The 72,089-nt window shown below is 42.8% G+C and overlaps 2 protein-coding genes and 1 non-coding gene across 3 annotated transcripts in view; 1 reads left to right on the top strand and 2 right to left on the bottom strand.

Moving 5' to 3' along the window:
- Positions 1–9,922, top strand: part of FBXO9 (F-box protein 9) — a 21,792-nt gene extending 11,870 nt beyond the window's left edge. The window contains exons 6-13 of the mRNA XM_029243731.1: positions 310–440; positions 1,468–1,582; positions 4,115–4,233; positions 4,431–4,521; positions 5,106–5,201; positions 5,654–5,747; positions 7,324–7,475; positions 9,335–9,922. Of these exons, the coding sequence (XP_029099564.1) occupies positions 310–440; positions 1,468–1,582; positions 4,115–4,233; positions 4,431–4,521; positions 5,106–5,201; positions 5,654–5,747; positions 7,324–7,475; positions 9,335–9,443 (907 nt within the window). The 3' untranslated portion in view covers positions 9,444–9,922. The remainder of the gene's footprint in view (positions 1–309; positions 441–1,467; positions 1,583–4,114; positions 4,234–4,430; positions 4,522–5,105; positions 5,202–5,653; positions 5,748–7,323; positions 7,476–9,334) is intronic.
- Positions 9,923–21,930: 12,008 nt separating this feature from the next.
- Positions 21,931–41,977, bottom strand: GCM1 (glial cells missing transcription factor 1). Its single transcript, XM_029244349.1, has 6 exons — positions 41,907–41,977; positions 39,083–39,294; positions 27,817–28,069; positions 26,690–26,802; positions 24,861–24,989; positions 21,931–23,456 (listed from the first exon to the last, which is right to left on the bottom strand). The coding sequence occupies exons 2-6, from the start codon at positions 39,155–39,157 to the stop codon at positions 22,722–22,724; spliced, it is 1,305 nt and encodes a 434-aa protein (XP_029100182.1). The 5' UTR covers positions 39,158–39,294; positions 41,907–41,977; the 3' UTR covers positions 21,931–22,721.
- A 17,946-nt stretch (positions 41,978–59,923) lies between these two features.
- Positions 59,924–59,996, bottom strand: TRNAG-CCC. The gene has a single exon. It is a non-coding gene; the product is annotated as a tRNA-Gly (tRNA).
- Between the last annotated feature and the right edge of the window lie 12,093 nt (positions 59,997–72,089).

The raw sequence follows: 72,089 nt of genomic DNA, 5'->3' as shown, positions 1-72,089 counted from the left end.
TTTTACTAATTCATGAAATCTCTATTTGCCATAAAACTAATTAATTAAATCTCAACACCTGTATCCAAAAATTTTAATTCTTTCTCTGTGGGAATTAAAATTGCTGAAGCTTTTTTCTTCAGAAAGTTGGTATGGTACTCCTTTGCAAGGCAGGGTAACCATTTATCATATTAAAAAAAAAGTAGTAAGAAGTTTGCTTTTGGATGACTTTTTCTAAAGCAGATTTTGAAAGTACTGTGGAAAATCATTTTCTAAGCTGTGTTGTGTAGACTGTGGCACTGCGCTCACTTACCTCCCTTATTTTCTCAGCATCGAAGATACCGACGATGACAGCAAGATGGCAGACCTCCTGTCCTACTTCCAGCAGCAGCTCACGTTTCAGGAGTCTGTGCTCAAACTGTGTCAGCCCGAACTTGAGAGCAGTCAGACTCACATATCAGGTGTGACTTCATGGTCGTTACAACTCAGTGAGAAATACTTTTCCTTAGATTTACGTTTTCCAAAATTACAAGGTCAGATAGCTTGTCAGACAGTTGCTCTAGTTCAAAGTATGGTGGGAGAACTAATTGTAATTAATTTGTGCATAGTGATAAGCTTTTCAAGATCCGAAGTAGAGTGGAGTTTGTAGCACAGTTGTTAAAGGGTGCCATTCTTGGGCTTCCCTGGTGGCGCAGTGGTTGAGAGTCCGCCTGCCGATGCAGGGGACACGGGTTCGTGCCCCGGTCCGGGAAGATCCCACATGCCACGGAGCGCTGGGCCCGTGAGCCGTGGCCGCTGAGCCTGCGCATCCGGAGCCTGTGCTCCGCAACGGGAGAGGCCGCAACAGTGAGAGGACCGCGTACCGCAAAAAAAAAAAAAAAAAAAAAAAAAAAAAAGGGTGCCATTCTTTTTTCAGTGATGCTCTGCGAGGGTGAATGTGTGAGTTGGGGCGGCCCTCAGAAAACTGGAGGAACAATGGCACCATCAGGCACTTCAGCCAGGTTGGACGGTAGTCCTGAGATGGGCTGAATGTTTAAAAATTGATGGGTTTTTTTTCTTTTCATATGTTAAATGTTGTTTACTTAGCTATGGGACTTTCCAGAGGAGGACAACTGAAAATTTCCAAGGAGATGGAAATCATTTTTTAATGTTAACAAATGCATACGCACGCATACATACTAGACTATTTTTCTAACATATCCATTTTTATGTATCTTGATGATGAAATGATCTTCCAAGGGAAAGGAATACTTTATAAAAATACCTTCGGATCTGTTCAATACTGAAAAAACAAAGATATTTTGTGTCTTGATGTTAGGAACCATTATTACTTCTGGGTAGTTAAATATACTTGTGCTGTAGCTCTGAGCAGTACTGAAGGTGCGGTTTATAAAATTTAAGGAATACATAAAGATATCTGCAGGGAGAACGTGACAGCAGAGTGATGTATAGGAAGGAGAGTCACTGAGAGGATAGTTTCCTTTGCAGCGCTGCCGATGGAGGTCCTGATGTACATCTTCCGATGGGTGGTGTCGAGCGACCTGGACCTCAGATCGTTAGAGCAGTTGTCACAGGTGTGCAGAGGATTCTATATCTGTGCCAGGTACTTACTGTTTTTTTTTTTTTAAGCAACTCTGGCAGTGGTGAAAAACATATCAACAAAGTGAAAAGACAACCAATGGACTGGGAAAAAATATTTGCAAACCATATATCTGATAAGAGGTTGATATCCAAAATGTATAAAGAACTCATACAACTCAATTGCAAAAAACCCCAAATCTAATTAAAAAATGGGCAAAGGACCTGAATAGATGCTTTCCCAAAGAAGATATACAAATGGCTAACAGGTACATGAAAAGTTGCTCAACATCATTAGTCATTAGGGAAATGCAAATCAAAACCACAGTGAGATATTAGCTCATGCCTGTTTGAATGGCCATCATCAAAAAGACAAGATAAATGTGGATGTAGAGAAAAGGAAACCCTTTCACACTGTTGGTGGGATTATGAATTGGTATAGCTACTATGGAAAACAGTATGGAGGTTCTTCAAAAAATTAAAAATAGATCTACCATATGATCCAGCAGTTCCACTTCTGAATATATATCCAAAGGAAACAAAAACACTAACTCTGAAATATATCTGCACCCCATGTTCATAGAAGCATTATTTACAATAGCCAAGACATGGAAGCAACCTAAGTGTCCATGGATGGATGAATGGATAAAGAACATGTGGTATATATAAACAATGGAACATTATTGAGCCATGAAAAATGCAGAAATCCTACCATTTGTGACAACATGGATGGACTCTAAAGGCATTATGTTAGGTGAAATAAGTCAGAGAAAGACAAATGCTGCATGATCTTACTTACATGTGGCATCTGCATAGATAGAAAAGGAGAATAGACTTGTGGTTACCAGAGGTGGGGGAGAGAGGAAGGTGGTCAAAAGGTACAAATAAGTACTAGGGATGTAATGTGCAACATGGTGACTATAGTTACCATCGCCATATGATAGAGAGTTGTTAAGAGAGTAGACCCTAGGAGTTCTCATCACAGGAGACCTTTTCTTCTTATTGTATCTGTATGAGATGATGGATGTTCACTAAACCTATTGTGGCTTATTTCACAATAGTTGTAAATCAGACCATTGTGCTGTGCACCTTAAATTTTTACAGTGATGTGTGTCAAATAATTTTCAGTAAAACTGGGAAAAGAGTTATACTTTTAAAATCTGGTTATGTGAAGAATAATCATAGTTTAGTGTAACTTTATTTAAGACAGGTAATCCTTTATGAATGTCTTATATAAAAATAAATAGCTTATCCTTAGCATCTAGAACTTTTTTTATAACTTTATGTAGTTCTTAAAATTCAGATACCTTGTTTTTAAATAACCTAATTTCATTTGGAGTCTTGTGTTTTGGGTAAAACATTTGAATTACTTTAAAGCCTTTGGTGTTTTTTTTGGTGATTCTGTGTGCATTTCTGTTTAACAAGTACCTATCAAGCACTTAGTGGATTGACCCAGCCTTTTGAAATTGGGGTCTGTAGCACTGTTATTCCATTAACTTTCCTTTTAATTACACATGAGAAAACAAAAAGGGAATTAAGAAAATAAATTTTCAGGGGTAGGATAAAATTTGGTTATGAAAGTATTTGTTAAAAGAAAAAAATTTAAATACGTTGCAATGTAAATTTGGGGGGTTTATCTCTTTTTGTAGTCTGGCTTCAATATAAGTAATTCCTACGTCTTTAAAACGGAATGTTTTCAGTTAAAGATAGCGTTAAAGATGGCGTTAAAATTATTTTGAGTTGTATTAGAACCATGTCAGTTGTGTCGCTTTTTGCAGTAATCCCATGACAAAGTCTTGTTAGGGTTAGGGTTGGTGCTGTCTTCATAACTGACCTCCAGTCTGACTGTTTCACTGTTTCTCCGAGTACCATTCTGGCTCAGCCACCATTAGGCCTGGTCTGGATTATGGCATTGGCATCCTGTGTGGTCTCTGGGCTTCTGCCCTTACATACCGGGAGCACATTCTCCGTAGACCACCAGTCACCTTTTAAAAGCATCAGTCATGCTCAGAACCCTCCAGTGGCTTCCACTTCACTCAAAGGGCCACTCCCGCCTGTAGACCACTACGTCACCTGCCCCTGACCACCTCTTCACGCACGTAGTCTGCACTTCACCCAGTCACTCTGCTGCAGCCACATGATCCTTCTCGCTCCTTGTTGAACGTGCTGGCCACACTCCAGCCCTTGGCCCTTGCATGCTGTGGCTTCTGCCAGGATACCCTTCCTTGTCACCGTAGACACCTGCCCAGAAAACAATAGTCTCTGTTTCCCCACCACCATCGTCCTGGTCCTTTTACTCTGCTTTGTTTCTTTTTGTACTGAGCACACTACCTAAAACTTTTCTCTCGTTTTCTTCTCTTTTGTTTGCTTTCCCTGTAAAAGAGCAGGGCCTTTGCCCTGTCCGTCAGTCTGTCCCCAGTGCCCAGGACAGTGCCTGGCCAGCACTCAACCAATATTGCTGAATAGAAGATGGCTGGTGGCAGGAATGCTTCTCATGTCTGAGTGCGGATAGGGACTCACCTGTTATATGTATTGATGTTGTGCTTTTATTACCTAGAGACCCTGAAATATGGCGTTTGGCCTGCTTGAAAGTTTGGGGCAGAAGCTGTATTAAACTTGTTGCATATACATCCTGGAGAGAGATGTTTTTAGAAAGGCCACGTGTTCGGTTTGATGGTAAGTTGAACTCTTTAGAGCAATGGTGACCTGTTGTGCTGATTTTGAGAAATACACAGTCTTAATTTTCTATAACAGAGCTGAGTACTATAAGTATATTTAAAGGAAACCACAATAAAAACAAAACTGGAAACATGTTACATGGTTGTAAAAGTTTCTTATTATGTTCTTTTTAAAAAACCTGTTTCTTTTTATAGGAGTGTATATCAGTAAAACCACATATATTCGTCAAGGGGAACAGTCTCTTGATGGTTTCTATAGAGCCTGGCACCAAGTGGAATATTACAGGTACAACTGTAGTAAACTGAGTGAGTGAAAAATTCTCTCTCTCCAAGTATTGGTTCATTAGTTATTGGACATCTGTTCTTTGTGGCTTTTGCATTTATCCACAAAATGGCCCTCAGTATTTTCATCCGGTGTTATAACAGGAACTGCACTCAAAGAACGAGTAGGTTAAGATAAATCAGTTAATTCCTCCTGGGCTCTAAACCTAAGAATCACTATGACGTCACTTTAGAGCTCCTCCGTGTCTTCTGCCTTGTCAGGTAGCTTGTGCTGTTACTCAGGCTTCTTGTTCACCAGATGCTAGTGTCACTGAGAAATGAGTAAGCTATGGTAACTGCCCTGTAATAGCATTGGGCCTCACTTTCGTTTGACATTAGTTAGTGCTTTGGGGAAAAACACACAAATGCTTTGGTTCTCTTCTGTTGGCCTCACAGGTCATGTTCGTGTCAATGATGTTTTGCCACTTCTTTGGCCCACGGTGTTTCCATTCTGGTTTCACAGCCATGAGTAAATAGGTTTCGGTACCAGTAAATAAGGATGTGTTTTCTATTTGCATGTGGTGTTTTGGTGTTTTCCTTGTTCCACAGGTACATAAGGTTCTTCCCAGATGGCCACGTGATGATGCTGACCACGCCTGAGGAGCCCCAGTCCATTGTTCCGCGTTTAAGAACCAGGAATACCAGGTAGTGTCTTTCTGTAGTTTTCTATCCAGTCCAAATTTTAGGTGGTAACTTGCAGATTATGTAATTTAATACTGGATTAAAGAAGCAGTCATCTGGGGCACTTGTGAAAAGTACCAATCCCGGGAATTCCCTGGCAGTCCATTGGTTAGGATTTAGCAGTTTCACTGCTGAGGGCCCAGGTTCAATCCCTGGTTGGGGAACTAGGACCCCACAAGCTGTGTGCAGCACAGCCAAAAGAAAAAAAAAAACACAGCTGATCCCTGGGCCTCTCTGCAGAGATGTCCCTCCGTAGGCCTGGGGCCTCGGAGACTAGGCTTACTCACATCCTAGCTGATTGCCCTCAGGCAAGTTGAATAAACACTTCTAACTAACCCATCACCTTCTCAATTACTTAAATAAATACACATTATGGATTAATAGATTTAAAGTATTGGGTTTTTTTTAATTTTTAGAACTGATGCAATTCTACTGGGTCATTATCGCTTGTCACAAGATATAGACAATCAGACGAAAGTATTTGCTGTGATAACTAAGAAGAAAGAAGAAGTGAGTATGCAAGGTGGAATTGGCAGTTTTCCTTTTAATTTTCTTACCCTGCTCATTCAAGCATTCTTGATTAGAAAGGTTAAAAAATACCGTTTCGTAATTTATACAATATGGGTGTTGACTTACAGCATATCTCTGAGGAGAGCTGGAGGGTTTCTAAAACACAGTTATTTTTTATTGGATCAACTTATTTGTTCTTCTCCAAGTTTCCTCTTCTGGTCCGGGTTTCTTACGCATGAAAACGTAAAGCCAAAGTAACTATTAGTTATTCCTGTGAAATAACTAGTACAGTTATATATGACTATGTTTTTGCTTTTCTCCTTTTGAATCCTAGGAGATTTTCTTCCTAAACGGACTCATAGAGATAATTCTTTCACAAGGATATTTTTAGAATTTCAGTTTGTACTGGAAATAAGCTGAAGTGAGATAATTTCCTTCTTCCTTTTCTTACAAAAGGAAAAAAAAAATGCCGAGTAAATACGATGGCTGAATTATTACATTCCAGAGTATTTTAAATTCTCTTAACAGATTAAGGGGCTAATTTTTTCCACAGCTTTTCCCCATGTGCCTTTTTTCAGTCCTGGTTGAAAACGCTAATGTGTACTCAAGAAGCCAGTTGTGAGGTAGTTAGAATAAATACTTGCCTGGTGCTTTTATAATTAATATAGCTCTTGAATGAAGTTTCTCTTGTGTTAAACACCCCCCTCCCTCCCACCCCCAGCACCATGTATGGGAATAGTTAGGGCGGGTTTCATCTATGAGTCCTGTGGCCCTCGGCTGTGGCTTCTCTGGCTCCCTCTGGCTCCCGGAATTGGGGGGCAACAGTCTGAGGGGCAGAGTTGCTTGCTATCACTGTGACCTTGGCCGTGAGTTTACTGAGGTCAGAGCTGGGGAGTCGTGAGGCCCTAGCTGTTTAGATTTTATCTAATAAGAGAGTTTAGGGACTCCCATGCTGATGACCAGTTTTCTCTGCAGACTATGACTCAGTGAAGCCGTGCGTAGTGGCGACATTCTTGTGTTTTTAGCAGTATTTACAGAAGTGTGATTCCAGTGAACCTTGTCACATCTATTTCTCCGTTGACTATTTTACTGTTATTGCAAAGGATCAGTTATACTCAGTGTTTTTTCTGCAGCCTTCACCAGCTTATCACTTGCCCTCTTTAAAAATTCCCAAGTGTTTTCGAGTAGAAGGAAATACTAGGCTTAGAGATGGGAGACAGGAGCTTTAGTTCGCATCTCTGACACTGGCCCTGGGCTGCCCGCCCTGGGTCCTCATCCTGTCGGCCATCACACGGCAGCGATGCGGTTGCACGTCACACCTGGGGATGTTGTGATGACTGACTGAGATGGTGATGATGGAGGGAAGAGCCTTCTGTGTTTAGAGTCCTTCGTGTATTTCCAGGCACTCGTACACGTTCTCAGTCGATAACCAAAATAGCTGTTTACTATGTGCAGATACTATGTAACGTAACATGTTTCTGAGGTGTTCATGTATAGGTGTAGCACCATCCATCTCTCTGCCTCTGTCAGTGAAGTGAGGCCTCACTGTTGCTCATGCACCTCTCTTCTTTTACAGAAACCACTTGACTATAAATACAGATATTTTCGCCGTGTCCCTGTACAAGAAGCCGATCAGAATTTTCACGTGGGGCTTCAGCTGTGTTCCAGTGGCCACCAGAGGTTCAACAAACTCATCTGGATACATCATTCTTGTCATATTACTTACAAGTAGGCGAATGCAGTAAAAATCCCAAGGTTACAGACTAGATATGTCCTTCCTGTTTAGTTGAGGGACTCAGATAGGGTTTGATTCCTCAGAGTGAACGTTCGATTACAAAGCAAAACCACAGCATAATAATCCTGCAAACGAAGGAAACGGCCAACTGGAAAAAACCTAAAAGTGGACCAGGAAGTGGAGCATTCCGAGCTCCTGCCCACTGCCCATGGTGATGCGAGTGGGCACCTACCCTGTGGGGTTGAGAGCAGCTTCCGTGCGTGGATGGTGCCTGGTCACTAAGCTGTCCGTGCGTGACTTCATTCATTGGCTTACTCAAGGCAGTTGTAAAGCACCAAGACCTTTTTTCTTCTCCCATGTTTCAGTCTGATCACTTTTCACCTTATTTCCATTTGGTTTATCCCCAGGGATTATACCCAGATTTAAAATAAGTTGTAGTTAGGAAAGTAAGTCTGCTGAAAAGATTTCGTGTGTTCCAAAGCCAAATCTATTAGTGGTTCCTATTTAAAGTTCTTTGTCCTATGAGTTAGGATTTGCTTGTATGAAATAATTAATGAACAGATGAGAATGTGTGAGAAAGGAACAGTGCAGAAATGAGTAAAGTAAAAAAAAGGAATTAGGAAAGTGAAATGTCAGTTCATGTGGATACAGATCTTAGCTGTTGTTAGGTTTGAAAGAACACCGGTGTGTGCCCGAGGGTCTGCATGCCAGTTGAAATCAGAATTCTGAGAGGCAGGTTTGTGAGGTCAGCTTCCATTAGCCTCCTTCACAACCTTGACTGCGTTGTTGAAAACTTCCTCTGTCACGTTTCTATCTTACAAATAACTTTTCCCACTCATCTGGGAGGTCCTGACAGCTGAGAAAGAGCATTTTTCTGTCTTCTCATCCTTACCTCCTGGTCCTACTATCTTCTTTTTGCTTCTCTGAGTAATTTGTGAAGTGGAATCTTTTTTTTTTTTTCTTTTCAAAGAAAGAAACCAAACCCAGAAGTAGGACAAAGCAAATGAAAAGCATCACATCTTAAGAGAAAAAAGTGACGTCATTTGTAACTGCTAATGATCACGTTGACGTCCTTATAATAATATCTATAAAGTCACTTGAATTTTATGTTTTTGTTTATTTCTCCTTTTTTGTTTTATTTCTCCTTTTTTGTTTTTAGGAGAAAATTAAAAGCTGTGGTAATGTAACTCGTCACCTGCTTCCCCTCCAACCTGAAATTGTGCTGTTGATCATGCAAATATGAACTCATTAAATTCTCTTCTAGGATTATAATTCTTTCTAAAATACATTTTAACAAGAGCTTTACAAAGTCTATAGCCTTTGACTTAGAAATTCTACTCTCAGGGATCTGTTTTGTTCATATTCAAAAATATCACAACATCATTTTTAATTGCCAAATATTGAAACAGCCTACATCTCCAGCAAAAGGAGAATTTAGTAAATGTGGTATAAGCAGACAGTGAAATATTATGCAGCCACAAAAATGGCTTCTGAAGAGTATTTAATGACGTGAGGAAATGCTTATGTCATAATGTTTTAAAAAGGCAGGATGACAAGTAGAGTATGATCTCAGCAGTAAAGTTTGATAGCAAGGTTGAAGTGCCTGGAAGAAATGCTTCATGAGGCCGTATCTGGGTGATGGGATGATGAGTGATTTTTCTTTACATTTTTCTAAATTTTTCAAATTTTCTATAATACACTATATTATTTAGAATTGACTGAGACGAATTAAATTTAAAAAAGGCTAAAGCCTAAAATAAACTCCTCCCCACCACCACCACCCCAAAAAAGGCAAGGATTTCAAATGAGTTGATATCTCCTGGTAACGAGTGATTCTGTGCTTTCTTTCCAGATCAACTGGAGAGACTGCGGTCACAGCTTTCGAGATCGACAAGATGTACACGCCCCTGCTGTTTGCCAGGGTGAGAAGCTACACTGCCTTCTCCGAGAGGCCCCTGTAGCCCTCACGTCCACCCCTGCCGCGATGCATGGATAAAAGTATATAGAGAAACAGAGCACCTAAGTTATAAATGTACATATATTATATATATATGGAATTGGAACTTATTTTACATTGTTGGAGTTCTTTCAAGAAGAGTATAAATTGATTATTTTTTTTATGTAAAGAGAGAGTTGATTCTTGGGGAGTTTGTTTTGAAATTATTATAAGTTACAGTACATTTATGTTGTGAAAAACCACATGAGATTTAAATCATGCCCTTTTTCAAGCAGATTTCTGAGCAGATTCTGTCACATAGGTCGTCTTCTGACTGATCAGCCCGGTATTTAAATGCGTCAGGGGAGCACCCCACGGGATCAGCATTTATTTCACGCGTGACGTAGTGTCTCTCACTAAAGGCTCAAAATGTGAACACCTGTTCTGGATTTGTTTGAAACTTTGACCAATAAAGATCATAAATAAATGTTTCTTTCAAGAAAATGTATTTGGACAGCCTTTTTAAAATGTCAGAATGATAAACAATCCTAAGGTAGCCAGTGAAGGCTTACGAATGAATGAGCGCCTCTTTCGTCTTGGTGTTCATACACAGCCACAGACTATAGTATCTGTACTCTGACCCTACCCAGGCCCCCTACAGATACGTGACATTAGGTGAGAAAGGGTGACTCCCTCGGGGCCAGAACTCGTCAACAAGCTCAGCCAATCTTCTTTGTTCCTAAAAGAGCAGGAGTGGATCATATAAACCCAGGCCTAACTCTCTCCAGAACCAAAGTTGGGAGAGGGCCAGCCGCCAAGTGAACTGTACGTTACTGCCCCGGCAGCAACGCTATGAGTAATTTCAGAGTTTGCGTTTGGCACATCTCTACCAGATTCAGGTTCGGTTTTGGTGATTCAAATACAGCTAGAGTTGAGTACCTGTGTACTTTCAGAAGAAAACAGCTGCAGCCAGGATTGCTTTCAAGTTCATAGTGACATTAAAAGATGCTTCGGGGACTCAGCTGGTGGTGCAGTGGTTAAGAATCCACCTGCCAATGCGGGGGACACGGGTTCGATCCCTGGTCCGGGAAGATCCCACATGCCCCGGAGCAGCTAAGCCCGTGCGCCACAGCTACTGAAGTCGGCGTGCCTAGAGCCCGTTAGCCACAACTACTGCAGCCCGTGCGCCTAGAGCCCGTGCTCCGCAACGAGAAGCCACCGTGGTGAGAAGCACACACACTGCAACGAAGAGTAGCCCCCACTCACCGCAACTAGAGAAAGCCCGCGTGCAGCAACGAAGACCCGACGCAGCCGAGAAAAAAAAGCTGCTTCGTAAGTTCCCACAATTCAATGTGGGGCAGACCTTCTAAAAAGTTAATATATGTTATGTTAAAGATGAAAACCGGACTTCCCTGGCGGTCCAGTGGTTAAGACTTCACGCTTCCAATGCAGGGGGTGCAGGTTCAAACCCTGGTCAGGGAACTAAGATCCTACGTGATGCGTGGTGCAGCCAAAAAAGATGAAAACCCCCCATCCGGTGTGTGTTTAGGAAAAAAAAGTTCCATTTAGTTTGGCTTTTTGCAGCAATCTGAGAAATGAGAAATGTGGGCATGTCACAGGAAAGTGTAAGCCGGTGGATGCCGTGTGCCATGCTCAACCTCGCTGGGATGGGTGAGCCAAGACCGGAGCTAATTAACTCCCACTTAATCTTAGGCTCAGCACCTCTGTGACACATTCCTTGATTCCACCAGCAAGTGTCCCTTTTCTGCGTTTTCAAAACACCCCACGTTCCCGCCATCCCAGCAGGTATCACACTTCTAATTTTTGTACATGTCAGTGTCCCTCGATAAAACTGGGTTCTTTTAGGACAGGGGCTCTTTCTCTTCAATTCCTGATCCCAAAGCACCTCTGTGCTGTGAACATTAACCCCTAGGAAGCAGCAGACATTCCACGGGTCTTTCAACACTACCTTTTAAAATTTATTTTTATTTTTTAAATTAGAGTATCGTTGATTTACAATGCTGTTAGTTTCCGCCGTACAGCAAAGTGAATCGGCCATATATATATACATATATGCACTCTCTTCTAGACTCCATTCCCATATAGGTCATCACAGAGCACCGAATAGTGCTCCTGTGCTATGCAGTAGGTTCTCATTAGTTATCTTTTATATATATAGTAGTCGACACTACGTTTCTTCTCTCAAATGAATGAACTATGCTTTTGCCACTAGGTGACGCTCTTGTCCCACTCTTTTCAAGTTTGCCTCTTTTTCTCGTCAGTGTGAGGGAGGGAGCTGGTTTTCACACTCGCAGGAAAATGGGGCGTTCCACGGCCCTCTGATTGGCCTTCAAAGCTGCACGTGATAGGAACTAATACAAGGTGTGTATCCAAAATGAGATGCCACCCTGACCACAGAGCCCTGACTCCCGCCTGCTGAACTCCTCAATTACCAGCCAAGGAAGCCCGGTCTTCTTGGCCAGTGTTTATCTGGCCGGCTTATCTCGGCTGCAGGAGGAAACTGAATATCCTGTTTGGAATGAACAGAAAAGGGCTCCGGGGATGAGTTAACTGGGGTCGGGTTAGGAGGTTGACAAGATGGAAAGGGGAACAAGAGAGACCGGCCTTTCCCCTTTTGACACACACGCGGCCTGATTTATTATAACTATAGCATACTTTGGGAGCCCCCGAGCCCTACTTCCCAGTCTTCTGCCCAGTACAGATATTTGCTGCATCACCCCTAAATCCACTCGAAGCTTCCACATCTGCACCTTCCGCCTGTGGCTCCGATAGACATTGAGTCGTGGAATTGAGATTCATAAAAGCTCGCAAGACTGATCCAAGATTTGACTGACAGCTGCTGTGTGTGTGCGCGCCGCAGACTGAGGGGGAGAGTGGAGATTTCATCAGCACAGGCTTCTTTCTGACAACATGGATTTCTGTGCAGACTAACTTTTCCTTGAACACTGGAAATACACTCAACCCAATATATTGTGTGCAGGCCAAAGGGGCAGTAAGTTGAAACCTGCTATGGAAGCAAAGTGACTGTATAGTCAGGTTACTGTCAAAATCAGGACACTTTTTAGGGGAAAGAGGAGTGTGTTTTGTAATTACACTGAGACAACCAGCATAACACGGGACTGTCCTGGGCAAGTGGGGATGGATGGTCACTACATACCAGGCATTGCCAAGGCCCTACAACCAGCTTTTCATCAGATTTCACTTGAATGAGGTTACTTGTTCGATCTATTTTTCTTCCTCTTGACAGGAAAGAAGAAAACGCCTTTGGTTTCCTAGTGTGTGAAGTGACTGCTTTGGGCCCTGCTAATTTCCCTCAGAACGTCACCAAGTCTGCACTTGGCTGATGGAGACTTTGGTGTGAGGCATCACCGACAGCATGAAAAAGTGCTGATTTCTACTCTTTGTTAGTTTCTACTTTTCTCATGTCTGTTCTTGATTCATTCTCACATCTGTGGCTGGGATTCTGTTCAGAATCCCAGGTAACTGAGGACAGTTGCCAAGAGATGTCTTCTTTTTGCCTTACGACTTTCATTCCCTCCAAGTGCGGGGCTAGAAGCCAAGTTTCCTGCCTTGTGCCTTCTTTGTTCTCATCTGTGGACACCTACTCTGCGTGATCATCTAGAGGAGTGGGTTTATTTGGAGCACTGTGACATGGTGTGGTTCAAAGACCATCAACTGGATCAAAGGACCTGCGCTCAGAGCGCCTAGCACAGAGCCTGATGCATCGTAGGTGCTCGGTAAACGTGAGCCAACACCCAGTCAGACCGTCCTCATCAATGCAGGGCCGGGGAGCAGTGGAGGGGCCGCCTCTGTGGGCTTCTCGACCAGCAGCGTGTCAGAGGAGGAGTTCCTTGCCTGGGGCTCCCAAGTCAAGCCTCCAGTAATAGGCGCTTGTACCGTTCGGAGCAAGTGGTAGCTACAAACATTGGGGCTTCTCTAGATTAAGGGTCTTTTGGCTAAGCATCCTTCAGACCTAAGCATGATTCCTTTGAGACCCTGGAATCTGAGTAGGAAGGAAAGGATCTTATTCCTCCAGGTGTGAAGGAGTAAGGTTTTCCCCTAACTCAGAACTTGAAGGGACAAGTAAGGAAATTGCATAAAAGGGTAGAAACACGCTGGACTTTGGAGCTGGATAGCTGTGGGTTTGAACATCCACCCTTACCAGCACTTATCATCGTGGTCAAATTCACTTAAACACCTGGAGCCTTATTTGTAAACTAGGCATAATGATAACTAGCTGCAGGGTTGCCATGACAGCAAAATACTACACATCTTAAGCCCTGGCACAAAATAGGCTTTTATAAAAGGAAACTATTATCGCCTAGGATTATCTAACAGAACAGCAGCACTCAGGTAGGTGGGGGAAATAGCTCTATGACTGGGAGCCCCCAGAAAGAAGATCCTAACATCATAAATCTTGAAAGAGAAAAAAGCCCTAAGACTATACCTGTGACCTATCTCAACTGGGCAGTTTATATCAGAAATCCTCTTATCCTGGGGCAAGTCAGATTATGTCAAATCTATGACTGGACTTGATCGATTGGTAGGGATTGCCTGAAGTGCAGTTGAGAAAGATTCTGATGCTGAGTCTGAACTCAGGGAAGCATGCCAGAATTGATTGATTAATGATGCCTGCCCTGGGTGCAGGACTGGGACGGCACATAATTACCCTCTGTTCCTCACTGACCAATGCATAAGACTGCTCTTAACACAGGCAAGGGACTGGACATCTAGAGCAGCGGTCAGGCTTTGGGTAGCTCAGGGGAAATAAATGGAAGGCAGTGATGCTCTAAAGGCTGATATAAAAGGAAAGGTGTGGAAGATCATGGAAAATCCTTGATAGTATTTTGGACAAATTTCAATGATTTCCTAAATCTAACCAGGAGCAACCCAAAAGGGGTAGCCAGAAGAGCCTGAGAAATTACCTAAAAGAGTCAAGAGAAAATTACAAGTTTAGTGCCCATGACTATACCAGCAGGCATCACGCAAGGCTGCACGGCCCTCCTCTCTGTGGTAGGGTCCGCAGGGGACCACAAATGAGTCACAGTGGGCCAGGCGGGTAGACAGTTGCTAGCGGGTCCCTGTGTGGCTTGCCTGAAAGGGAATCAGCTACTAGGCTCCTGTTGACTGTCTCCTTGAAGCCAGATCTTCCCATGTTTAAAGAGAAGCTGGTTTGTGTGTGAAATGTCCATATTTTTAAAGTTTGGATCAAATTAAAAAGACACACACATGCTATACAGGCCAAACAAAAGCCGTCTGCGGGATGAATGAAATCAGCCAGTGTTTGACCTCCAGGGTCCAGGCTAAATCCAAAATCATGAGCTTTGCACTCTAGGCTCGGAATGACTAGATAATGACCTACCTTTCCAGTGGTCCTTCCTGCTCATGCCTTCAGCTAGCCAAGAGTGGTTCTGGTTCCCAGGACACTTGAGGCACCTCCCTGCCCCTGCATCTTTGCTCTGCTGGCTCTGGAATTCCTTTTCTCCCAGCTCCTCCAGCTCTACCTTGAAAGTTCTACTCCTCTTTCTGGAAGTCTTCCCTGATTTGCCCCCAGCCAACGAATAATTAAATAATTACAAACAATCTACTCCCGCTGGACACTCTCAAAGTGTTATATTTCATCTCTTTGCTTTAATTTCTATTATTCTGACATGCCCTACCCATCAGAAGGCTTAGGAGAAAAGTGTTTTTAAATTAATTAATTAAAAGAAGAAAAAGATCGGGGCCATAAAAAGAGCACATCTTGCAGGGTCACTAAGAGCCCAAAGCAAGCTGCCCGGCCCACATCTCATCTATGTCCTGATGATGGGCTTGGCCCAAGAAACCGGAAGCCAAAGAGAGAGACAGCTTCAGGTTTCTGCTTATAGGACAATTACTTAGCCATGCAGACTATGTCAGGCTTTGATGGCTTCTGCAAAATGCCAAGCATTTCCAAGGAAGCTATCATTAAAGTCAGCCTTTTGATCTCTATTCATCCAAAGCACATTTCCACATCCCCGCCAAGAATTCTTCACATTAGCCCAGAGTGCTGTGTCTCCATCCTATGGTTAAGCCCTGGCAGCTTTTGCTACCACAGCACCAATAAAGTGCAGCAGGAGAAGCCACGGTGACTCTGATGAAGCAGATAGCATGGCAACCACTGCACAAAGGCACGTGTGTGTTTGTGTGGGAACCTTGGGGACGCCGTGGAGTATTGTGGAGGTGGGGTGGCTTTGCCAGGCCCTCATGGTGGCGCCTCAGTGAATGTCACTGGATGTTGTGGGTGCCCAGCTGCAGCCCTGAGTCCTCTCAGCACTGAGTGACAGGTGTAACTGAGATGTGACTTAAGCTCACCTGCTTGGGTGTCAGGGACAGTCAATCATGCTAGCAGTTTGCCCTGAAGTCTACCTTGCCTGCTGTGTGCCACATCCCCAGAACTTATTTGTACACTTTGACCAACATCTCCCAGTTCCCCACCCCCTTGAAGGCTCATTCTCTTAACTAACCCTTACTCTGCACTGTCTCCTGGGTGTCCTTCTGAGTTACTTAACATCTAGGAGTTCAGTTTTCTTGTTTGTGGAACAGAGACAATCACACTTTCTACATCATTGTTTTGAGGATTAAATAAGGTAGTGTATAGATTGGCACAACTTCTGGCACATTCTATGCTCTCAATAGAAAGTCTCAGGGCAGTTCCATCAACAGAAGAATGGAAAAAGATGATGTGAGAGGTCACACACACACACACACACACACACACACACACACACACAGAGTGGAATACTACTCAGCCATAAAAAAGAAGGAAATTTTGCCATTGGCAGCAACCTGGACGGAGTTGGAGGGCAGTATGCTAAGTGAAATAAGTCAGAGAAAGACAAATACTGTATGACATCACTTATACGTGGAATCTAAAAAATACAACAAACCAGTGAATACAACAAAAAAGAAGCAGCCTCATAGATCTAGAGAACAAACTAGTAGTTACCAGTGGAGGGGGAGGGGCACTACAGGGGTGAGGGAGTGGGAGGTACAAACTATTGGGTGTAAGACAGACTGAAGGATGTATCGACATGGAGAATGCAGCCAATATTCTGTAATAACTATAAATGGAGTGTAACATTTAAAACTGTATAAAAAAATAAAAATTATTTTTTAAAGTCTCAACGTATTTAATCTTCTCTCCCAGCCTTAATGAACAGCTTTCAGCATCTCAGGATGGAGTCTCAACAGCTCATAGGCTTGAGTTCCTCAAAGGATGTTTTCCATTTGCCTTATAACCAGAACAAAACCAAATGGTTCCAAGAGGTGGGAAAAGGCCAGTCCGTGGAAGGTCTGTTGAGGACATATGAAGAGCCTGAACAGACAGGGAACTAGACACAAGCTCTTTCCTCTCTCAGGGTAAAGAGGACAGTGTCCTGTGCCATTGTTCGCCCAAGGAGAAAACTGCTGGTATGAGGCCACACAAAAGGAACTTGAAGGAACGAGAACTCCCAGGCTGTACATCTCAGCCTGCGTCAGCCCGAAGAACCCCGTGTCTCCTGGTTACTGCCGATTCTTGTATTTTATTTTGTACCAAAAGGAGCACAAGTTCTCTGTGACAGTTATAGATAAACAACCCCAAGGCTTAGCAGAGGGTGCTTAGATTTCCAAAATAATCTTTTTCTTAGCAAGGCAAAGGAAGCTAGAAAAAGAAACAAGTCAGCTATGTTTCTTCTCTCCTGATGAAGAAAAAAAACTGCTCTGGAGGAATCCTCCAGATATTTGCAGGATGAGAGGATAAACCACTGAAATCACCCTGGGCCAAAAGCCTCCTGTTCTCATAGGACAATGCTCCCATTTTGTTTTGTTTTTGTTTTTTTCTGCGGTGCGTGGGCTCTTCACTGTTGTGGCCTCTCCCGTTGCGGAGCACAGGCTCCGGACGCGCAGGCTCAGCGGCCATGGCTCACGGGCCCAGCCGCTCCGCAGCATGTGGGATCTTCCCGGACCGGGACACGAACCCGCGTCCCCTGCATGGGCAGGTGGACTCTCAACCACTGCACCACCAGGGAAGCCAATGCTCACATTTTAAGGGAGGGATTCTGGTCAGAAAATGGAGAATGATTCTTTCTATTTGGAACAGAATGAGAATTGGGGAGTTGGTTCTGGTTTTAAAATTCATTCCATCCTCTTTTCCTCAGTCACCACGTGCAATTATTTATCCTCCATTCCATCTCCCCCAACCCTCCCCTCACCCATTCTTTTTTTTTTATTGAAGTACAGTTGGCTTACAGTGTTGTGTCAGTCGCTGCTGTACAGCAAAGTGACAGCCACACACACATATATATTCTTTTTTAAACATTCTTTTCCATTATGGTTCATTCCAGGAGATTAGATGTAGCTCCCTGTGCTATACAGTAGGACCTTGTTGTTTATCCATTCTAAATGTAATAGTTTGCACCTACCACACCCAAACACCTAGTCCAACCCTCTCCCTGCCCCCATCCCCCTTGACAAGCACAAGTCTCATCTCCACGTCTCCCTCACCCACTCCTGAAGTCTCCCCATCTCACTCATGCTGTGAGCTTGGAGGCACCCAGCTGGCCACCAAGACAGTCAGCTTCCAACCAAGTCCTAATGTCCAGGCCCAGTTTAACTTTGACCCCTACTGGTAGGGCGGGTTGACAAGAGGCAGCGATGGCTGTTAAGGCACCATCTGGAGTCAAGGCCACTTAGAGGCTGGCAACACCTAAACAAAATGCCATCAGCTAAAAGAATTAAAAAGTGGAGTGTGGGGAAAGGACTTGGGAGTGGGGAGGGATGGGTAGAGATGGCTGTTATTCGTCAAAAGTTTGGTGGTGCCATCTGATGTTCCAAGCTATGTGCACGTTCTTGCTTTGATAAATATCAAGACTCTCGTTTTCTAGAGCAAAAGGTTTGGGAGGGCAGAGTGCCTAGTTTAGTAGATGTGAAATGTTTGAAATATCCAGAAAGCCTTGGACCAAATAGAAACTAAAGTTCCCACCCACGCAGTGGCTGTTCCTTGACACTTTCTTGACGTGCAGTGGGAGCCTCCCAGACCTAGGAGACTCCTCCACGCCCATGGCTTCATCCCACAGCCTGCTCCACCCTAAGCCTGTCCTTTCCTTTTTTGGTCTTTTGAATATTCAACAGAGCCTAATTTAAAGGCCTTTCTTTGTAATCGCTGTGGCTGCCAGACGGTCCCTAATCTAAAAAGTACTTTGGATTCTGTCCAAAAGTTTGAAATCCCACGTATTGTGGTCAGTGCAAATGTTAGGTTGTTTTGACAACTGCATCTTAAGAGTAAGGACTAGCATTTTCAGGGTCCTTCGCTTGGCTTTCTGACTTACACAGACTTGGATGCCTGGCTGTATGTAAGGCTTTTAATATTTTTCAGCTGAAGACCTAATATTTTTTCCTTGTCCTCAGGGAACAGTAAGGCATCCTTGAAATGACCTGAATTCAAAGCACTTGACGAAATTACTATGCTGATTATGTTCTGAAGGAAAGAATTTCTCTTCTCTGCAAAGATACAGACACATGCTGGATAAGCTTTTGTTTGGGAAGCTGTAAAGGAGATTCATGTCTGTTCAGATATTTGCACAAGTGACCTTTAAACTTTGTTCAAACCCTCAGATCCAATGGTTATAGGTCCCTAATCGGTTGTTTATACTCAAGGATCATGCAGGGTGGGGAGATGCAAACTCCTGGGGCTCTCCGAGGGGAGGTGAATTACATTAGACACTTTTTATCAGACAAAATTCCTAGAATTTTGAGCCAAAATGTTTAGCAAGCAGAGACACCTGTCTTAGAGCATGGAGGAAAGGCATTTCAGGTGCAAATAAATAAATTTAATGCATCAATGAAAATAACAAAGTACAGCTATACACGACAATATGATGGTTCTTCTGGACACAGTGTTGAGCAGAAAAAGCAGATATGAGTGAATTTGCACTTGATGGTGGCCAGACTGCTGTGTTCTTGGGAGAATTTACTGAGCTTAGGCTATGACTGTGCACTCTTTTGTATGTACATTATAGTTCAATACGTCTTTAACAGTACACCATGTGACTCTATTTGTTAGGTTCTCCCCAAAAAGCCAAAATCAAACTATTGTTGAGTAATACATATAAAGGTACTAAAAATATAAAGAGCCACCTTAGCAACCACCTTCGGGATGCAGGAAGGGGCTTGTGATCAGGAGAGGGTGGGATTGAGGGCTGCAGTTAGGGGACCTTCTTTACCACATCTTCTGTATCCATTCATCTGTTGATGGACATTCAGGTTGTTTCCATGTTTCGGCTATTGTGAACAGTGCTGCAATGAACACAGGGGTGAATGTATCTTTTTGAATTACAGTTTTGTCCTGGTATATTCCCAGGAGTGGCATTGCTGGATCATATGGTAATTCTATTTTTAGTTTTCTGAGGAACCTCCATACTGTTTTCCAAAGTGACTGTACCAGTTTACATTCCCACCAACAGTGTAGGAGGGTTCCCTTTTCTCCACACCCTCTCCAGCATTTATTGTTTGTACACTTTTTCATGATGGACATTCTGACCCATGTGAGGTGATACTGGGGACCTTCTGAAATGCCTGTAAGTTCTATATCTTGGCCTGGATGGTGCTTATACAAGCATTTGCTTTATAACTCTGCTAAACTGAATATATAAATTTATATACTTAGACAAAATAATTTACTAGATTCAAACCAATCTAAATTTTTATCACTAGGGGACTAAATTAATTATAATATAGTCATTTAATGTATTACAAACCATTAAAAATGAGGTAGCTGTGGTCCTTTATCCTTATAAGGATCTGATGTCCAAATTGTGTCCAAAAATGACAAAAGTCATGTTAGAAATGAATCTAGTATGATACCACTTACATATATAGCAGTCCCCCTCTTATCCATGGTTTTGCTTTCTGTGCTTTCAATTACCTGTGGTCAACTGCAGTCTGAAATATTAAATGGAAACTTCCAGAAGTAAGCAATTCATAAGTCTTAAATTGCGCAGAGTCGCGTGATGAACTCTCGCTCCATCTGGCTCCTTCCCACCCAGTACAAGAATCATCCCTCTGTCCAAGGCCTCCACACTGTATATGCTCCCCAACAGTCACTTGATGGCCGTCTCAGTTATCAGATCAACTGTTGCAGTATCACAGTCCTGTGTTCAAGTAACCCTTATTTTACTTGATAATGGTCCCAAAGTGCAAGAGTAATGATGCTGGCAATTCAGATATTCTTACTGAACGTAATTTACAAATTAAACTTTGCCATCAGTATGTATGTATATATAGGAAAAAACATAGCATATATAGGGTTCAGTACTATCCATGGTTTCAGGCATCCACTGGTCTTGGAAGGCACCCCCCCAACGGATAAGTGGGGGACTACTGTATGCAGAAAATATCTCTAATCTTTGGAAAACAGACAAGAAACTAGTCGATGATGCCTTAAGACGGAGACTAGGAACCAATTTTGTATCATGTGCATTTGTCACCATTCAAATAGAAAAGAGCATTTATTTTGAAAATGTGTGCTGATTGTATGGTTCTTTCCAGATTCTATGTCTAGGCTCACCTTTTTGTAAAGCACTTCAGCAAAAAAGAGGTACTGGCATTCAAATACAGCTGCCTGACCATGGCCATGTTCATTACACAAGGACTCTTTCAATCAAACATTTCTCAAGCACATATTTTGAGCCTGGTGCTGTTAGGCACTGTAAAAATAAAGGTAAATGGGACAAAACTGGAGCTCTCATGGAGGACAGTGAGGAGGAAGAAGAAGGAAACGAGACCATTTGGTGCCACTGGAAAGTCTCTTCATGCAGTTGTTCAATTCTGCTGCTCTTTGTGTTCAGGAAATGCGGTTGGGTCATAGCCCGTGTCTTGACGAGTCTTAGAAATCAACTAGAGGACACATGTTTCATAAACCAACCCCACAAGTTTCATACTAGACAAAGTACTATTACTTCAGTGGTAGCATCTTCGTCTTTCTGTTCCTCTGAAACTCTTTCGCTCTCTCCGTTCCTTCATTCTGTTTCCAAGAAGGCGTAGATGAGATCCTGGTCCTTTCACGTCTGCTCTGTTTGAGATGATTGCAAGGACATTGAAAATGCAACAGATAATGCAGTTGAGGTGCTGAGAACCCCAAATATTGTGGAGAAAAAAAATAGCCGGGGACATTTCCTGCCACAGATGGGACAAGTTTTCAATTCTCCCTGAGGAGTACTCTAGCACTCCTGAAAACTGTCCTAGTACTCTAGCACTCCTGAGGAGTACTCTAGTACTTCTAGTACCCCATAGTACTAGAAAGGAGGAGGACAGGCCAACAGATCACTTGTGTGAAGAGAGAAGTCTTGCCTTCTGCTCGTTGTCATGATTCTGATTTATATGTGGTTACCTTTTGAAAACCATTTCCTAAAGAAATTCTTTCAGCCATTTCCCAGAACAGCTTTTTAAGTGGCTATAAAAGATTTTGGTCATTTTTCTCCCCCGGTTTTACTGAGATATAATTTTATTGAGATATCACTGACATATAACCTTGTATAAGTTTAAGGTGTACAACATAATGCCCTGATATATGTATATAGTGCAAAATGTTTACCACAATGAGTGGTTGATATCCATCGCCACACAGTTATAATTTTTTCCTTGTAATGAGAACTTTTAAGTTCCATTCTCTTCTTAACTTTCAAATATACAATACGGTGTTGTTAACCATAGTCACCATGCTGTACCTTACATCTCCAGAACTTATTTATCTAAAACTGGAAGTTTCTACCTTTTGATCACCTTCACCCAGTTCTCCCACCCATCACCCTCCACCTCTGGCAACCACAAATCTGATCTCTATTTCTATGAATTCGGGTTTTAAAATTTTCCACGTGTAAGCGAGTTCATACAGTATTTGTCTTTCCTTCTCTGATTTATTTCACTTAGCATAGTGCCCTCAAGGTCCATCCGTGTTGTTGTAAATGACGTGATTCCTGTTTTTTCATGGCTCAATAGTATTTCATTGTGTGTATATATACACACCACATTGTCTTTATCCATTCATCTGTCTTAGGTTGTTTCCATGTCTTGGCTATTGTAAATAATGCCGCAATGAACATGGCGGTGCAGATAACTCTTCGGGATACTGATTCCATTGCCTTCAGATATATACCTAGAAGTGGGATTGCTGGATCATACGGTAGTTCTACTTTTAATTTTTTGAGGAACCTCCATACTGTTTGCCGCAGAGGCTGCACGAAATGACATTTCCACCGGCAGTGCACAAGTCTCCCGATTTGGATCATCTTAAAGGACAGAGGTTCAGAAGCATTTCGTTGTTGCAGTGATCCAAACCCATGTACCTCATTTCTTCATCAAAATCCCATTTGCTGCTCTTGCCAGGCAGAGAATATTGATGATGGGGCTGAGAGGTGTAGGTGAGGAGAAAGGGGTCTTCCTGAGGTGAATGGCAAGTGGTGGAAGGGTGGTAGCTGTTAAAATCCACATGCACCTTCTCTTCGTAAAGTTCACCCCCTTGATTTGGCCAGAAGGGGTGACAGCTAGTTTTGGGTGCTGGTGGTTCCATGGGAATCTGCTGGAGAAAGGGTTCTGAAGAGCTCTGGGAAGGGGAGAAGTCGTAAGGCCAGCTGGTCAGAGGAAAAGCGTAACTGGGACAACTGTTGTCATTGGAAGGATTTCTCCCCAAAGCAACATTCTTATTCCATGTTTGCAGATCACTATAATCAGAGAAGACTCCAGAGACAGGAGGCTGAAGCAGGTCCTGGCTGCTGGGGACCCGACTATTGGACAAATTGCATTTCCCGTAGAGCTGAGTGGGGCCCAAGGTGGGAGTGGGGTCTCTGGGGTCAGAGGTTCTCCCCAAACCATAACTCTCACAGAAGGATGAGCCATCATTCAGTGCCTTCTGCTGGGGAGCGTTACCTATTAAATGTCCACTGTAACTACTAGGCAATTGGACACCTTCCTGGAAAGACCAAGTTAAACTTTCCCAACTTTGTGTTTCACCTGGAAGAGGCTGGAAAGGAAAGAGAAAACTCATGTTAATAAGTTAAACTGACCTAACTACCCCAGGCACCCACGAGTGACCCTGCACAAATAAGTGCTCTGCAGATTTTCTTCATTCCTTGCATACTTGAAGCACAAGCACACATGGGGCTTTGCACAAGCACCCAAGGCCTGGAAGAACTAAAGGCTGCTGCCATTTCCGTTTGAAATCTGACCAACCAGGAAGGGCCGAATTGCCCTTTACTCAGACAGGAGTGTGTTTAAAATGTTTCCCCTCAAACGCAAGTCTGATATCCTAACTGACTCTGTGAGAAACTTGTAAGGGGGTATTTAAGAAAAATCAAACTTTATCTTCAAAGTTTTACCTTATCCTCAGTATAACTCTCAGGGGAACCTCATTTCCCTCCTTGACTTTTCTATTTTTTAGTGCTGTGTGGATTCCATGAGACCAGGGTTTATTTTTTTTCTCAAGAGACTTTGAACTCATTTTGTTAAATTGTAGATCTCTGGAATATGAGGTGGTCAATTTATTTTTACCAATGGAGAAAGTAAATTGTCCTCCAGTTAATCGCAAGGAAAGAATCTGGTTGAAAATTAAGTTATCCTCTTATTTATGTAAAACTATCGACCGATGGGGTTGGAGAGACTGTGACCAGGTAGGGTGAGTGGGAGGAAATACCCTTCAACTTCTCCCAGGGCTGGGAGATGGGATAAGACCAGTCATTGGGATTCAGGGGCTCCTATTTCCCTACAAAAGACTCAAATTACAATTTTTTTTCTTAAGGTACTTTAGAGCCTCCAGGGATGGACTGGCTTCATTTCTGTACTCCCGAAGTGTGGAACATTGGACAGTAGAAAAAGTATAGGACTTAGTACCACTCTTAAGCAGACAAACCCACAAACCTACAGTCTGACACCCATAAAGCCATGAACTTCACATCACAGTTTGACTGCGGGAAGAAGCCTCCATCCCCACATCCCTGGATGAGCACTGTTTTCAGAAACTGCCTGGTTATTTCGTCTTGGTGGAGTGCGCTGAGGAAATCACCTGCTTTAGGGAAGAGTGAAAAAGCACGAGGCTCATGTTTTGTGCAGACCATTTCATTTTGGTTCTATCAGAAATACAGAGTGCCGAACATAGGTTAAGTACTAATTCGAGTCTCTTTTTAATTGTAGTAGGGAAAGACGATGCTGAAATTCTATGGACTTTACAGTTGAGGGCGTGCTACAAAGATGGTAGAAATGAAGAGGAAACCCGCAGATTCAGTCTCTTTGGCAGAGGCTGACTCACAGGTGAGCCTGAAGGTATGTGATTTTCGGCTTCATTCGTAGGTAAGGGACAGGGAAATCTACTGCCGCCACCACAGGGGTGGCAAGTCGTCGTACGTTTTGAAGCTGCATGGGGCAAGGTTACCTTTATCTGTGGGCCCTGTTTCATCTTCGAGGAGACAGAGGACGACGCAGAGTGCGCTTTCTTCATTGCTCTTCTGGCCTCGGCTTCCAGTTTGGTTTCTGGCTTTGGATGATCATGCTCTCCCTTTGACTTAGAGGAGACGAAGCAGTGAAATAAATAACTAGATGCGCTTCACGGTGCGTAAAGCTTTATCCTGTGCCCTGCCATCAGACTGGGTATTGCTGCAGTTGACTACTAAGACAAGATTGGAGCAACCTTTTTTTTTTGTTTTAATTAATTTTTATTGGAGTATAGCGGCTTTACAATGTTGCGTTAGTTTCTACTGTACAGCAAAGTGAATCAGCTATATGTATATATATATATCCCCACTTTTCTGGATTTCCTTCCCATTTAGGTCACCACAGGGCATTGAGTAGAGTTCCCTGTGTTATACAATAGGTTCTTATTAGTTATCTACTTTATACATAGTATCAATAGTATAAAAAATAGTGTATATATGTCAATATATATGGGAGATATGTGTATGGAGATATATATATCTCCCAATTCATCCCAGCACCCGCCCTTTCCCCCTTGGTGGAGCATCCTTTTAAGATGCTCCCAAGCCCCCCATGCACGCTCCTACTTGCCCACCTGCCTTTGCTGACGATGCTCCTTCCTTGCGTGGTGTCTCTCCCCAGCCTGGCCAAGTCACATTCATAGTGATGACAAGTAATGCTTGTCATATAATTCTCCCTGAACCTTCAGCACAAGGCTGTGAGGGCTATACCATTATCATCCTTCCCAGGAGGCATGGAGGGGTTATACCACCTGGGAAACCTCCCCTAGTACGTGCGGGAGCTAGGATTCAAAGTGTGCCAGAGCCAGCCAGGCCGAAAGCCAACTGTTGGCCATTCAGGAATTTGTGAGCTGGTTGTAAAAACAGCTTGACACTTTGCTGTACACCTGAAACTAACACAACATTGTAAATCAACTATACTCCAATAAAATTAAAAATATATATTTGATGAAGAAACCGAATTAACAAAGTTAATTAAAAAATTAACTTTAAATTAAAAATATATATTTGATGAAGAAACCGAATTAACAAAGAGGAAAGAAGGGAAAGGAAATTTCAGCTCATCTTGCACGCTTCTACCAAAGAAATCTTTCCAGAGAACCTCTGTCAAGCTTAATATCTTCTATTCTCTTTTACCTTCAATATTAATTTTTAATGTGCTTTGCCATGAAACTCCATGTTCAATCTTATGATCGTATAAGTAGTATGAAAGAATATATAGTAAAATAATTAGCTTTTTCAAACAAACAAACAAACAAACAAAAAAAACTGGCTTGATATCAGCCATGATGGGAATAGTTATATCCCAGAAACTGGCAAACCCTACACATCAGAACATTTTCTTTTCAGAGACAGGTTTAGCACGGACTCAAACCCAGGCAGTCCAACTGTCAGAGGCCACTGTTTCTACCACCTCCCGCATGAGGACTTCTTAACACCACATTTTACAGAAAACTGGGGCTTAGGGGAGTAAAGCAATGTGTCTGTGTTTACAGAGCTGGGTCTGTGGAAGGCCAGTGCTTGCCTAAGCAGATTACTGACCGCAGCATCCCCTTCAGAGCCTGAGGCAGGGGCAGCCACCCCTGTCCTGGCCTCCAGTCCCTGACTCCTGTCTCAAGGTTTGGGGTACAGACATTTGCTCGCCCAGAGGGTCCCCCAGGAAGGGTGCAGGCTCCCCTCCACCTGTGCATTTCCTGGAGGAAACTCCTGCTGGTGCTCTGTGAAGATTTCCTGAATTAAAGAGAAATGGAATCTCTAACTCAAATCCAACCTGGAAAAATATGAAGCGTCCGTCGTGCCTCCAGAAGTTAGTGACAGGAAAGCCCCCGTGGCCTCGGCAGGGAATGAGCTTCAGGGGCCCATCGCAGTTGGGACAGCGTTTCCCTACAAAGGAGCAGAGGAAGGTGACTTAGGAAGGTGACCTGAGTCTGTGCGGCCCTGCCGATTTCAGATTCCTGGGTGGCAAAGAATCCACCTGGGCACAGTTTTATAGGCTTTTGTACACTGGGCATGACCCCTGAGCCTAGGAGGCCAGACCACCAAAGCAGCGCAGGTCACTTTCACACGTGGTAGAGGAAGCAGTTGCCTACAGAGCGGGATATTTTACAGGACAGGGGAGAGCTCCTTTGAGCAAAAAAAAAAAAAAAAATCCCTCCTTATTTACTGATACTTGAAATTCTTTGTAGAGAAGCAGAAAAAAATTCTTTCACTTCACAATTAGAACTAAGGGTCAAGGAGCAAAACCACATGACGGAGAGAACGCAGCTACTAAAGTTTCACTAAAGTGTAAATGACTGATACCAGATCCTGCCCTGAGAGCAAGTTCTGAAAACAAATTACAAGGAAAGAACATGAAGTAACTTGAGGTCGGAAGTAGGCAAGGCACAGGGAATGCCAAATGCATCTATTTCACAACCTGATGAATATGATAAAAAAACAAAATGAAGAATTATCTCAGCATGTGATTATGGCTGAACCTAAATGGCATGGAATTGAGTCTAACCTCAGAGTCAGTCCCGGCTCCCACTCTAGATCAAAGCACTCATCGAGATCATTTTGGGGACCCCATTCCGCAAGATGTGAGGTGGCAAGCGTGATACACAACTTTCTCTTAAACTTTAGGTGGGTGTGCTGGTGAATTAATGTTAGTTCCCTAAGTGATGTGTCTTCCTTTTAACAGAGGCCCCGAGTCAGGCGTCTTAACCCGAGGGAGGTTAATGGTGGGTGCCCTGGGCGTGGCAGATCTTTGGGACGGATACCGGAGCCCAGGGAGCTGGCTGGCTTTCCTTAAGATAACCTAAAGGACCGGCCTTGGTCTCCACCACCCTCCAGTGCGAAGGATGGGCCCTTGGGAGGTGCGGGGACGTTGTGGCCCCTCGGGGCAGGAGCCCCACTCACTCTGCTGCTTCTGCCGGGCCTTGTCGCAGATGGCAGGCCTCAGGTAGACCTTGCGGCCCTCAGCGACTAGGCAGTCGCGGCTGCAGACGACCACGCCCAGGCAGGACTTCTTGAGGATGCGGGAGTTGTGATTGTTGGTGTTGCGCATGGCCCAGCTGCTCATGTGCCGCTGTGCATTCCTGTCCTCCGAGCTGTAGATGTGCTTCTCGTAGGCATCTGGCCATTCCTGGAACCAGTCCGTCTTTTTCACGTTCTGATGAAAACACAAAGAATATTATTATAGTTTCAGCTGGAAAACAGCACTGTGCTTAAAGCTGCTTTTGGTGCTTGAGAGCTGGGCGCGAGACCTTTAGCAAAGACCAAGCTGGATTTCACTCTGCCGTGAGGGTCTGAGCACACGCAGCACAGCCTCGAGCACGTGATTCCTGGGTCCACCCAACATCCGCTCCCTGGACCAGAGTGAGTTGTGATGCCGCCCCTCTCCCCCGATTGCTGTTTCTCTAGCCTTTGGTGATAAGAGTGAGGACCGTTTCACTGAGAATGTTGGAGGGTGAAGTAACATGATTGTGCTCTTGCACAATGAAGTGGACAGCACTGGGGCAGGGCCGCGAAATAATGTCTCTCGCGGGGCGGTGGTTACCTTGTTGGGAAAGCGGAGGGTTTATACGAAGCCACCTGAGATACGCGGTGGAAGGCTGGAGAGCCGCTTTCTCCCCTGTGGAGATTTTCTCCCCTTTGCTCTACACTCATGTTCAAGCGCCTCAAACAGGGCAGGGGAGTGAGGAAGAGCTTACTTTGACTGGAAACGTCTGTGTTCTTGCCCAGGATGGGCACAATTCCCTGCCCATGAATAGCTAACTGAACTCTCCTTTGAGTGGGCAGAGACACAGGATACTCGATCCTTATAGCATAAGTTATTTAGCTTTCTGTGTCTCAGTTTCTTTATCTGCATAATAGGGATAAATAACTAGACCTGCCTACCTCAAGTGGGTCTGAGAATTAAATAGGATAATATATAAAAATTACTTAGCACAGCACCTAGCCTGGAGGGAGCTCAGAATAAATGTTAGTCACTGAAGTTGTGGCTCAAAAGGATGTGGCGTTTGACAGATTCTTAGGGTGAGAATCATTAAGGGGTCTCAGTAGTCAAACGTAGGCTGTGCCCACCCCCGTGGCTTCCAGATCCTTGGTATAAGAACATTTTCAGCAAGAAGATTATAGTAGAAGATTCTAGAAGCTCCAGGAAGAGAGATCAGGGTGCCTCTGCTTTGCTTCCCCAACAAGAAGACACAGCATAGGATATGAGAAAGGAAAGACAAGATGTTTGAGAAGGAAAAAAAGCAAACATCATTAGGATGGAAAAGCTACTCAGGGAAGTCGGTGTCTCTTCAGTTAGATTTCAAGTTTAGAACATGCCAAAGAATTTTTAATGTGAGACTCGGGGCCGGTGACTGTCTCTGAAGCCGAATTTTGCTATTCTCTAAAATGGGGACATTGATAAAACATGCTTCACAAAAGTACTGTGGAGAGCAGATGTGCTGTGAACTGTAAATTTTATATAATTAATGATAGTTGTCATTTTACGGAACTTCATGGGAACTGAGATGGGTCTGAGGAAATAGAAATGAGAAGTTTTATGTACATGAGAGTTAGTACTAGTTAATAGCGAAGAGTTGTGGTCTGAAAACTAGGGCCATGGGCCTAATCCAGCCCAATGCCTGTTTTCATAAGTCAAGTTTTATTGGAACCCAGCCATGTTCATTCAAGTGTTGTCTGTGGATACATTTACACACCATGGCAGAGTCCTGTAGTCGCAGCCGAGACTGTATGGTCCACAAAGCCTAAAATATTTCCTATCTGCCCCTTCACAGAGAGCTTACCAGCCCCTGGTAAGAGCACAGCCTGTGAAGGCCCTGGGTGAGGGCCTTACAGTAGTTCCTTCCCTCTCAGGGCTCCACTTCCTGCTCTGTGAGATGGAGGTCACAGGACTACCTGCCTGGCAGGGATGTGTGAAGAAAGACTGAACGAGTCAGCACACACAGAGCATTCAAAACAGTGCCTGCTATTCACAACAGCCAAGACATGGAAGCAACCTAAGCGTCCATCGACAGATGAATGGATGAAGAAGATGTAGTATATCTATACAATGGAATATTACTCGGCCATAAAAAAGAATGAAATAATGTCATTTGCAGCAACAAGGATGGACCTAGAGATTATCATACTAAGTGAAGAAAGTCAGAGAAAGGCAAATACCATATGATATCACCTATACATGGAATCTAAAAAAAAAAAAAGATACAAATGAACTTATTTACAAAACAGAAATAGACTTACAGACATAGAAAACAAATTTATGGTTACCAAAGGGGTGGAGTGGATAAACTAGGAGTTTGGGATTAGCAGATATAAACTACCATATATATAAAAAACAGCAAGATCCTACTGTATATCACAGGGGACTATATTCAATATCTTGTAATAAACTATAGTGGAAAAGAAAACAAAAACAAAAACAGGGACTTCCCTGGCGGCCCAGTGGTAAAGGATCCGTCTTCCAATGCAGGGTACGCGGGTTAGATCCCTGGTCGGGGAACTACGATGCACCTCAGTGAGAAAGCCCGTGTGCCGCAGTACAGAGCCCACATAACCTGGAGCCTGCGTGCCACAACTAGAGAGAGAAAACCCACATGCTACAGCTAGAGAGAAGCCCGCGCGCTGCAAAGAAAGATCTCATGTGCCTCAACGAAGATCCCGCGTGCCACAACTAAGACCAGACGCAGCCAAAAATATAAATTAAATAAATAAATTAAATAAATAAATATTTTTAAAAAAAACAGTGTTTGGCATAGGGAACTGTATTCAATATCCTATAATAAACCATAATGGAAAAGAATATGAAAAAGAATATATATATATATGTATATATATGAATCACTTTGCTGCATACCAGACACTACATTGTAAATCAACTATACTTCAATTTTTAAAAACAAAATAAAATAAAACCAGTGCCTGGCACACAGCAAGTTCCACATCAGTGTTAGCTGTTACTGTGTCGGATCTGGGGCCACACACACCAGCCAGTATGATTGTGAGGGCCACCAGCTTTTAGGACAGAGATGACCCCCAGAGAGGTCACTTCATGCTCTAAACCTTGTTAAGCCAAATGCAAGACAGGAGTCCAAGCCCCTATAAAACAAAAGCTTAATTGGTGCAGATCTTGTTAGTGACCTTCTTTCTCAGAGCAGTGACAATGCCCCTCTGCTGCTGCCCTGTAGCGTGGGAAGGGAATGCTGCTCGAAAAGGGCAGGAAGAAGGGGGATGGCATCCGGAGGAGTCCCCTCTGGTCCATCGGGCAATTACAGTCGAGTGTCTAGGAAAGAGGCCTGGCCAGGCCAAGATGCTGAATGAGCTGTTTTTTCCAGTTCTTTCCCTCTCTCCCCGACTTCCCTGGTAATTCTGAGCTGGACAAGACTCAATGCCCGGGGTGAGGAGAAGACCTCAGGCAACCCCGCAGGCAGCCCTGTCTCCTTCCTCCACCCGCTTCTCTTCTCTTCCTTCTGACCTAAAGCTCTAAACAGTGCTCTCTTGTCTTCTGCCACAGAAATGCTACAGAAAACATAATATTTTATCTTCTGAAATAATAAAAATGTAGGTTAAAATGTTAAACTATGAACCTTTAGCAATTTGGACTGTGGATTTGAATTCTTCAAATACAAAGCACAGTTGTCAGGGCAGCAGAGAAAAGGGTGAGGTGGACTTGAAGGAAAGCTGAGATGTTCATGTTTTAAAGGTGAGGGGCCTCTTCAGGCTGGTCAATGGCATAGATTCCACCAACCAGGAAGAATGACAGTGTCTGTGAGAGCGGCTCAAACACTCCAGTTAAAGCCAGTACTCCCTGCCTGTGGAGGAAGAAATGAGCTCCACTGTCTTTTTTCTCTCTCTCAGGTTAATGTATATTTTGATCTCCCTTTGAGGTTTCCTCTTTGATGGATTATTTAGAAATATATTGTTTAGTTTCCATGTATCTACAGATTTTCCTGTTGCCTTTTGCTATTAATTTCTAGTTTGCATCCACTGTAGTTGGAGAACACATTCTGTGTTTTTGATTATTTTAGCATTGTTGAGGTTTCTTTTAAAGCCCACAAAACGTTCTACATTCCAAGGTCTGTTAAGCATTTTTTTCCAACAGCTCCTCCACTGGTACCCTAGTTTTCCAGTTCCATTAATAATGCAGTAATAAGATTGACAAAGTATGACCTCAAGAAAATTACTTAGGAGTAAGTGTATTTACATCAACATATTCTCTTGGCTATTTATTTATGACCAGTCTTTTGACCTGGATACTTAGTGAGATTTTTGACATTTTTTGACATTTTTTGACATTGCAGCTATGAGAAAACCCAGATTCCAGTGATGCAAAGGAACCCAGGTGTCAAATGAATGATAAGGAACTCTGAAAACTTCCAAATTTAAGGCACTAGAGAGTAAAATTTTAAAAGGAAGAATAATTATTTCTTAATCTTGTTTAGCAAATCCCCACAAAACATTTTTTTCTTTTCAGATCTTCTGTTTATTTTAATTTCTAACTTTTCATGAGTAACTCTTTGTTTTTGCTCTTGGTTAAGAAGTTTATAATTTAAAGGGAATATTCTTAAGGTCTCCAACACGTAAATATAGCAAATTTATATTTTATAATCTCATGGGTAATATCATTGGGGGTTTAATGAATATTTCTGTGCCTTACGTATGCAATTTCTTTCCCTAAGAGACTTAATCCTCTAACTCACTCAAAATCTTTGAAACTAGATGCTAGGAGTCCCCAACCCCCAGGCCGTGAACCGGTACTGGTCCTTGGCCTGTTAGGAACCGGGCCGCACAGGACGAGGTGAGAGGCCGGAGAGTGAGCAAAGCTTCATCTACCGCTTCCCATCACTCACCATCGCTCACATTACTACCTGAACTATATCCCCACACTCCCACCCGCCCCCCACCCCCCACCCCTGTCCATGGAAAAATTGTCTTCCACAAAACCGGTCCCTGGTGCCAAAAGGGTTGGGGACCGCTGCCCTATGCAATCAGAGCACCCTTCATCCTGCCTTCATTCTAATTTATTTAACTACTTGAAGTTTTAATAGGGTAACTTAAGAATTAAATATACACTATTACATAAAACTAATGAATTAAAATCAAAATTCTGAAATAAGGTATCAAAAATATTTACATTATCATGTTATTATATTAAATTTGATTTTTCCCTTGGAATATAATCTATTCTAATGTAAAGCAATTATCTGCCAGGTTTTCTTTAATAAGAATAGCTTATTAATTCCTTATAAATAAATGTCTCCAAATAAAACCAGGCTAGCAAACAGATACACGTTTAAGCAAACCAGAGAGAGGAAAAAATTAGATGTTACTTATGGAATACAGAAAAAAAATTCCTCCAGCACTTTGATTTACCTTCAACTTTTCAGGAACTTATCTCTCCGAATCAACTGGAAACCAAACTCCAAGTGTTTTCAAAGGGAGAAACTCATCAACAAAATGCTTTTGAGTTAAACATTACTCCTTTGACTAATCTTGCAATTTCCTACCTTTGTTAAAGGGTCAAGATGCAGGAGAAAAAGTTCCTTATTTGTTCAGACAACACTAAGGTGGGACAGAGTGCCCCAGCTTTCAAACTCTGTTACCCCCTCTTTTCTTTTCTCCCTTTCCTTTCCAACTCCACCCAGCTAAGCAAGGGACCTCCTGGGCACCCAGGGAGAGTCTCTGTTACCACCCCCACGACCCCAGAAGCACAGGGTAGCAGAAGAATTCTGGTCCCAAAAGTGGGGGGACCCAATGACCACGGGGTCAATATACGTGGAACTGTCCCAGGGAGTTCAAATGACCTTGAGATCAAGGACAATGCTGGACAAAGAGGACAAAGTTACGAGTGTCCCCGTCGGACCAACAACAAAGTGACCTGATCGTGCAGTCAGATAATAATTGACCAGAAATCCAGAATCTGGTTTACCCCTTAGCTCCCCAGCGCCAAGACACATCTGATTACAACTAGCTTGTTCTGATCACATTTAACCACACAAATTCACAGTACAAGCTCAAAGATTCACCGCTGCTCCTAAGATTGAGGCAAAGGAAATTGTACTGGTTAAAATCACGGTCCGGGAATGAACTCATCAGAGACGTGGGCTCTTTGGGGTTGATTCCCCAGGCTGCAGGTGGCCCTGTATTTATGCTTAGCCTATGTATGGTTTTAGGTTTTCTCTGCAAAAAGTATACTTAAACCTTGGAATTGTGTGAGTTAATGGCTTGGTGTGGCTTTGGTCATGGGTTTCATCTGGAAACTGCTCATGTTCAGGAACAGAGTGATTCGGGGTGTTTGTCTGCTGTGGGGCTATTGAAACACTTTGTGTTTCTGCTCAGAGAAACTTGCAGGTGCTGGGAGCAGAGTGGCTGCTTCCATCTCCCTGCTCAGTGGGTACTATTTAGGAGAACAAGGAATTGGTTTTCTTCCTGATTTTCAACCAGGAAAAAAATAAATAAATTTCTTAGGGGTTCATGGCTCCCAAGTATTAACAATCAGTATTAATAAGAAGTATCCGTGTAATGAACCATGTAGTGAACATTTTTAATAAAGGTAAGACTAACCCAACCCCAGACATTTGCTGCTTGGACCAAGCAAACCCTAAAGCAATTATATTTGAACTTTGAAAATGCAAATGTAGTTTAATAGCATAGGAAGGGAAAGCAAAATTAGTGTACTACATTGGTCTGGAATAAAGAGGCTTTTATCAATGATGGTTTTGAGTAAGTTAAGTGCCTGAAGTTCTGGGCTGACTCTGTGGAGGCTGGATAAAGGAGAAGTGGTATCAAAATAACCAGAAGCTAGGCAAGTGATCAGAAATGAGTGAATGAAGATTTATAAAGACATACATGCAGCTTAAAGCAGGGAGAAGAACACATGAAACAAATCCAGGGAGGGATGATTTAGTGAGGGCAAGAGACCGTCCAAGCCCTAGACCTGATCATGATGCTTTCCAGCTCAACAAGCCTAACGGCTTCCCACTGCCTTAAAAAAAAACAAAAAACTGAATTGGGACTTCCCCGGTGGTCCAGTGGCTAAGGCTCCGTGCTCCCAATGCAGGGGGCCCAGGTTCGATCCCTGATCAAGGAACTATATCCCACATGCGGCAACTAAGAGTTTGTATGCCGCAAAGAAGATTGAAGATCCCGTGCGCCACAACTAAGACCTGGGACAGCCAAATAATTAAATAAATTTTTTTTTAAAAGAATGCTTTAAAAAAATTTAAAAAATAAAATAAAATAAAATAACTGAATCATCTTAGGATAGCCTGCGTCCAAACCACCTTTCACGCCGGTAGCCTCCCAGATCCCCTTGCTGTCTGTGCACAGCTTCCCCATATGTAGCCTTTGAACAGTCTTCAAAGTGCTCTACTCTGCCTGGATTTTCTTATCTTCACCTGCCTTAATCCTCTCACCTTTTACAATGTATGTGTCCAGAGAGATTTTGCCAGATGTTATGCCTTGTTCCTCATGCCTGAGTCACGCTGAATTACGTACGTCCTCTTTCAGCGCCTCCGGCATTTTTCTACACGGTATCGATTCTCTGTTTGGACACTGGTATTGCTTCACTGGCCCAGAAGATCATGAGCCCTTCCGTGAAAGTTAGCATAGCTTAACGGCCCCTGTATCCCTGAGCCTGCTATGGTGTCTGGCACATCCCCGGCACTCAAAAATCTCTGCTATCCTGATAAGGATGTCACTGTTCACTGTTGCCAAAAATTAACCCATAGATCGTGATCTATCTGAGATGTATAAAGGGCTATGGAGTTCCCAGGACCAAAAGATGCAGTGAGCACTCTTGTAACCATCTCAAAACTTGAAGCAGCGGGGTGCATTAATAAGAAAGGAATTTGTCTACAAGCTACAGGAATTTGCAGGAATCCTGGCAAGAATATAAAAATATGAACAATAAACTGTAAATTCTTTGTATGGGTGGGAAAAAGAATGGAATTGGGGAAATGTATAATAATAATAAGCCAGTGCATGTTATTATAGATGTAATCCTTTAAAACATATGTTTTAATGCTCGAACAGATGGTCTGAGGCACACTCATCGCCCAAGGGGCTCCATGAAAAAAGGGCTCTGTAGTCAAAACTATGATAGGGCAACAATGCCAACAACTTCCTCTTGGGAGAGCCGCCAGTGCAGTAAGAAAGGCACCATGTTGGCAGTAGAGAAATTGGCGGTCCAGTGGTTAGGACTCTGCACTTCCACTGCAGGGGGCACGGGTTCGATCCCTGGTCAGAACTAAGATCCTGCATGATGCACAGTGTGGCCAAAAAAAAAATTGGCTTAACTTCATTGAACTTAGTCCTTTTCTTCCTTCGCAGCATCCATGAAAATTCCTTGTAACTTACACACTACAGAACACATTTTGGGAACACATTTGTTCTAAACAGCTTAGACATTTAAGAAAGGTATCTAAGGAATTACTATTTTCATTTTACAGAGGAGGTAATGAAGACTTAAGAAAATAGATTGGTTTAGAGTCACACAGATAAGCCATAGAGCCAATCATTCGTGAATTTCGTATTTGTTGCTTGTGTTTAACACGTACCAGGCCCTGTGGTTGGCACCCGGCCCCCATTCTAGGGTGCAGGCCGTCTTCCAAATCTCAGGTCACCAAATCCTAGACACTTAGAACTGAAAGGGTCCGTAAGAGACTATTTAGTGCAAGCACTTCATTATCAGAAGAGGAAAGGGAGCCTCAGAAAAGCTAAACCACCCCGTGAAATTCTACAAATAAAAAGAGGCAGGACTGGAATTCAAAGCCAGGACTTGGTCTCCTAGCCCTGTTCTCACCATACACCACTCTGCCTTCAGAAACTCTCTTGAAGTATAAAATCTACTGTGCTTGGAAATCCTTCCAAGACCTTTTATCTTTCACCTCAACTAGGTCTTGATACGATTCCAAAGCCAGCATAAACCCAGATGAGGATGTTGTTGACTCTGCTTAGAAACTACTAAGGAATATTTTGCTCTTTTAATCATTTCCCTGGCATATTTAATGAATTGAAGGACACTTACCTATTTCCACGAACAATCAAACTTTTTCTACGAACTAAAAATGATGCACTTCCAAAATTGAATGTGTATTTTTATTGTAAATGTCTCATTTTAATGTCTTGGGTAGCTGAGAATGCTTGAGTTTTGGAAAATTCATGTTGGAACATGAACTTTTATGAGCCCTGAGATCCCCTCCAGGGAAGTGTTTCTTCCTTTTGTCTACAGATTTGATGAATGATATGAATCCTCTGTCCCAGAAAAAATAAACGTTAGTACAGTGTTGCCCGCCATGTCAGAGGGTTCTTAGACCCCATTAAAGCTCCTACTCTACGATGTGACTTTGCAAAATCATCTATGTGCCTGCTTCCTTCAACTCTTGTTTTTGAGGATGTCCATCTTCTCTATTTGAGAGCTGCAATCATGAACTAGGAATATGGGTCCCTGAGCCAGGAGTAATTAAAATTTACCTTAAAGTTTCCTCTAAAACAGCTACAACTATTGTAAACCAATTACAAGCAACTACAAAGATAGATCCTTAAAATAGATATTTGCATGATTTAGCTGTAGTGTATTGAACCATCCTTAAATGGATGGAAAGTAGGGCATACTTGGTGCTTCCCAGCTTTTCTAAGACCTACCCAGAGATAATACGGGAGGAGATTTAAGGGTAAACATAAAAAAAACCAAAAGAAACACTTGAGAGACTTCCCTGGTGGTCCAGCAGTTAAGACTGAGCTTCCATGGCAGGGGGCACAGGTTCAATCCCTGGTCAGAGAAATAAGATCCCGCATACCACAGGGCTTGGCAAAAAAAAAAAAAAAAAAATCTATAAAAGAAACACTTCTCTAGAGTGAAATTTGGAATGATCTGGAAGCCTTCATTAGAGTGAAATTTGGAATGATTATAAATCAAGACTGTGGAATCTCCATTCCCTCTCCCCTGCTTGGGATAATTCAAATTTCTTGTTCCCCAGAATCAGGCAGATGAGCTTGACCTTTCACTAGATGGTACTGGTGGTCTCCCAGTCTTAGCTTTCCCAGCCACCTTTCCCAAAAATTTCCAGTGAAAACATTCTTCACTGGAACATTCTTCACTGGAAGAAAGGCCAAAAAGGGAGCTCAAGAAAGTCAGTTTTAAACAACTAATGTTGGGAATTCCCTGTCAGTCCAGTGGTTAGGACTCGGTGCTTTCACTGCCAGGGTTCAGTCCCTGGTTGGGAAACTAAGATCCCACATGCCATGTGGCGTGGCCAAAAAAAAAAAAAAAAAAAAAAATTAAAACAACTAATGTTTTCCACCAAATTAAGAGTTAAAAATGTCAATTGCTGGGACTTCCCAGGTGGTCCAGTGGTAAGGAATCCGCCTTCCAATGCACGGGTTGTGGGTTCAATCCCTGGTCAAGGAACTAAGATCCCACATGTCTTGGGGCAACTAAGCCCGCGCACCACAACTACTGAGCCCGCGAGCCTCAACTAGAGAGCCTGTGTACCGCAAACTACACAGCCCACATGCTCTGGAGCCCTCGCACCACAACTTTGAGAAAACCCACATGCCACAACTAGAGAGAAGCCCTCGCACCATAACGAAAAGCCCATGCAATGCACCGCACCTAAGACCCGAGGCAGCCAAAAAAAAAGGCAATTGCCAAAGATAAAGCAAAGAAAACATGAAATGAAAGTCACTCTGTAGTTGGAGAGGAGCCCCATGTCTGTGGACTGTGTACTAGTTACAAAAGGTCTAGAAGAGCACTCTCACCAGGACATTCCAGTGACAGATTTAGGTTAAACCCATGACTATAGCAAATAAGGTAGTATGGGAGCTTGTGCATTACAGAGAGTCGATCTATGGACAAACACATTAGCGTGGATTTTGTTTTACTAGCTAGCAGGCGGGTGCCATCTGAGCCAAGCCAACTTTGAAAGAGAAGGGAAGTAACATTTTCTTTGCTTCTGTCTGTAACCGGGTGAGTCTGGTTGGTAAGGGCTTGCTCAATTCATAGATCTTAGCACCTCCTCTCAAAAGTCCTCAGTCAGATGTCCAGCCGAAGCTCTGGAGGAGAGGTGTTTACCCAGCTGGGACCCTCACCAAGTTCCTTCCAGGTCTTAGCAAGTTACCGGTCAAGGCTTCACAGCCAAATGCTGAAGCCGGTGTTAAAGCAAGTACATACCTGTGGCAGTTTCATATCATTAATATCCCAGCTTAACGTCTCTTTGTCCTCAGAATCAACGTTCTCAAGTTCCATGATAAAGTCGGGTCGCCCACAGGTTTCCGTCTGTCCAACTGCCCTCAGGAGTGCTTGAGAATTTTGCTCTCAAAGGCTCTTAACACAGTTGGATTAGTCCGCCCAGGCAGTTTAGACCAGTAGACTGTCTTCTGACACTAAAAAATAAATGACAGTAATACTGACCATTAAAGTGATAAAAATCAGTGCTCGTCTGCCAGAAAAGCCTGTTTCATTGATATTTTGGCAAAGCATCAACATACAAACAAAAACAAAATGTAGGAGCCCTTAGTGACCTTGCTGAAATAAAGCTTGACCTTGGGAAATCAAAAGGAGATCATCAATTTCACTCTCAGATTTAGGCTTCCTTCCTCATTGCTAGCCCCAAGCAGGAAGGCCTTAGTAAGGACCGTTGTCACCTGTAGCCAATGGTTAAAACCTTATCCTCCGTGTACCTGTGTTGGGGCAGGAGGGATAGCTGGCTTAGAGTTGTTTCCATGGATACACCTTCATAAATTAGCTAACCTGGGGTGTGTTACAAGAGGGGAACATCACAACCAGATGTGTCTAGAAGTCTTTTTTAAAATCTAAATTTCCATAGAGATGAACAATCCGGTATGTATTTTATATCTTCAAATATCATCAAACGATAGACTCCTCTAAAACCTTGGCGATATTGACATTTCAAACCTGATAACTCTTTGTGGTGGAGGTTACCTTGTGCATTGTAGGATGTTCAGCAGCATCCTTGGTCTCTGCCCATTAGGTGTCAGTAGCAACCCACCCCTCCTTGTTAAAAAATATCTCCAGACATTGCCAAATGTCCCCTGGGGGGTAAAAACTGTTTGAGAACTATTGCTCTAAAATAGTGTTTCTCAACTTTGTTTAATTCAAAGCACCCTTCAAGACTTTCTGGCTTTATCTTTAGCAATCTGCCCCCTACAAGAAAATTCTGTCTGACTTTACTCTGATTAAATTGTATTGTATAAACAATAGATGTTCAAAAATGTTTGTGCAAACTGTGTTTTTTTTCCACCATGAGAAATACTAGTTTCTAGTTATAATTGGTTAAAGGGGATTTACCCCCCACCAAAAAAAAAAAAAGAAAGAAAGAAAGAAAAGAAAAGAAAAGAAAAAAAAGAGAAGGAAAGAAATTAAAAGTGTTCAAGTCTGGGGGAAAAAAAAGACAATCATTTTGAGATGAAATGTGCTTGTTAGCAGAATATGAGGTAAAACACGTTTACGTGTGTGACATTTCCATTCGCTGGTGCGCTAGTAAAAGCAAGGGCCATGGGCTTCCCTGGTGGCGCAGTGGTTGAGAGTCTGCCTGCCGATGCAGGAGACACGGGTTCGTGCCCCGATCCGGGAAGATCCCACATGCCGCCGAGCGGCTGGGCCCATGAGCCATGGCCGCTGAGCCTGCGCGTCCGGAGCCTGTGCTCCGCAACGGGAGAGGCCACAACAGTGAGAGGCCCGCGTACCGCAAAAAAAAAAAAAAAAAAGTAGTAAAAAACAAGGGCCATAATGATGTTACATAGAACTACTTAAAAGTCACTCAAACCACAAGTTAGTTTAATAGTCTCAACCTTAGGAAGTCCCATGCACTCTGTTCCTCAGTTACTTAGCTTTATGTAACCCTAATGCTTGTCACTCACTGAGATGTACTGAGGGCAAGTGTATGGATATAGAAGACTGTTGACGTGAACATGTAAATGAAGTTCTTGGCCACTAAATAACAATCTAATAGGAGTCTCTTCCTTCCCTAATGCACCTACCCACACTCACCTACAACTTAGTGGTCCAAGATTCAAAAAGATGAAACCCCTGCCCCCCAGTTCAAACACTGATGTGCAAGATTAAATCCCCATTGAGTTTTAAATCAAATTCTATGTTTGGCAAATAAACACTAAGTTACTGAAGAAATGATGCCATAGACTTAAACAAGTATGTCAGACGCAAATATCAAGGATAAATGTGATAGCAACGGTTTTATGTACTTCTTTAACATTAACAGCAGTAACTTGGATGGTCTAAAATTTGTTACAGCTAACTGGAACAGGTTGACCTTTTTAAAAAACCTTGAATAACAAGATTCACATTTCAAAAAATCAAAGACATTGTTTTAAGCCTAGGCAATGTAAATAGATATAATTCTTTTGTTTTTAAATTAAGGGAAGGGGAATCAAAAATCCTGCTGCAGAAAAACTACATTGCTTTTTCGATTTTTTTCTGATATAAATTCTTGACAAATGAATGAACATGAACTTAATATTTCTCTGAAAGTTAAGACCAAAACACAGGAGAGAAGAAAAGATGGTTTACAGCCTTTAAAACATAAACAAGCCAATTCAGTGTTCCTCTAGGATTAAAAAAGTCCATTTGTCAAGACTTTCTTTTTTCAAAGCAACTTGGGCCAAGCTTGAAACTTGTTCAAGTTTCATTATTTCTACAGAAAACCGACCAGAACAAATGAAACCCTGTAGAAATGAGGTGGCCATTATCACATCCCTTACATTTGTCTCTCCTCAGGATTTCTGGCTTCTTTACCTTTTTTTTTTAATTGATGTATAATTGATTTACGATATTACTTTCAGGTGTACAACGTAGTGATTCGATATTTTTATACATCACAAAATGATCATCATAAGTTACCATCTGTCACCATATGAAGTTATTACAATATTATTGACTATATTTCCTATGCTGTATATTACTTCCCCATTTTTTTTTTTTTAATCTTACAACTGAAACTTTGTAATGGTTTCCTTACCTCTGACTTCTTATGGAGATGTAGACAAAACTGTGTCATAAAAATCTCATCTCTGGTTCAGGTCCCGGCAAGCTCTGATCATTTTCTCTGCAGAAGCTGCTGTTCCCTAATCCAGGTCAAGGTACACTATGCTAATGAGCTCTGGCAATAATCCAATCAAAATCTAGATGCTCTCAGCTTGGGATAGGTAAGAGTGACCTGGGAGCCACTTAACCAGCCCAATTCTTTGCAGAATGCCAGCAATGTGGTGAATATTCTATAGTACGACTATGAACTTTCCCTTTGTTTATGTCAAAAAGGCATTTTAACAGAAATGGACATTGCAAAGATTCTCATGAGGAAGTCCAGATGTTTTCCTTCTTGTAATTTCAAAGTTTGAGCCCAAGGCAGACTGATTAATGGTAGATTCTAATTCCTCCACCATCTACCTCTGCATGTGTACACTAGCGAGAGAAGACAGACAGAGAGAAACGTGACAGTGATGGAATTTATTGGAATAGATATTGGTTAACCAACATCTCCCAAACCAGAAGCACTAAAATGCTGTCCTGCCCCTAACAATGATGCCCCACTAATTCTGAGTGTTCTAATCTCCCAGAATAATATAATCCTGCCTTCAAAAGACATTCTCAGCAGTCGGGGCGCAGCCCGCATTGATTCAGTTCACCTGCCATGTTCCAGGCAGTCTGCTAGTCTCTGGAGATACAGGGGATCATTAAAGCCGTGAAGAAGTTCAGTGGTGGAAAAGATGAACAGACACTGAATCAGCCTAAGTTAACATGATGAGTGGAACAGAGGTAGTCTAGAAGGATGTACAGGGGGAAGGTTTTAAGCTGGAGGGAAGAGACTCAGGGGAAACTTTTTACACCAATAGCATGCCTGATCAGCCTTTTGAAGGACAAATAGTCAAGGCATCAAGGAGTAAAAGAGGTTGCTCTAGGTAGTGGCAACGCCATGGGCCAGTAAAGTGCTATGACAAGTGTGTGCTCAGCCTGATGAGAAGTCGGTACCTTTAGGAAGGTCCAGACCATCAGAAGGAGGAACGAGCACGCCGGAAGACAAGATGCTGGGGAAGCCTCACCGGCTGTGTTAGGCCCTGGGAGACCTTTGGCAACGTTGGGAAGATGTCTCACTAGGCTTTCAATTCACGAATGAACTCCTTCTCCATCTGGAGGTAAAGACCCTGCATGATTTTCTTGTGCTTTTTCTGGCTAATCTCGGTCTGCTCTTTGTAGGCCCTCCTCGGTCAGGATCTTTCTCCACCCCCTGAACAATGGTAGCGGGACAGAGCCTGGCGTTGTGCCAGCTGGCCAAAGAGAAATGTCCATAGGGTCCAGCTCCAGAATCAGGAAGCAGAGCAAAGAGTGGACGTGGAGTTGAGAGGCAATAAGGTGATCATTGAACCTGCCATGATTATCCACTTGCTCAGGGCTCCTCGCCAGAGCTGTCTTCTCCCCTCTATACATGTACACCCCATCCATCCTTCAGGAGTCCCCAAAATGTCACCCCTTATGATGTCTTCCCATGTTCGTCTGGAGCACAGGATTTCTCACTTCAGTGGTGTTCCAGAACTCTTAACTGAGTTATAAGTTGTCTTACATCACTTAAAACTAGCACTTTTTTTTCTTAATTACAAAATAAATTCATAATCTTAAAAAACAAAAACAACAACTCATGTTCCCATCTCCTAGAGATTCCCACAGGTAACATTTGGCTCACTCCTTTCAGGCTCTTGTTTTCCTACATACCTCACCAAATGCAGGTCTTACTTTGCATGATTGTAATACGACTGTACGTACTGTTGCTTTAACTGTTGATGCCCGTTAGTCCTAGTTCCCTGCTAAGCTGCTATTTCCTTCAAGGTGAGGTTGGTATCTTCCACTCTTCTTCTCTTTACAGAAGGATCTGCTGGAATCCCAGCCTCAGCAGCAGATCCATCCTTGTCCCTTGACACGGGGGGAACAAAGGTGCTCCGTCTTCACACTCTGGTTGAGCTCTGACCGTATGTCCCAGACAGGTGACGGCACTTCTGGTCTCTTAAGGCCACGCCCTACATTCTTGCCCAAATTCTCCTAATTGGATCTCCTCTGTCATTGTTATTAATAACAATGGTAATTACGAAAGATTTCCTTGACCAAACACTTACTGTGTGTCAGGTGCCACGCTGAGCACTTGGTCCTTAGAGCATCCCTGTGAGGTAGATGCTATTCTGTAGGCCTCACAACTACCTCATGAGATATAGTATTATTAAGCCATATTAGTATGAGGAAGGTTAAGTAACTTGATCTTTATGAGACTGTGGAGTAACCAATCTCTTGGCATCAGCAAACTGACCTTGGTCAAAGAAGAAATATCAACTAGAGAAGAATGACGTTAAAAGGCATTCCCTTCCTGATAGAGTAAGTCTGTCTGACATACCAGCCCCTTCTGGCATCAAGATTCTCTTGCTTCCTTACCTCACCATTTTTCAGAATATTTCTTTCCTCCCCCAAGGCTGTTTATCAGAATTTTCTGTCCCTTCTGGTATGGGACCCAGTCTGACCTACACCGTTCTTCCCTGGAATTTTCCAAATCAGAGGTGGAGGTATTGCTCTTTCATTTCAGATGCCAAACTGTGAGCCTGACCTCAGAGCTGCTGTGGTCACCTCCGCGGCCACATGACAGATCTGAGAGATGAAACCAACAAGGAGCGAAAAGCAGAGGAGAGAGACAGACAAAGGGAGAGGAAGGAGAGAAACCTGGATGCAGGCAAGCCCGAGGCCAGCCCTAACCTCTCCTTCCCAATCACGCGATCCCCAAAGACCATCTACACTCTCACCCCTTAAAGATGAGCAGTTTCAGCTTGCACCTGTTAGAGATGTACTAACACATCTCCCGTCTAAGTAAGCCTGAAATTAGCCCAGACTTCAAAATAAAGCACTGTCCCTTTTATTTATGCTTCTAAAGGTGGACACCCTAAGGCACTTGTCTGATACCCCTTAAAATCAGAAAATGCTTGTTAATGTCTCACCTGAGTCAATGTGCAGGACCCAGGGAACAGCCGTCGTTCGCCCAATGAGACGTTTAGGTAGCACAGGCAGCTTTAAAGCAAGTAGCCAAGGGACCTCTCAGAGCTCGCTTTTCTGTGCTGTGTAAAAGAGAACTTTGGATTTTTCCTTTAGGGTTTCTCAAATTTTAAGCCATTTGTGATTCTCACATGGAGAGTCTCCAAGTTTTGTCTAAATACCTCAGTTCTATAGAGAACCTGCATCATTTTAAAGTGGATTCTGAGCTGTATCTGTTCTGAGAAAGAAGAGGCTGACTTAGCATTCTCCTTCCAAATCTCTGGGCAGACAAGACAAACATGGTCTGCTGTTGAGATCTATAGTCGGTGGTTCAGGTGGGAAAGCCCCTGGCTGTCACGGTGCTTTTTGGAAAATATTGTGAAATTTAAAAATTTTAAAGACTTGAGAACTGTTTTGCCCATAGAAATGAGGACTAACATACGTGTACGTAATATCAAAATCACAAGCACAAACCCAAGTGTCAACCCCCCCAAAAATGGGCTCACGGGCCCAGTCGCTCCGCGGCATGTGGGATCTTCCCGGACCGGGGCACGAACCCGTGTTCCTCGCATCGGCAGGCAGACTCTCAACCACTGCGCCACCAGGGAAGCCCAACACCAACTTTTTAAAAGAAAAACTTAAGAACCACAGATCAAATGGAGAAGGAATATGATCCCACGATTTCTATGAAAGAGGGAGGTACCCAATTTTTTTCATAAAAATTTTTTATAGTTCATAAAAATATGGTGTTATGGTTATTTTTCATAAAAATAGTATTTGTTAAAATGTAATAAGTTGTTACTGTTATTTTAGATGAATTAATAAATATTAAAAAAAATTTCAGCTCTAATTTCTAATACGGTAAATATCGACAAATATAACCACATACACATAAACTCTTTGAGGGTCTCAATTTTTAAGAGTGAAAATGGGTCCTGAGACCCGAAAGTTTGAGAACTGCCGCTATGAAGTACCAAGTCCTAAAGTTCTGCAACTTGGCCGTCAGGGGGAGGCTCTTTCTCGCGATATTCAGAGCTCAGTGTGAAAACTGCCCCATCTCTAGCCCTCCACGGGGCTCCTAGCTCAGGACTAGAAAGTGGGCAAGAATCGAAGGGAGATGACGAGGAAGAAGATGCTTTCGGTAAAACTGCACAGCATCAGCGCCCGTCGGACAAAATACCGCTCAAGGAGGGAGGGAGGCCCTGCCCACAGCCAGGCTTTTCGGCACCCAGGACCGATTCCAGCAGACCCAGCGCCCACCACTTCCGTAGCCCCGGAGCTCCCGCCCATTGCACTGGGGTGGCGGGGGGATGGGGGAGTGGGGGGTACGCCCCGCGGAGATGGAGATGCTTGACCCGCAGGAGGCGGCGGGCTGTGCGGACCTTAGCATCCCCGGCTCCGAAGCGGCAGAGCAGAAGAGGAAGGAAAAGATGGACGTGTTGTAACCAAAGACTCAGTGATGAGCAAACACGAGACACCACCCGATGAAACAACCAGAGATGACTGGGGCGGAGCCGAGATCTTGCTGGTGGTCCGAGGGCCGGCGAATAACCGCCCCAAACTCCCCGTGCCACCCCAATTTAAACTCTGAAGACTGACGAAGCCTGTAAAGATCACAGGCTAGATATTTACAATGAGAGAATACTGAGAAAAGTGCAACAAAAATGGTAACAGTTGTTCTTTGTGTTATAGGATTATTGATACTGTTTATTTCCTTCTTTCTATTTATCTATAATTCTCTAACTTTTCCATAAGAGGCATGCATCCTTTTTTGTTTTATCATGTGATACTTCTTTTCTTTAAAGGTCAATGATATAAAGTAAAAATATCTACTATTTGTACAGTACTTTATAGCAGCAGTTCTCAGACTTTTGGCTCCCAGGACAGTTTTCACTCTGAAAAATTGAGACCCTCAAAGAGCTTTTGTGTATGTGGTTATATCTGTCAGTATTACCATATTAGAAATTAGAACTGAAAAAATTTTGAAACATTTATTAATTCATCTAAAATAATAGTAATAACCCATTACATTTTAACATAAATAACATTTTAATGAAAATAACTATATTCAAAACAAAAAATTGAGAAGAGTCACATTGTTTAACATTTCTGCCTATTTTTTTTTTTACTATCTAACCTAATAGAAGACAGCTGGACACCTCATTTCTGCTCCTGCATTCAATCTGTTACAATACCACCTGCCATGTAACCTCTGGGAACCCCACGGCATACCTGTGAGAAATTTGCCGTGAAGATAGGCAAGTAACAGCTTAGTATTATCATGAAAATAGTTTTGCTCTTGGAACCCTTCTGAAAGGGTCTGGGGAACCCCCAAGTCTTCATGGGCTACTCTTTGAAAACTCTTTTCTTTATACTATACAAAATACATGCACTAACAAGCCTCACTTGACTCTTTCAAAAACACTTTGAATTGACATGGTCAGATTCATAGAGGTTAACCAATTCATCCAAGATCACAGGCTCAGATTCTTGTCTTTAGACTCTGAATCCAGAACTTGATTCCAGATAACCACCCACCTTTTCCCAGATAAGCAACAGCCTGGGACACCCAAAGAATTTTTACACAGTAATCAGAACGGATACATTTTCACTCTAGAATGTGGTGGGAAAACGGAGACGCAGAGAAGTTACGTAAACCAGAGCATGATGCAGCAGAAATAAGCACAGGTTCTGGGAGGCGGGAGCCCCAAGTTCTGGACACCACTCCTCCGCTTTCTGTGTGACTTGACACAAGTTTCTTTGCCTCTCTGGGCACAAGGATTGCCACATCTGCAAAATGGGATGATGATATCTTACCTGCCCGAAGGCACGGGCTGGACCAGATGATTGCCCAAGGTCCCTGCTAATGGAAGGGCTGACATTTACCAGCAATCCCAGTCATTCAGAGGGCTGCAAACACTATTCGGCTGAAATGGACTCATTTTGAAAGTGACTCCCTGTAATTCTTTCTTTTGCTCTAATGTAATACTTGAAACTTAGTATTTATTGAAAGCTATTTCAGTCATCTTTCTTATAATGCCTTCGAACTTCGTCCAGAAAGCTCAACCTTGAGAAAAATTCTTTGAGGTCGCTTGAAAGTTGATATGCAGAAATCCAGGGCAATTCAACAAGCCCCACAGGTGTATGGAATGCTTACTGTTTGTGGCAGATGTGTAAGACTAGAAAAGTATGCACAGCTGTTTTTAATTCTGGGCATGCTACTGGATTTACACACTTACAATGCACTTAGGCTGCTTTATTTTTCCCATTAAAAAAAGTTGTTGTAAAATATACACAGCATAAAATTTACCATTTTAACCATTTTTAAGTGTGCAGTTCAGTGGCATTAAGTACGTTCACACTGTCGCGCATCCATCGCCACCATCCACCTCCAAACCTCTTTTCATTTTGCGAAACTGACAGTCTATACCAATTAAATGATAACTTCCCTTTCCCTCCAGGTCCTGGCAAACACCATTCTACCTTCCATCTCTATGAATTTGACTGGGTACCTCATATGAGTGAAATCATACAGTATTTGTCTTTTTGTCTCTGGCATATTTCACTTAGAATAAAATCCTCAAGGTTCATCTGTGTTGTAGCATGTTTCAGAATTTTAAAGCTGAATAATAGTCCATTATATGTATATACCGCATTTTGCTTATCCATCCACTGATGGACATTTGGGATGTTTCCACTGCATTTAAGCTTTTCAAGCCTTCATTTAAAGGGTAGAGAAAATACATCAGCCAAGATAAAAGCAAAATAGAGCTAATGGCAGTAGACGTGGATCAGAGAAGTATGCACTGAGTTATTTCAAATTCGAGAAGCAAATTCCAGTGTTCAAAAAAAAAAAAGTCAGATTTTTGTCTTTGTTGTTTTCCCCTCTTCTCTAAAGAGATATTACTGAATTGTAAGTTTCATAAGATCAGGGAATGTTCTGAATTTAGAGAAGGATTGAAGGTACTGAACATTCCACATAACGTGTAGCAAAATTCCTGGCAAATTCCATAAACATCTTTGAATACACAATGCAGTACTCCATTAATGAACTATTTTGATCTGAATTACAACATGTGATTTTACAACCATCTTACAAGATGGGCAGGGTGATTATTTGTGCAATTTTATAGAGGAAGAAGGTGAGAACTTCAGCCATTAGCTCATCACCAGGTGGGGGGTACCAGGCACCCCACCAGCGGTCTGACAACACCAGCTTCAACCCTGTCCCTTTGTCCACACTGCCCGTCCGTAGTTGTGATGAGCATTAGAAGTCACTTCCTGAGTACAATTTCACTGTGAGGCACAGAAATATAAGCTAGACAACATCCTAAGGTCCTTCTAATCTTAATATTTTATGTGATGGTTTTCCATGACAGTGAACTCTTTTCTATCTTTTTCTTTTCTTTTTTATTGAAGTATAGTTGAGAAATTGTAAATATAACAGTGAAATGAAAAATTAATAACAAGTAGGAAAGTGAAATCAGCAAAACCTACTAACCAGAGAGTGAAACCAAAGTCAAAGAGAACAAAAATACTAATATACCATCTATACGGTAGTATGTGGACGAGTAGCCACAAGGCAGACTTTTGCATCTCAAATATTTCCTGCACTGATTTTCCACAGATGCTTGAAATTCAATGACTGCTTCATTTCCTTGGCGCTTGAGGGCTTTTGGATACTTAAAGTTGTCTGCTAAGGTGGAAACCTTCCCAGGAAAGGGGCGTCCTTTAGTAGGGATTACGTTGCTCCTTACTGAGAATGGGAATGGAAGACGGAGGGGTGGGGAAAAGCAGAGGTCCTGGGCGCCCAGCGCTAGCCTTTGGTCGGGTCCTTGCTTTTACCGCTCACCAGCCCAGGGCAGTGAGAAGCTAGTTGTAGATGTGGTCCTGGCGTATTTGCAGTAGCAGAAACTGGCCAGGAGGCGGCAGCCCTGTCTCATCTGGTGCCTCAGCAGCCGCAGTTCCTGCCACGGCCACGGGGACGCAGTGCAAGACGCAGCGTCACCAGAGCGGCGGTTGATTTGGGGACAGAACCACAACGTAAGCTGAGCGCAAAAGCAGTTTTATTACCTTACTGCTGTGATGACAGCGGCCATTCGGCAAATATTTGTTTGAACGAGTCAAGTCTGTGGTCAGTCATTAGGATCGCTCCCTTGAGGGCACGCTCACACCTTGGCAGGTGCCACAGCCCCGGGCTTACTCTACTCCTGGCCCTTTGCCGTGAAAAGTGGCTAGAGAAAACACACCACCATGCCCAGGCTGCTCTCACTTTAAACCCACTTCCGAAAAGTACCAAGGTTGGGGGGGCGGGGGGCGTTCGTCAGTCCCTATTTCCCCAGCGCTTTCTCTCTCACCCTCTCCTGGACACCTATTTTACACTTTGAGCTCACTCTGCAAGACCTCCAAAGCCTCTCCCAGCTGATGGGTTTGCTTCCCACTTCTCTGAGCAAATGAAGCAGCTGGAAGAGACCCTCCATGACATCCCCACCTGCATCCACACCCTTACAGTTGGCTTTCCTACTTGTTAGTGAAGGGGAACTGCCGTGGCTCCTACAGGCAAGGCTGCCTGTGCCCTGGATGGAATCCCCTCTCATCTCCATGGGAAACTGACTCCAGCAATGGTCCACCTTTACCCGACATCATCAGTTTTCCTCTCTCTATTGTGTTATTCTCACGAGCACCCAAACCAGCTGTTATCTACCCCATCATTAATTAGAATCCCTCTCCGGCCCCAAGTACCTGTCAGCTATGGCCTCATCTCTCTCCTCCCTTTTCCAGTAAAATTCCTGGAGTTATCCATGCTCGCTGTCTCCAAAGTCTTTCCTGCCATTCTCGGGCAAACCCACTGCTATCAGGCTTTTGCTCAGACGATTCCAAAAACCTCCTGACCTCCACATCATCTAAACCCAATGGTCAGCTCTCCATCCTCGTCCTAACTGTCCATAGAAGCACCGGACATGCTGACTTCTTGCTTCTCCTGGAAACACATTCTTCCTTGGCTCCAGGTCACCACCATCTGCCTCCTCCATTCTTAGTCCTTTGCTGATTCCACCTTTTCTCCCCAACCTCATATTCTTAAATTCAGTCCTTAGCCTTCTTCTCAATATTATTGCATTCCCGTGGTGAGCTCCTCCAGTCTTCTGACTTTAAAGACCACTTAGATATTACAGTTCCCAAATTTCACCCCGGGCGCTGTCCTCTAACACCCAGCTGTTGTCTCAGCATCTCCACGTGACTGTAATTGACACCCAAATTGACATCCTGACAGTCCACTGCTCTGCCCACAGTCTTCCTCCCTCAGGGAATGGCCAGCTCCTCAGGCCAGAATCACTGCATGCACCTTTGGTTCCTTCCGTTCTCTCACATCCCATGTCTAATCCTGCAGGCGCTCCTGTAGGCACTACCTTCAAAAATACATCCGATTCCAGCCACATCTCACTGCCTCCACCGCTACCCCCCTGGGCTAAGCCACCATTATCTCCCCTGCATCACTGCCATGGCCTCCTGAAGGGGCTCCCGCTTCCATGAGTGACGTCCTGCAATTTAATCTCAATACAGCAGCCAGAGTGATCTTTTTGTACAAAGCCAGATCCTGTCACTCCTCTGCTCTAAGCTCTCCAAGGGATCCCCATTTCTATTGGAATAAAAGCCAAAGTCCTTAGAAGGGTGTGCAAGACCCTAGACCAATACCATCCAATAGACACAGATTAGGAGCCACATGTGGTGTTTTAAATTTCCTGGTAACCATAATAAAAAAGTAAAAAAAAGAAACGAGTGACATGATTGTAATAGTATATTTTATTTAACACAGTATCTCTAAGTTGTTACCGTTTCAACATGGAATCCACATAAAAATTGAGAAATGTCACATTCTTGTTTTCATTCAAAGTCTTTGAAACGTAGTGGGTCATAGCCACATTTCAGGAGCTGCGTAGCCCCACGTGGCTGGAGGCTCCTGCTGGGGACAGTGCAGCCCGAGCCTGCATCTGCCTGACAGCATCTCTGTGACGGGCCCCCTGCTCCCCCGAGCTCACCCTGCTCCCCTTCACCATGCAGGCTGGCACTTCCGCACTTTACGCAGCCTGTTCCCTTGCCACTCCCCCTCACAATGATCTCATGGACATTTTCATCACCTCCCTTCTTGGCTGACACGGCCATCCCACTTACATTGAAAGCACCACTGACACTCTCAATTCCTCTTACCTGCTTCTATTTTTTTCCCCCTACCACTTATCACTTTCTGGAAGATCTTATATTCGTTGTGTATTCTCTACTTTCTCACACAGAAGATACAAGGGTAACCTGCCTGTTTTGTTAGAAGATAGGTTCCCAGCAGTTACAACAGCACCTGGTACACAGTAGGCACTCAGTGGATGCTTCTTGACCGACTGAGTTAATGAGAGCACAGACCTATCTTCCCAGGGGGGTTTCAGGTCAAGGCTTGGAGCCAGGATCTCAGAGGGCAAGAGCAGCACTGATCTTGGAGGGCTGGAGACTGGGGCTATTTCGTCTCTTAGGCGTCATTGCGAGAAAAGGCAAAGCCAGGTTCGATGCAGCAAACATTTCCTGAGTGTCCCCTGCGTGCGCGGCTGTGGGAAGCAGTAACGATGGTGAGAAGGACACAGCCCCCTGTCCTTCTGGCTGGTCTGTATTTCCTGCGGGCAGCTCCAGAGGTCAGAGCCAGGGCCAGAGAGGGGAAATTGCTCGAGACTAGCTTTAATGTTTTGGAAGGAAAAACCTTTGACTAATTCAGAATGAATTGGACTGTCTTAAGGGGTCTAACTCTGGCTCCAAATCTAGACTTCACTATTGCAGAGAAGATTTGGGCCCTGTGTGGGAGATGGGACTAACCCTCTAAATTTGCCTTTAACATTCCAAGATACTTAAACCTGAATTTTGGTTTGAAGCCCTGTTCCCCCTGTTTACATGCTGCTGTTTAGCTATTTACATACTTGTTATGTTTTTTCCTAGGATGTTGCCTATCCCCAAGGATTTTCTGCAGATAATGTATATAACTGTCTTCCATACGAGTTGACATATAATAGAAAGTAAATAATTTTTTTAACTTTACTTGAAAATTTTTCTTCTAAGTTCCAGGATTTCCCAAAATTTTAAAGTACCACCCCCTTTTAAAATTCTCAAGCTAGGGCTTCCCTGGTGGCGCAGTGGTTGAGAGTCCGCCTGCCGATGCAGGGGACACGGGTTCATGTCCCGGTCCGGGAAGATCCCACATGCCGCGGAGCGGCTGGGCCCGTGAGCCATGGCCGCTGAGCCTACGCATCCGGAGCCTGTGCTCCGCAACGGGAGAGGCCACAACAGTGAGAGGGCTGCGTACCGCAAAAAAAACTTTTAAAAAATAAAATAAAATTCTCAAGCTAGTTCTAAAAAAATGCTCCCTCCACGCAAAGACCACGCCCCATCTCTTTTCCTATCAGTAACCCACAACAACCACTATTCCTAAAAGTTAAGCGCTATCTCATTTCTGCTTTGCAAAGGTGTGGAGGTGTAGGAAACTGAGGCTCAGAGATGCTAATTAACTCGCCCAAGGCCACACATCTGGTTAAGTGGACAAAGGTAGCCGAGGAGATTCCCCAGGTTTTCTTTCACTGTTCTGTACTCATTTATTCACTCGACAAGTATTATTCATCTCCTCTCTGTCAGGAACTGCTCTAGGAATTGAGGGCACAAACCCCTTCTCTGCTCCCTGGGAACTTAGTCTCCAGAGGTAGGTAAGAGGGTTTCTAACCATCACCCAGTCCCTCTCCCGTACCGTTCTTCCATCCCTTCCAGAGCCCATTGAGGATCTCTGTAGCTGCTGTGGGTTTGCCGCTTCTCTACTGAGTCTGTATTTTCTTCCTGAGCCTATTCTATCATGATCATAATAACCGAATCATTTTTCATTTCTGACTGGATAACAAGAGCTCACCTTCTGAAGAGGTGGCCACACATCTTAGCCAACATCTTGCCGAGTGGACTGTACTTTGAAAAATTTAAAGCCCCTTTGTGTCTCCTTGGAGCTTTTGTTTCCAAACCCCAGTGACCACCTGGGTGTGCGAAGGGGAAGGGGAGTGGTGAGCTCACGCTGAAGTGGACCAGGGACATGAGTTAGCAGAAAATGTTTGCCTGCCTCTTCCCTCTTCTGGAAGGTCAGAACTTACACCTGGTTCGGGTCACACCCCCCTTGCTGGCTCCTCCCTAAGTCCTCCTTAAGCCCACCCTGCAACATCAACCACAGGCGTATTTTAGGGCTCAACCTTCCTCTTTTTATTCAGTCTAATTTTACTCACTTGTTCCGGGCAAATTAGAAAGAATGTCCTTCAAGTATTTTCTAAATTACTTTCATTTAAAAGTAATCAGAAGATTATGAAAGCTTACAAGAGACCTAACTGCAGCTAACCCAACCCCCATATATATATATCATAACATAGTGTGTTGCAAGGATTTTAAACACTTTCATACTCAGGTATGTCAAATCGGGTGAGGCACACTGATTTCGTTGATTTGTTACTTTCCTTCACACAGGAGGGGAGGGATGTTAAACCAGTGGTCCGAAGTTCTTAGCATCACATCCAAGGGCCCAAGATCTAGCTCTAAATGCCCTTTCTAGGTCACGCTGGACTGGAATCCTGATTAATCTTTATTTCATGTCCTCACATAGGGCTGGACACATGGTGAGTGTGAACTGCTAGTCATCCATGGCGCTATCCATACGCTATCAATGTATACGATCCCCCTGAACAGTTCCTTGAATTCCTTACCTCCAATGATCTCCTCCCCCACCCAATGCCACTCATTCCTCCAGTGGCTCCCGTGGCTGAACATTTGTCATGACCGGTAGCTGCCACTGCTCAGCATCTCAAGGTCAGGCGTTCGACTCTACCTTGTCCTGGCTGGTGGTCCCCCCAGCACCCGTTCCCGGACAAGACCTCCAATCCATTGATGTCCCAATTTGCACATCTCCCCGGACTGCTTTATCTTCTCTCTTCCTCCTAATCGTGGGACAGGCTTACACTAAAAACGTATTTGTTGTTTATCGGAAATTCAGATTTAACTGGGCGTCCTGTATTATTATTTGTTAAATCTCTCATAAGCCTACAATCATCTATAACCTCTTAGATGAAAACTCTTAACTTCGCTTCCTCCTACTTGAAACTCCTTTGGCAGAACCACAGCTTCTCAAGCCCAACTTTGTGACAACTCTGTATCGTGGCTGCAGAAAAACACAGCCTCCCCTGAAGAGATCCGACTTCAGACTCAAGACCGCAGACCTCAAAAGGGGACTTAAGGCTCCAGGGAGACTCGTTCTACTTAGATGTTCCTGGTCAATCCACACTCTGTATTTTATGTCTTTGCTTCTCTCCTCAAATCTTCTATACTTTCTCACTCATCCTCATTCTCAGGGTCCTACTTCACTGAGAAAATTGAAGCACTCCGGAGAATTCAGATTCCCCTCACCACTTCTATCCAATTTCTTTGCACCCATCTGGGTTACTCTTGTCAGGTACATAGATTGGAGGTTGGCAGACTTTGGCCTGGGGGCCAGATCCAGCTCACTGCCCCTTTCTGTACAGCCTGCCGTTAACTTTTGGAATGGTCGAAGGAGGGGAAGTCAAAAGAAGAGTATATGTTGCGACATGTGAAAATTATATGAAATTAAAATTTCGATGAACTGAAATGAAGTTTTATTGGAACATGGCCATGCCCATTCATTTATGTATCGTCCACGGCGGCTTTAGAGCTACAGCAGAACAATTGTGACAGAGACCGTGGGACCCGCAAATACCAAAATATTTACTATCTGGTCCTTTCTGGAAAGCGTTTGCTGACCCCTCACCTTCTGTGCTCCAGTCCAAAGCCACTTAATCCCATCCTTTCTCCTGTGCTCAAGACGCTGCCCATTAATTCTACCCAGCTCTGCATTATCAGGTTTTCTGTCTACTAAATCACTCTTATTTGCGCACCAAAAAGCTGTAATCTTTCCAATCTTAAAAAAATAAAAAGAAAGAAAGAAAACCTCTTCCCAGCCTTCCTTCTGCCCCCATCAGCTACTGCTCTCCTCCACAGCCAAAACCCCCAAAGAAGTACCTGCGCTTGAGGACCACGATCCTTCCCCAAATCTCTCTTAAACCATCCCCGTCACTCCACCGAAACTGCTCGCATTAGTAACCAACAGCCCCTGTGAAGCTAAAGCCAGCGGCCGTGCCCGGCTTATCTTACCTGGTCGCTGCGCAGCGGTGACACCGGGATCGCTCTCGGCCTCAAAGCTCTCCTTTCACTTGGCTTCCAAGACACCACACCCTCTGGATTTTTCTCCTGCCTACTGGATGCTTCCTCATAGCCTCCTCCCCTGGTTCCTCTTTTCCCTTCTTATCGCTGGGGCCCCAGGACCTCCTCGCTCTGTTCCTGCCCTTACCTTTCTAGGCTGCTCCCAACTCACAGTTTTAAAGCCCGTCTCTCAGGCTTATGACTCCCAAATAAATACCGCCACCCAGGCCTCTCCCCTGCCGTGCTTCGTTACCCACTGCCGGCCTGGCATCACCACGGGAACATCTAAGAGACACCAAAGAGTCGACATCCCAGTCCAAGCATCAGTCCAGGGTGAAATCCAGGTCCGTCACCTTCCCCAGCATCCCAACCCTCCCTCGGTTACTGGCACCCCATCCTTCCTTTCAGGCCCAAATCCCTGACATCCTTTTGATCACCCTCTTTCTCTCCACCTAGAATCGGTCAGGAGATTCTGTTGGCTCTCCGCTTACAATTTATCCAGCGTCTCTGACCATGTCTCACGGATCTCACCACCTCATCATCTCGCCTAGATTACGGCAACACCCTCCTAACAGTTCTCCCTGCTTCCACCCTTGTCTGATATTTTCTCCACCCAGCCTCCAGAAAAATCCTGTTAAATGGAAGTCATATCAAACCCCTGCATTGACTCCCCGTTTCACTCAGAGCAAAACCCAGAGATTTTATAATAACTATTGATGCAGTATAACCTTCAGGAGCTGTGAATCACCATACTGTACACCTGTAACACATGGTATCACCCATCAAGTATACTTCAGAAGGAAGAAAGCAAGGGGAAAGCCAGAGTCCCTGAATGGCCTACAAATCTCACTTGACGTTGCCTCCTTATCCCTCACGTCTCTGACTCCATCTCCGGTCATCTGCCCGCTCACCCACTCAGCACAACGCATGGGCTGCTTGCTGCTTCTGCAACAAGACAGGGCTGCTCCCACTTGGGGCCTTTGCACTGGCTGTTCCCTCTACCTTGAATGCTTTTCCTTAGACAGCAGCATGGGGAACCTCTGTCACCTTCAAATCTGCTTGAATGTAACCTTTGCAGTGTGACCTACCTGGCTTCCTGATCCCTCAGCCCTGCTCTCCAGTATGACCTTGCCCTGTAACTTCTAACGTATTATACCACGTACTTATTATGCCTACAATGTTAACTCCACAAGGCAATATATTTTTGTCTGTTTTGTCCACTTCAATTATTTAGTTCCAGGTGCTTGACAATAAATCCTCTCAATGAGTATTTGTCAAATGAATGAACTGAATGTCTACTTGCTAGATGGTTTTGCCTTCGTTTTGTACTTAATTTTTCAACGACATTTCGAGTTATGTGTTATCTCCATTTTACCCATAAAATTCATTAAACAAGGAGGACAGTGGAGTGAAGTGGCCCGAAAGCTTTGGCGGCTACATAATTATGCAAACCAAAACTTAAGGTTGAAATGTCTAAGTAGAAAAATCTAAGCCTAAAGGCAATCCATCACAAACAGCCAATGGGGCTTTAAGCTACAGCCAATCCCACAATTTCCTTTCTATGCTTTGTACCTTCTCTGTATGTCTTTTCCCTACTTCTGTCAGCAGAGCTCTCCTAACCACGTCCAGTTTGGTGTCACCTGATTTGAATGAGCTTTTGTTCAAATAAACTCTTCAAATTTTTAATACACCTCAGTTTCTATTTTAATAACCTATAAGGATAGCAATGTTTAAAATGTTTAAGTCACTTGCGCAGATCACAGGTTATTAGCTTGAAAAGTGAAATTGAGGACCTCAGTCTTTTCTCACCCCACAAATAGTGTTGTTTCCAGCTTTCTAAAGCCTACCTCCCATGTTCCTGTCGTGAGAATCCAAGGCATGACAAGGGCACTCGCGCCATGTATGCAGTCTTGGAGGCCATGAGGAAAACAAATTTCAGTAAATCAAAGCAGAACTTCCCAAAATAACAGCAAAGGAAAAGTTAGGAGTGGACACTTGCTCGTAATTATAATTCCATTTGTTCCTAAAATAATTCACACATTTAAATAACATAAACTTAAATTATTTAAATAGGTAGGAATATTTTAAAAATACATGAAGAAGTAAACATATAACAAATCACTTACTTTTATGGGATCTAAAGTCTTCCTTGATGAAGTTGCAGTTGAAGAGAATCAAGTTGACCTGACGCCTGCCTGGAGGTTTTGGACAAGAGGAAGTGATGGAGAATAAGAAGAGTGAAGGAAGATGGGAAAAATAGAGAAAAAAATGTTACCTAAATAATTTGGACAGGTGATGTTTCCTAGACCTTTAGAGGATGAGGCTGTCAGAGAACTTGTCTTTGTTTTAAAAAATCTAAACACTATTTAGCATGCACTGTCTTTTGTACTCAGAAGAACCAACTGCTCTAGTCCAGATCAAGATTATTTTACCTAGAAGAGAAAATCAAAATAAAACCAGTAGAAAAGCTACTACCTTCTCATCCCCAGGGTTTTCAATCACAAACTTAAGCTCCTCCCACTTCCGCCCTCAGAAGCCCTCAGACTTGCATTAGAAGCTTTGGAGGACGAGGCTGGGAAACCTGGGAAACTGGCGACCAGCTGTGCCTAAGAGTACACTCATCACTCCAATGTGTGGATAGGGCTGGAATTGGCCCTAAGATTTGTAGGGAGTCGGGAGGGAGACAGTTTTCTATGTCACCATAAATTCTCACTTAAAATAAATATTAAAACTGCAGAATCTCTACCAGTTAATAATAATTAAATGCAAAAAGCGTCCATCTAGCCATGTTCGTATTATTCATTTTTAAAAATCTTATGCTGCCCATAACTAAGTAAGCCTTGTCATTGCATTAATAATGCGATGTAAAAAGAATAGATAGCACCCTTTAGTGGAGAGCCCTAACCATCTTTCTTCCTCATTCTTCCCAATCTTACTTGTTTTACACAAGTAAGAGCCCTAGCCATCTTTCTTCCTCATACTTCCCAAGCTTACTTGTTTTAGATAGAAACAACAATAGGCAGGTGGCCACAAAACTGAATGGAATCAGAGGATGTGGGGTCAGAGCCATTTAGCCTGAACTACCCTTCTTGCCCAAGAGGATTGCGCTTCAAGGGCTCCAAATTTTGAAAAAGAAGTTAACGGGTTTCCAGCGTGGGTCCCAGCTTGGCTTTCCAGGCGCCCTTACCCAAGGGAATGAGCCTGGGACGACTTCTGATGACCCCTAACTCAAAACTAGTCCCGGGCCTTCCCTGGTGGCGCAGTGGTTGAGAGTCCGCCTGCCGATACAGGGGACACGGGTTCGTGCCCCGGTCCGGGAAGATCCCACATGCTGCAGAGCGGCTAGGCCCGTGAGCCATGGCTGCTGGGCCTGCGCATCCGGAGCCTGTGCTCCGCAACGGGAGAGACCACAACAGTGAGAAGTCCGTGTACCGCAAAGAAAACAAACAAACAAACAAAAAACTAGTCCCAGCTCATGAATTGGTTGTGGAGGAGAAGCCTGTGCAACTCTTTCTACCAATGTGAAGCTCCATCATAACACCAAGAGCTGGGGTCCTGGTCTGTTTTTTATTTTTATTTTTTATTTTTTAATATTTATTTATTTGGCTGCACCGGGTCTTAGTTATGGCATGTGGGCTCTTCACTGCTGCTTAAGGGATCTTCCTGAGGCATGTGAGATCTTTAGTTGCGGCATGTGAGATCTAGTTCCCTGACCAGGGATTGAACCTGGGCCCCCTGCATCGGGAGCGCAGAGCCTTAACCACTGGGCCACCAGGGAAGTCCCCAATCTGTTTTTTAAATACAAATCTCCAGAGGCTAGAGCCACATCCCCTATGTCTCCACCTAGTAAACACAGCTAAGCAAAATATTCAAAGATGTAATTAAGCATTCACTTAGTAAAATGAGTGGGTAGTAATCTGAGAACTAGGTTCTGGCCCACCCTGTACCTGATGTGGAAGAAATCAATTGAATCAGATCCTTAGCAAATGTCTTTTTATTGACCCACAGTGGATCAATAGAATGTTTTTGCTTCAAACCTGTTTAAAGTTGCTTACCTAATCCAAGTTAAGAAGATAGTTAGATCTAAAATATTACTTTCCCGAGGGTCATGGTTATATTTAACAAGTTAAGTCATTACCACTGGAAAGCTTGGCTTTAGTTTTGAGCAATTAATCTAAACGATTATGGCATGGAGCTTGCACGGTGGAGCGAGCTCTAATGCACCCTAGAGCTAAATGAAACAATTGCTTGGCTGCCTTTATGCTAGACATCAAGTCAGGCAACTGGAACTTAAATCCTGGCTGCTCCACCTCATTTCTCCTTATAGACCTTGGACAAGTCATTTAACCTCTTGGCATTTCATCTGTAAAGTGAAAATGATAATACATCCTTGCCTCACTGGTGAGATGAATGTGTGTGCGATGACTATTGAGTGACTCTATGATACAAGAGCTCTGTAAAAATGTTAGTTATGTTTGGTATCAGCTACTATAATTGCTAAAATGGCCAATATTGGCCAAAAGCCAATATAGAGGTCTCCCCAATCCCTCTATATGACTTTTTGATCATATGCTATATTGTTATATTTTCCCAGTATGTGAACAATAAGAACAACTTACGAATGTCTTACAACTTCCACTTATGACCCCCAAAAAAAACAATTTGTGTAAAGTCTTAATGTCTTCATTAGACATACGAATGATAAAAAAAGATTGGAAAACCTAATTGTCCATCAGTAGGGGCTGAAAAAATAAATTATGGCTTATTCTTCTTTAGAATACTCTTCTGCTTTCAAGAAATAAAATAGGGAAGCTCTTTAGGTACAATTATATAAAGACCTCCAACATATAGTGTTAAGGGAAAAAAGCAAGATGCATGCATGGCATGCTGCTATTTATGTTAAAAAAAAGAGGGAAGGGGCACAAAATTTTAGAAGGGAAGGGCTTCTAAAATTTATATGGAAATGTGAAGGGCCAAGGCAATCCTGAAGTAGAACAAAGCTGAAGGACTTAGACTACCAAATATTAAGACTTTAATGGAAAAAAAGAAGTCAAACTTATTAAACAGACTAGAAAAGTGGTTGCCAGGGGCTGGAAAGTGGGGAAAAGAAGGAGAGTTTGGTAAAAGCTACCAACTTTCAGTTATAGGATGAGTAAGATCTGAGGACTGAGTGTATAACATGGTGACTCTAGTTGATACCACTATACTATAATGAAATTTACAAAGGGAGTAGAACTTAATGTTCTCATGAAAAAAATCAGGTAAATACGAGAAGTGATGACTACTATGAGCAACTATATGACAATAAAATGGACAATACAGAAGAAATGGACAAATTCTTAGAAAGGTACAACCTCCTAAGACTGAACTAGGCAGAAACAGAAAATATGAACAGACCAATTACCAGTTATGAAATTGAATCAGTAATTTAAAAACTCCCAACAAACAAAAATCCAGGACCAGATGGCTTCATGGGTGAATTCTATGAAACATTTAGAGAAAAGTTAATACCTATACTTCTGAAGCTATTCCAAAATCTTGCAGAGGAAGGAACACTTCTGAACTCATTCTATGAGACCAGCATCAGCGTCACCCTGAGACCAAAACCAGACAAAGATATCACACAAAAAGAAAATTACAGGCCAATACGACTGATGAACACAGGTGCAGAAATTCTCAACAAAATACTAGCAAACTGAATCCAACAGTACATTAAAAGGATCATACACCATGATCAAGTGAGATTTATCCCAGGGATGCAAGGATTTTAAAATATCCACAAATCTATCAATGTGATACACCACATTAACAAATTGAAGAATAAAAACCATATGATCATCTCAGTAGATGCAGAAAAAGCTTTTGATAAAATTCAACATTGACTTATGATAAAAACTCTCCAGAAAGTGGACATAGAGGGAACATACCTCAACATAATAAAGACCATATATGACAAACCCACAGCTATCTTCATACTCAATGGTGAAAAGCTGAAAGCATTTCCTGTAAGATAAGGAACAAGACAAGGATGCCCACTTTCACCACTTTTATTCAACTTATTTTTGGAAGTCCTAGCCATGGCAATTAGAAAAGAAAAAGAAATAAAAGGAATCCAAATTGGAAAGGAAGAAGTAAAACTGTCACTGTTTGCAGATGACATGATACTATACATAGAAAATCCTAAAGATGCCAGCGGAAAACTACTACAACTTATCAATGAATTTGGTAAAGTTGTAGGATATAAAATTAATATACAGAAATCTGTTGCATTTCTGTACACTAACAAATTATCAGAACAAGAAATTAAGGAAACAATCCCATTTACCATTGCATCAAAAAGAAAAAAATAACTAAGAATACACCTAAGGAGGCAAAGAACCTGTACTCTGAAATACTGTAACACACTGATGAAAGAAATTGAAGGTGACACAAACTGATAGAAAGATATACTGTGCTCATGGATTAGAATTAATTTTGTTTAAATGACCATACTACCCAAGGCAATCTACAGATTCGAGACAATCCCTATTAAAATACCAATGGCATTTTTTACAGAACCAGAACAAATAATTTTAAAATTTATATGGAAACACTAAAGACCCCAGTAGCCAAAACAATCTTGAGAAAGAAGAACAGAACTGGAGGAATCACACTCTCTGACTTCAGACTATACAACAAAGCTACAGTAATAAAAACAGTATTGTATGGGCACAAAAACAGAAATATAGATCAATGGAACAAGATAGAAAGCCCAGAAATAAACCAATGCACCTATGGTTAATTAATCTATGAAAAAGGAGGCAAGAATATACAGTGAAGTAAAGACAGTCTCATCAAGGTGCTGGGAAAACTGGACAGCTACATGTAAAAGAATGAAATTAGAACATTGTCTAACACCATATACAAACATAAACTCAAAACAGATTAAAGACCTAAATGTAAGACTGAATACTATAAAACTCCTAGAGGAAATCATAGGCAGAACACTCTGACATAAATTGCAGCAATATTTTTTTGGATCTGTGTCCTAAAGTAAAGGAAATAAAAGCAAAAATAAACAAATGGGACCTAATTAAACTTAAAAGCATTTGCACAACAAAGGAAACTATTGACAAAACAAAAAGACAATCTACCTACTAAATGAGAGAAAATACTTGCAAATGATATGACCAATAAGGGGTTAATATTCAACATATATAAACAGCTCATACAACTCAACATCAAAAAAACAAGCAACTCAATTAAAAAGTGGGCAGAAGAACTGAATAGACATTTTTCCAAGTAGGAAATGCAGGTGGCCAATAGGCACATGAAAAGATGTCCAACCTCAATAATTATTGGGGAAATGCAAATCTAAACCACAATGAAATATCACTTTACACCTGTCAGAATGGCTGTCATCAAAAAGAAAACAAATAACAAATGTTGGTGAGACTATGGAGAAAAGGGAACCCTCATATACTGTTGGTGGGAATGTCAGTTGGTACAGACACTGTGGAAAACAGTATGGAGGTATCTCAAAAAACAAAAAATAGAAGAAAAAATAAATAAATAAATAAATAAAATTTAAAAAAGAAAAAAACAAAAGAAAATAAAGAGAGAGAGAAAAAAAAAGTAAAGAAATATAAAATTACCATATGACCCAGCAATTCCACTCCTGGGTACACATCCAAGAAAAACAAAACAATAATCTGAAAAGATACATGCACCCCAATGTTCATAGCAGCATTATTTACAATTGCCAAGGTATGGAAGCAAACTAAGTGTCCATCAGGAGATGAATAAAGAAGATGTGGTGTATATATACACAATGGAATACTACTCAGCCATAAAAATGAACAAAATTTTGCCATTTGCAGCAACATGGATGAACTTGGAGGGTATTATGCTAAGTGAAATAAGTCAGACAGAAAAAGACAAATACTGTATGATATCACTTATACGTGGAATCTAAAAAATACAACAAAGTAGAGAATATAACAAGAAAGAAGCAGACCCACAGATCTAGAGAACAAACTAGTGGTTACCTGTTGCGAGGGGGAGGGACAATATAGAGGTGGGGATTGAGAGGTGCAAACTATTGAGTGTAAGATAGGCTCAAGGATGTATTGTACAACATGGGGAATATAGGCAACATTTTTGTTTGTTTGTTTTTAAATTAATTAATTAATTTTTGGCTGCTTTGGGTCTCTGTTGCTGCACGAGGGCTTTCTCTAGTTGCGGCAAGCAGGGGCTACTCTTCGTTGTGGTGCGCAGTCTTCTCATTGCTGTGGCTTCTCTTGTTGCAGAGCATGTGCTCTAGGCACGCGGGCTTCAGTAGTTGTGGCACGCAGGCTCAGTAGTTGTGTCTCGTGGGCTCTAGAGCACAGGCTCAGTAGCTGTGGTGCATGGGCTTAGTTGCTCTGCAGCATGTGGGATCTTCCCCGACCAGGGCTCGAACCCGTGTCGCCTGCATTGGCAGGCGGATTCTTAACCAATGCAACAGCAGGGAAGAATGTGCTCTGGAGCCTGTGAGCCACAACTACTGAAGCCCTTGTGCCTAGAGCCCATGCTCTGCAACAAGAGAAGCCACCACAATGAGAAGCCTGCGCACCGCAATGAAGAGTAGCCTCTGCTCTCTGCAACTAGGGAAAGCCCACGTGCAAAAATGAAGACCGAACGCAGCCAAAAATAAATAAATTTTTAAAAAATGGTGCTAAGTTAACTGGATATTCAAATGGGAAGAAAAATGAATCTGGACTCCCCTAGCTTACAACATACACAAAGATCAATTCAGATGGATTGGAGGTCTGAAAACATAGAACAGTTGAGCTAATAGAAGAAGCATAGATAAATATCTTCATGAGTTTAGTGAAGGTAAAGATTTTTTAAACTGGAAGTAAAAAGTGGTAATCATAAAATAATAAAATTTAGGTAATTCCTTGGTGTTGCAGTGGCTGGGACTCCGTGCTTCCACTGCAAGTGGCCTGTGTTGGATCCCTGGTTGGGGAGCTAAGATCCCCGCAGCCTGCATGGCTTGGTCAAAACAAACAAACAAACAAAAAATTACAAATTGGAGTACATTAAAGCTAAGGACCTCTGTCCATCCAAAGACACCATTTAAAGGGTCAAAAGGAGGCCACAGAGAGGAAAAGTTATTTGCAGTACATGTAATAAACAAAGGACTCATAGCCAGAGATGTAAAGAACCACTAATCAGTAAAAAAAAAATAAACGACCTGTTTTTTTAAACGAGCAAAAGACCTGAATACCTGTTTACTAAGAGTCTCATGGTAAGAGCCTCATGGCCCATGAGAGTCTGAGAAAGTTTTCTTTCTTGATCTAGGAGGACATGAGTATGTTCACTTTGAGAAAAAATATTGAGCTGATCACTTACGATTTGTGTACTTTTTCCTCCAGACATATATACTTTAATAGAAAGTTTAGGTTTTAAAAGTGGAGTAAGTAAATATTCACATTCGTATGCATTAAAATCCCTAGAAGAATACAAAAGAAACTTTTAGGGAGGGAGTAGTGGGCAAATGGGGACAACTGAGGAAAGGAAACTTTCCACTCTACTTTTTCCTTATTTTTTCAACCATTGGAATGGATTACCCATTTAACACTTAAAGAATAAACTTTAAAATAAAAATAAAAGGTTAAGATATGAAATGAAAGTAACACTTTAAAAAAATTCTAATAGTTTGATTTCTTGATGGTCACCAAAATTCTTGTTACAAGAGACAATACTTCGTCAAAAAATGATTAGACAGTTTATTATTTTGCTAATCAATCAATTTTCAGTCTTTCGAAAACGTACTTTTCTTTTAGCAGTAGAATTTATTTTTACTATTTTTTCTTGAGGTGTAGTTGGTTTACAATATTATATAAGTTTCAGGTGTACAACATAGTGATTCACAATTTTTAAATCTTATATTCCCCTGGCAGTCCAGTGGTTAGGGCTTCTTGCTCTTACTGCCAAGGGCCCGGGTTCGATCCCTGGTTGGGGAACTAAGATCCCACAAGCAGTGTGGAGAGGCCAAAAAAAAAAAAAAAAAAAAAAGGTTATACTCCATTTATAGTTATTATAAAATGTTGGCCATATTCCCTATCCTTGTAGCTTACTTATTTTCTACATAGTAGTTTGTACCTCTTAAAGCAAATGTACTTTGATCTCATGAAAATGACAGCTTGGCAAAGGACTTAGGACTGTAAAATTTAGGGTGAAATAAACAGGTTGTGATTAGGCAACTCTCCTGTCTGAGAGGTGTCCCGAGGAGGGTCAGGGGCTCCAGCCTAGGGAGATATGGGACATATTTGCTAAAAATGGAAATCTGAAATGAGTTCTTGGGGCTTCCCTGGTGGCGCAGTGGTTAAGAATCTGCCTGCCAATGCAGGGGACACGGGTTAGAGCCCTGGTCTGGGATGATCCCACATGCCGCGGAGCAGCTAAGCCTGTGAGCCACAACTACTGAGCCTGCGCATCTGGAGCCTGTGCTCTGCAACAGGAGAGGACGCGACAGTGAGAGGCCCGCGCACCGTGATGAAGCGGGGGCCCCCGCTCGCCGCAACTGGAGAAAGCCCTCGCACAGAAACGAAGACCCAACACAGCCAAAAAATAAATAAAAAAAAAAAAAAAAAAAAAAAAAGAATCCGCCTGCCAATGCAGGGGACATGGGTTCGAGCCCTGGTCTGGGAAGATCCCACATGCCTGCTGCAGAGCAACTAAGCCTGTGCACAACTACTGAGCCTGCGGTCTACAGCCCGCGAGCCACAACTACTAAGCACACGCGCCACAACTACTGAAGCCCGTGCGCCTACAGCCCGTGCTCCACAGCAAGAGAAGCCCACGCACCCCAACGAAGAGTAGCCCCCGCTCGCTGCAAAGAGAGAAAGCCCGCTTACAGCAACGAAGACCCAGCACAGCCAAAAATAAATAAATAAATTCATTAATTAAATTTAAAAAAATTGAAATGAATTCTCCACCAGGTGAAAAGCATGCTGGCAAGAGAACACCATTGTTTTCTATTTAACTCTTCATGAATATTTTCCCATCAATTCTTAGCCAGACGGCTGCAGTAAAAATACTTATCTATTCTTTCATTTACTTGGATCAATACAGTCAGATTCTTTAACAAAAACCTCTGGGTCACTGCTTGTTCCATCCCCGGAACAGGCTGTTCTAGTTAAATCAAGGTGAGATCAAATGTTTCAGTCCTGCTTTCATCAGCCAGCACTTGAGTCTATGGGGAGACTGTCTTCCTAAGAGAGTATGAATAAGGTAAGGAGAAGGGACCACAGCAGAGGAAAAGAAGCACAGCCCAACAAACACGAAGGGAAAAGAGAAGCAGAATTTATATATTTTTGTTTTTCTCCCTGGGATTGTGGAAACAGTCACAGGGAAGCAGTGGTTCTCAAGATGTCTCTGACCTTGCACTGGTCAGTGTTTGCAAAGAGTTTTGCTCCGTCTCCAGGCTCCAAGCCTGCTATGCAGAGGATCCCCCGTCCTCTCTTTTCCTCCCTTCCTCCCTCCCTTTCTTCCTTAGCTCTTGGTCTCATTCTATTTGTTTTTAGACTCAGGTTAATTAAAGTATACTACTTAGAGTAGTATATTAAAGTAATGAAAGTATAATTACTTAGAGTAAAATTCACCTTTTTTTGGTGCATAGTTCTATAAATTTTGACAAATGTATACAGTTACATAACCACCAAGATATAGACCATTTCTACCAGGATATGGAACATTTCCATCCCCACCCCCCAAATTCCTCTTGCCTCTTTGTACTCAATCCCATCCTCCTACCCTAGGCCCTGTCAACCACTGATCAATTTTCTGTCCCTTTAGTCTTTTTCAGAATGTCCTATAAATGGAATCATAGAGCATACAGCCTTTCGAATCTGGCTTCTTCCACTCAGCACAATGCTTATGTGATTCATCCATGTTGTTTTGTGTATCAGCTGTCTATTCCTTTTCACTTCTGAGTAGTATTCCATTGTATGGCTATTGGTTTATCCATTCACCTGTTGATGGACGGGCAGTTGGTTTGTTTCCAGGTTGGGGCTGTGTACTCGTAGTTTGTTACAAATATTCAAATATACATAAAATTGGAGAGAGACCAGTGGAGTGACCCCCCCATTGGTGAAACTCAATAGGATAAAAATTGTGCCGTGTCTTCTATATCTATCACTTTTTTTCTTTCTTGCTAAAATATTTTAAAGAAGATGCTGGAAATCATATCAAATCCCTAAAAGCATGACAGATCTCTAAAGCATGACATTTTCTTGTACAACCACAATACCACATTTACTCCTAACTGACTTTTTCTTGGTATTATCCACTACATCACCCGTAATCAGACTTCCTTGATTATCTCAAAAATGTCTCTTTACAGTTGGCTTCTTGGAGTTAGGGTCCATATTACATGACGTTGTTATTGCTCTTTAGTGTTTTCATCCAGACTAGTCCCCTCTCCTTTGACCTCCCATGTCACTGACTTACAGAAAACAGGTCTGTTTTCCTACAGAATGTTTCCATATTCTGGATTTGTTGCCTTGCTTCCTTGTGGTATCATTTAACTTTCTCCTCTGTTTCCTGCACTTCATGTAAGTTAGCTCTGACGACATCATTAGATTGTTGGGAGTTTTAAAAGATAAACTGAGGCATATTAAAATTTTTAAGTCTATCTGAGCAAAAATTGATTTCACATTGGGCAGCATCAAATCAGGGCTGGTTAGGAGTCCTCCACTAGCAGGAGCTGGGAGAGACTTTTAGAGAGAAAAGGCAGAAACAGAGCGTGGAGATTATTGATTGGCTGTAGCTTAAAGCCTAGTTGGCTGTTTGTGATTGGTTGTCCTTAGGTTTCAATTTCGTAACCTTGAGGCATTTAGAGGCTTAGGTTTTGCTTTGCTTATTCCGGCCGCCATGGCGTTAAAGCCACCTCGGGTCTATGGCCTCCTTGTTTAACTGATTTAACAGGAGCAAGACTCCTTCCTCCGAGGGGCAGTGGGCTTCCTGTCCATCCCATCGGGGACCCTTGCCTGCTGTCCCTATTAGTGATGCTAAGTTTGACTGATGTCAGAACACAGGTGGCAGGCCAGGCGTGAAGGGGACCATCAGGCCATCTTTTGAAAATTGTGCTGTTCTATTTGCGTGATCCTCTGTGTTCCCTCCCAGGGAATCACCAGACCCACTGCCCCTCATTGTCGCCTACACACCCATCCAGAAGGAACACTTTCTCCTAACAGCTGTATTTGCCCCTGACTGCATTCTACCTGGCTTAGTGCTTGCATTTGTGCCCTCCCCCTTTAGGGTGCAAGGCTTTGAGGGTGAGGCAGTGGTTTGTATATCTTCTTCCTCCTATTTGCCTAAGTGGTGTGATGTTAGCACTAAGGGCACAACTCCTGTGGGAGACCACCTCTGTTCGAAAGCCGCTCTCCTGCGTATTGATTGTGCACTATGGACAAATGACTTGGACTCTCTGTGCCTTGGTTTCTACCCCTTTAAAATGGGGATAGTAATAGAAACGAATTCATGGGGCTGTTGTGAGGATTCAATAAAAATTACATATCTTCATCAACCTTATTGTGTGTGCATCGTTGGCTATCTATACATACCTGTCGCTGCTGACATCTCAGACACTGGTATATCTTGTATTTGCTTCATGCTCAAGAAGTAGGCACAGGTGTACAGTTGATTTTTGCTAGCTCATAGGATTCTATGACCTCCAAACTGGTCCTTACAAGAGATTATCTGGTCCAGTCCCCGCCTTCCAGGGTGGGGATAAGATGTTGTTCTCATCTTACAGAGGTTCTAGTTGGAGCCCTCAGATCCTAATTCATTCAAATAAGGGGGAGGGAATTGAAGAATTTTTATTTATTTATTTATTTATTTATTTTTTTGCGGTACGCGGGCCTCTCACTGCTGTGGCCTCTCCCGCTGCGGAGCACAGGCTCCGGACACGCAGGCTCAGCGGCCATGGCTCACGGGCCCAGCCGCTCCGCGGCACGTGGGATCTTCCTGGACCGGGGCACGAACCCGTGTCCCCTGCATTGGCAGGCGGACTCTCAACCACTGCGCCACCAGGGAAGCCCCGGGAATTGAAGATTTAATGGCAGATGAGACGTGATGAGCGATGGGATAAGTGGGTCTTGGTGATGATACAGAGAAGAAGTGCTGGAAGAGGACTGGATTTCAGGTTTCCTACTTCCAGCTCTAGAGCTCTTTTACTACAGCCTAATATTCATAGATTTATCTAGTGTTTGGGTCTTCACTTGTAACTAGTGACTTGACAATAACTGTAGCAATGAGCAAAGACTAAATTGAAGAGGGAAAAAGCTGCAAAGACAATTTTGCAGGAAGTCTATTTCTGCAGCACTTTGCTCTCAGCTTTGCTGCATTTTTTTCCTTCTGCCTGTTTGTGATTAAGGCTCATGGTCGAAAAAACAAGAAAAGCATGCTTTCGCCTGCTTGAATATCTGTATGAGTACAGGAGCTACGGTCAGGCCCTGGTAGATGACTCTATCATCTTCGTACCTTAATCCCTGCTTGTGGGGCCTGGGTGCAGGCCAAACAATTTAGTGCACCCCAGGGGGTATCACCTTTGGGACAAGGCCACCTAACCCTAATGGGTGCACACACACCTCTTCCACGCCCACCAGCCCCTACATCTGAAATACAACTTTGAGAAAGTCTTTCCCTCCAGCCAAGGTGTAGTCTTCAAGATTACTTCATTAAAGTGCAAATGAACCCTAAAGAGATATGAGGCCCATTGTACTAATTAACAATGACTCAGTGCTCCTCCAATCAATCTGATTACCCCTAGGAGAAGACCCCTAACACTTGCTAATCACCCTTTTAACAAAGGATCCCAGCTTCCAGCAGGCAATGGTTTAAAGTAGATTTGAGAATATTGTTTTATTTCTGTTGTATTTATTTATATGGTTACTTTATATTTGTGGCAAATGCATTTTCCATTTTAGAATGTCACATAAAATTATCTTTTAAGATATATTTAATTTTGTAGAAAAGTGAATAAGTTTAATAAAAGTTATTAGGCAAATATCTATGGAAAACAGTATGGAGTTTCCTTAAAAAACTAAAAATAGAGTTGCCACATGATCCAGCAATCCCACTCCTGGGTATATATCCGGACAAAACTATAATTCAAAAAGATACACTCACCCCTATGTTCATAGCAGCACTATTCAAATAGCCAAGACATGGAAACAACCTAAATGTCTATTAACAGATGAATGAATAAAGAGATGTGTTATAAAGATACAATGGAATATTACTCAGCCATAAACAAGAATGAAATAATGCCATTTGCAGCAACATGGGTGGACTTAGAGATTATCATACTGAATGAAGTAAGTCAGACAAAGGCAAATATATGATATCACACATGTGGAATCTAAAATATGACACAAATGAACTTATTTACAAAACAGAAACAGACACAGAAAACAAACTTTACGGTTACCAAAGGGGATAGGGGGTGCAGGAGGGATAAAGTAGGAGTTTGGGATTAACAGATACAAACCACTATATATAAAATATATAAACGAGAAGGTCCTACTGTATAGCACAGGGAACTATATTCAATATGTTGTAATAACACCTATAATGGAAAAGAATGTGAAAAAGAATACATATATAATCATTTTGCTGTACACCAGAAACTAACACAACATTGTAAATCAACTATATGTCAATGAAAAACAAAAAAATAAATAAAAATAATTGCAAATAATAACACAGATGGTGCTCAGTAATGGCAAAAATTGGGAAGATCAGGTGTAAAAGACAGAGTAGAATTATGCCACTGCTGACCTAGTAAAAACTTGACTTAACTTTTTAAAATTAATTTTACTTATTTATTTATTTATTTTTA

Source organism: Monodon monoceros, unplaced genomic scaffold (assembly GCF_005190385.1).
Source record: "Monodon monoceros isolate NGI ecotype Baffin Bay Population unplaced genomic scaffold, NGI_Narwhal_1 Super_Scaffold_3, whole genome shotgun sequence".
Taxonomy (NCBI): Eukaryota; Metazoa; Chordata; class Mammalia; order Artiodactyla; family Monodontidae; genus Monodon; species Monodon monoceros.
Note: the sequence above shows the minus strand (reverse complement) of the source record. Positions and strands in the feature narration are given on the sequence as shown.

Excerpts from the sequence above, each read along its gene's own strand:
- GCM1 (XM_029244349.1), bottom strand. The coding sequence starts at position 39,157 with ATGGAACTTGAGAACGTTGATTCTGAGGACAAAGAGACGTTAAGCTGG. Across the intron at positions 28,070-39,082 it reads ATGATATGAAACTGCCACAG|AACGTGAAAAAGACGGACTG; the intron begins GTATGTACTTGC and ends TGTTTTCATCAG. Across the intron at positions 24,990-26,689 it reads GACGCTTCATATTTTTCCAG|TCAAAGGGAGAGCATGATCA; the intron begins GTTGGATTTGAG and ends GTCTCCTCTAAG.